At 34.4% G+C, this 72089-nt stretch overlaps 3 protein-coding genes across 6 annotated transcripts in view; 2 read left to right on the top strand and 1 right to left on the bottom strand.

Annotated features, from left to right (window-relative positions):
* LOC111044686 (transmembrane protein 179) overlaps window positions 1–3739 on the bottom strand; it is a 12094-nt gene extending 8355 nt beyond the window's left edge. Inside the window, exons 1-2 of the mRNA XM_022329897.2 lie at window positions 3355–3739; window positions 1936–2112 (exon numbers count right to left, since the gene is read on the bottom strand). Coding sequence (XP_022185589.1) covers window positions 1936–2112; window positions 3355–3464 — 287 coding nt within the window. The 5' untranslated portion in view covers window positions 3465–3739. The remainder of the gene's footprint in view (window positions 1–1935; window positions 2113–3354) is intronic.
* Window positions 3740–3920: 181 nt separating this feature from the next.
* Window positions 3921–10184, top strand: LOC111044685 (transcription factor Adf-1). Its single transcript, XM_022329895.2, has 3 exons — window positions 3921–4228; window positions 6007–6132; window positions 8987–10184. Exons 1-3 carry the CDS (start codon window positions 4096–4098, stop codon window positions 9508–9510), a joined length of 783 nt encoding a protein of 260 aa, XP_022185587.1. The 5' UTR covers window positions 3921–4095; the 3' UTR covers window positions 9511–10184.
* An 18780-nt stretch (window positions 10185–28964) lies between these two features.
* On the top strand, window positions 28965–61361 carry LOC111062023 (broad-complex core protein isoforms 1/2/3/4/5). Of its 4 annotated transcripts, none has more exons than XM_039426635.1 (7): window positions 28965–29060; window positions 46274–46489; window positions 49170–49349; window positions 51150–51261; window positions 53165–53292; window positions 55156–55438; window positions 57836–61361. In XM_039426635.1, the coding sequence occupies exons 2-7, from the start codon at window positions 46292–46294 to the stop codon at window positions 58162–58164; spliced, it is 1230 nt and encodes a 409-aa protein (XP_039282569.1). In that variant the 5' UTR covers window positions 28965–29060; window positions 46274–46291; the 3' UTR covers window positions 58165–61361. The 4 variants fall into 4 exon arrangements, with proteins under 4 accessions (XP_039282569.1, XP_039282570.1, XP_039282573.1 ...); XM_039426639.1 differs by lacking the exon at window positions 28965–29060 and adding an exon at window positions 29268–29622; XM_039426638.1 differs by lacking the exon at window positions 28965–29060 and adding an exon at window positions 37548–37686.
* Window positions 61362–72089: the final 10728 nt, after the last annotated feature.

The following is a 72089-nucleotide window of genomic DNA, read 5'->3' as shown; positions in this document are numbered from 1 at the left end:
GGATTAAAGGCGGATTCCCACATATCAGTGTCAGAGTCAGTGAAAATAGAATCTCCATACGTTCTAATGAGACGATTCACACTCAGTCCAGCAGAGCGGGTATGAATAATCCCATTAGAACGTATGTGAATAATAATCTCACTGTATCGAAGACGTCCAATGATACTGATATGTGTGAGAATTTGCTTTGACGCTTTTTAAGCCGAGTACAAGCTGATCTGTCTCTGAGTTCTATGTCACGTTGAATTAATTGAGAGATCCAAATGGAGCTAGTTGCTATTTGTAACTTGAATGGTTTGTTGAGATGATGAGCAAAATAAGCTAACAACTGGAATTTTTCAACTTTAAAGAGATAAATGATAAACCTGCACTCTAATTCCAGCAGTTCGGCACGCACCTAAAGCTGTTGATCCACTTGACTCTCATCATTATCCTTCTCTCACCATTACCCATCTCATCTTAACTCTCTCATCTTTTCTCTCATCCTAACTCTCACCATTACCCAAGCTTGAGGCTGGAGCTAATGTGGACATCACATTCAACCAAAATAACAACAGAGCTTTTAGAAAAAATAATTTTACACGAACATTCAATTGATTGTCTCACTCAACCCTCATAGCCTGATATTTTACCGATCAAAAACATTGATTTTCAAATGTGCTATTTTTGTCTTTTTTGACTTATTTCAATCACACATATCGTCGAAACAAGCTTTTAATTTTTGAATTTTTATAATTCTTATCATATCCTACAGACGATTAACTATGCAGAGTTGGGAAAAGATAAATCTGCCAGTTTTGTATGAAGGCAGGGATAGCAAGCCAATGTTAACCGGGTGCTGACAATGGTTAGCAAACCATTGTTAACCGGCTGCTAATAATTCCTCAATTTTTGTATGAAGGCAAGGATAGCAAACCAATGTTAACCGGGTGCTAATAATTCCTACAATTTTTGTATGAAGGCAAGGATAGCAAACCAATGTTAACCAGGTGCTGACTTTGAAACAATTTCTTCATCCATGACCAGTTTACTGGATAGATGGCGTCAAAAAAGCAAGATGACAGTTCAAACTATCCTGTTCTTGTGCGCATATTCCTGCACTGTGTAGAATGGATTTCTCTTCAGCTTGATCTCTCCTCGGTTTCCTTGCAGGTTCTTCACACTAAGGCAAGGCGCACACCAGTTAGTCAAGACAAGAAATGACACGTTCAGTCACAATACTTCACATTGTTGCTTATGACGCAACACACACTGATTAGTCATTGAAATTAGACAGGTCTTCATAAGCAACTATGAGAAGTATTGTGACTAAATGTGTCTGATCATGTCTTGTCTTGTTTTGACTAACTGTCGTCAGATCATTGTACAGGCGCAGAACGAAGATAGAGAAGTCTGTTCTCTTGTTGGTTCTGCAGCGTGGAATGTCAATTTCAAATCTCCTCCTTGTAACGTGCGTATGAAGATCAGCTCTCAGCATATGTCTGTCTTCGATGTCCTTGACATCCAGCAGACTGTATAGTATATAAACTGTACTAGTTTAAGATCGTAAGGATGCCCAGCTCGCCAATGATCTTATTAGAGTTTATAACTTGTGTTGCAACTATCTGTGTTATAACTTGTAACTATCTATGTTGTTGTGAAGATGACACTGTGATAAATATCCATATTAAATAATGAAAAAGACGTGTCAACCAGTGTTGAGGAAGGGCCAAGTGTCCGAAAGCGCTCCACAAATGTAAATAGAAGCTAATAGCTTTTATTTATAAAAATCAGACTGCTATGTCGTAATTTAAGTGAAAAAGACTTGATAATCTCAAAACCACCGATTTACTAAAACCAGAGATTGATTAGGGTGTGACTAGTACCTCAAATTTGTATACTAGATCAGTGACTTCAACAATATAGCCTAAAGTAATTTCCACTAAAATGTCTTACCTGTCGATGCCTTTGTAAATGTAGACCGACATTCGGTAGATTTGAATGGCAGAGACGACTAGCAGTACAACGCCGACGAATATGGTGTAGTTGCAGTAAGCTTGTGATGCCCAGCTAACCAGGAATTGCCCGTCTGTTTCCTGCCAAACGCCGGTCGAGAACAGAAGGCAATGACCTCTGCAACACGAAAACAGTGTTAAAATCTTATAAAACTAATAAACTTATCAGTTGAAAACTTATATCAGTCTTCGGTCCATTCATGACGATGGACACGGCTTGGTGCCGAAAAATTACGTTCAATTTCATACATAGACAACTACTATAGTCCTAACTGGTTGAATGGTTGAATTCGAACGTTTTGAATCAGTTTTCAGTCCATCCTTGACAATGATTGAACAAGGGAACAAGGCTTGATGCCCAAACTTTAAATCTAATACCAGACAATCAAGTCAAGGTACAAAGGTAGTTTATAACTGTACAGTTGTCCCTTTCATGAACAAGTATAGCAATTTTGTGGTGAATAACTTTCTAAATGCGGATTCCAACATATCACCATAGAAAAAACAAATTTCCAAGTTTCAAAACAAGTTCCAAATTTCCAAGCAGATTTTTGTTAACTCAAACCAATTACTGTTGACTTCTGTCTATAATTAATGTTTTGACAGGGTGAGAGTGTAAGAGACACACAGTATGAGAAACTTGAAAACGTTACATTATAAGAAACTACTAACGTCACATAGCTTTACAAAAAGAACTAGGCTACTAAAACTAGAGAACTATAAATATAGTCTTTATAGTTCCTTAACTAGAACTATCAGCTAGAGTAAAGAGTTAACAGTGAAATTTGGAACATAAACGCTCTAGCCTATACCTTGGAGTTAAAGATTGTTTCATCATAAATCATTTTTTTATCAATTATTGAACTTTGAGCAGTCAATAACAAATTGTGTAAATAAAAACGTTTTTATACGGTTTATTATAGAATATGCATACTGGAGACAGCTGAACTATTATTGAAATGTTATTTTATCATTATTGAAGCAGACCTGACCTAACCTCAATTTTAAAAGTGAACTAATTTATCACTTCCACGATCAATTTTTTAATGTTTAACGTTGGGTGTCATTGTATGAAAAATTAGGCTAAAGAGTAGCTAATTCTGTTGACATTATACTTTATAATGTAAGACAATAATAAGCATGTACTGGCATTGGTAATGAAGTGTTTTGAAAACGCTCAATGTTTTAAAATCAATAATGCACAACTTCTTAGCTGTAGAATTTTTATGATTTTTGTCAAAATAGAGTGTTTCTCTATGTATTAAAACTAGACATTTTAATAGACCTAGAGTTACCTGTAAAATATACTCCAGCCCAAATATAAGTAATTTTATAGGTACCTAGTACTATAGTTACTAACCTGAACTCATCCTGATGTAGACTCATAGGAATTGTAATACATAACGAAAGAATAAATGCTATAACATAAGCAGCTATTTGACTAATAAGAAGCACATTTGTAAGAGCCATTTTTCAAAAAATCTCCACGATATTTTATCTACGCGTGAAGTTGTTTTCTGATAGTTCAAGATTGATGTCACCATTCAAATTTTTGGAGATTGTTTGAACCAATCTACTTGAGATATATTCCCTAATTTTCTAAAACTCATCACTATTATATTGAATACAAAAACTCCTGAATTGAAATAATTACATAACTTTAAAGATTAAGCTAAATTATATCAAAAACTGCGACCTTCTTGACAGATACAAACAAAGAGCCATGAACAGAGCTAAAATTGCAACGATTCGATGTATCGATATTTTTACTCTCGATGCTTCAACATCGATATTTCCACAACCGATATCCTGACATCTAGCGGGAGATTTGAAAAACAACTAGTTGTAGTTCAAGTTGAAGCTTGTAGATAGCGTGCAAGTTCATTCTGCAAATCAGAATCGGAAAAGCGGGGAACGGATCAAGTCAGGTACAGTCAAACCAAAAGTCTCCGTTCAGTCGAGATCACGCCAAGGTCAGATCAGTATCCTATCTTTTACAACAGACTGTACCCGCTTCAGAGCTCAATACAGTCAAAACCAGTCTACTTTCTGAGCATCGCAAATTTCAGTTTTCACGTTCAATTTTACTTAATTTTTCACAATGTTAGACGACGAACTTTTGATTGAATTAGTGAGAGGCCAGCCGGCTCTATACGATTTCACACATACACACTACAGCGACGCTACGTTCAAAATACAGAAATGGCAAGAGCTGGGACAGATTTTGAAACAAGGTTAGTTTTGAGATTAAATTTTGTTTTTCGGTTTCAATTGTAGCGGTCATCAGATCTAGGTCCAATGAAGTCAAGATTGACCGGTGCTTTGATAGCCAGCGCTCCACTAGAATTATCGGACTGGACTTGAACGGGTCGGGTCTGTACTAGACTGGAGATAATAATTCAGGTCTGGATATCCATATATTTAGCATTTATTTTTATCATACCAAGTCCTCCCTTGCTCTTCATCATCTATCATTTCTTTCTAATCTATTTTACTTCTACTGTGTCTCCTTATTTCTCTCCTTCCTATTTCTCCTCGCCTTGCCTCATCCTTCTTCCCATTAATTTCTCCTTTTAATATTTCTTCTCCTCGCACTTCTCATTTCTCCTGTTCATATACTTCTTCCTTTTTCTTTACATTTCTATTTTCTTTCTATTCAAACTTCTAATTTACCTTCTTCTCCTTCACCTTTTTTCCTCCACCTCCTTCTCCTCACCTCCTTCTCCTACACCTTATTGTCCTCCACCTCCTTCTCCTCCACCTCCTTCTTCACCGCTTCCTTATTCTCCACCACCTTTTCCTCCACCTTTTTCTTCTCCGCCTCCTACTCCTCCACCTCCTCCTTCATCAGCACCTCCTTCTCCTCTACCTCCTTCTCATCCACCTCCATCTCCGCCACCTCCTTCACCGCCTCCTTCACCACCACCTTTTCCTCCACCTTCTTCTCCTCCATCTCCTTCTCCTCCACCTTTTTCTTCTCCGCCTCCTTCTCCTCCACCTCCTCCTTCATCACCACCTCCTTCTCCTCCACCTCCTTCTCCTCCACCTCCATCTCCTCCACCTCCTTCTTCACCGCCTCCTTCACCACCACCTTTTCCTTCATCTTCTTCTCCACCTCCTTCTCCTCCACCATCCTCTCCCAATTTCTCCTACTTATTTTCTTCTTTCATTCATCACTCCAATCTCTCTTGCTCTCTTCCTCTAACATTTCGTGCTGTTAATTATCTATTTATTCGTTCAACTTCTTCTCCTTTTCCTCTTTTTATTCCTCATTCTTCTTACTATTCCTCCTCCTTCCCATCTCCACTCTTCCTATTCCTGCCTTCTCATCCTCCTCCTCCTTCTTCCCATTTCTCTCCTCTTCTCCTTCTTGCCATTTCTCCTCTTTCTATTCCTCCTCATCCTCCTTTCTTCCATTTCTACTTTTCATATTCCTTCTCCTCCTCTTCCTTCTTCCCATTCCTACCCCTATTCCTTCTCCTCCTTCTTCACATTTCTCCTCTTCCTCCTTCCCCCATCACTACTTTTCCGATCCCTTCTCCACCTCCTCCTTCTTCTTCTTCTTCCCAATTCTCCTTCTCTTCCTTCTTCCTATTCCTCCTCCTCCTCCACCTCCATCTCCTAAAATTCGACTGGTCTTAATATTGATACAAGTGGTATACATTTATCCACATGTAACAATATACAAATTTGGGTATATTTGAAATGACCTATGTCAAATCTCTCTCCTCCATTCATGTCATCATATATATTTAGCACACTCACTCTACGGTCAGCACCCTGCTTTCCAATGATAAATTAATTTCAGCTCTCAAATTGAATAAAATGAAAAAAATCATTTGGTGGAGTTAGGACTTTCAAGTCCTCTCTACCACTCAACCTCAAGCTCTGCTGAACAGAAACAGAAAAGGTATCATTGGTTCTTGTGGAGGTGTTCACACATTTCAAGTCTGCCAACGTGTGAACACTCCCATAAGATCCAATAGTATACAAAAATTACACACTGTTTCAGATGCGGACAAAGTGAAAACAAGATGGGAGTCTTTGAGGAACCAATTTCGGCGATTCATAAGACTGAAAAAGAAAAAATCAGCTGGTCGCTACGCCGGTCCCCTAGCTAACTGGAAACACTATGAAGGTATAAAGATATACTAATATAATTTACAAAATCCAGTTTTTAATTATGTTCCAAGATTATGAATTTTAGCGGTTTGTAGACGTTATACGCAGCTCGTACATGCCTCTTCAACGTTCCACTTACATTCCCTGTCTTGTCCAAATGGTTACTTTCCAATACAGCGGCATGTAATTACCGGCGGCAAGTAAAAAAAATCGTTTGTTTTTATTTGAGCCGTTCTATGGCATGTATATTTTGATGAATCGCAACATGCTGAACAATAAAAAAGCATGCAATTCCTAGATCCAATACCATCATATAATGTAGGTCATAAATATATAAATATAAATCTGAGTTTTTAAATTAAATTTGATAAAAGGGTGCTCAGATTTATCTATCATTCAAAAATATCTCTAAAGAAAAAATACATATATAGGCCCTTTATGCCTACCGTTTTATCTCCCAGGCTATTTCTCTCTATTGCCTATGTAAAATCCTCAACAGCAATCAGTACTTCTAGCTTTCCATTTTAATTTTTAATTTTACCCATTTCTTCATCTTTGTTCATATTATTCTCATTGGAACGATTTCATTGCATGTCTTTTTCTTGTGCATCATCATATGAAAATTATTAAAAACAATATAAAAACATGAAGTAGGCTACCTATTTATTTAAAAACATTTCAAACAATTAGTTTCGGCCTTTGGCCGTTTTCAAGTTCAAATGTTTTTAAATTTTAGTATAATATGATTATGTTTTTAGAGTTGTTGGATTGATTGCAAGCATTGTAAGAGTCAAAGAGCATAGTGGAGTGGCGAAGGTAGAGGGTAGCGGAGAAGGTAGCTCAGTATGTAGAGAAGTGATGCATGTCTTTGCTTCACTCTATACCTTCTCCGCTACCATCTACCTTCGCTGCTCCACTATGCTTTGTCCCACTCAATTCCTCTGCTTACTTTTCGGCCTAGGCTATTCATGTGATGTTCCAACTGTAACAAAATTAGTCACTCTACAAATGGAAGCAAAGAAACAAAGTGGAAGTTGCATTTGTTCAAATGCTAATTAATAAATAATTATTATTAAACGAAAATCCCAATTAAATGCTGTAAATCACCCCGAAGACTTCTGCTACTGCAAATATTAACAGGGTAAACAGCTAGATGGAAATTCGATGAGCGCTACTATACAAAAATTATTTGTCAGCCCACTACTATACAAAAATTATTTTTAATAATATTCCCGGGCTGACAAATAATTTTTGTATAGTAGCGCTCATCGAATTTCCTTCTAGCTGTTTACCCTGTTGTCAATATTTGCAGTAGCAGAAGTCTTCGGGGTGATTTACAGCATTTGATTGAGATTTTCGTTTAATAATAATTAAAATTAGTCACCATTGAAATTAGTCAATGGATTTCAAAAAAAGTCTTGTACTTTTTCAATTTAACAGTATCACGTAATACTTGACGTTATAAAGACATTTTAAATATTAAATATCACCTATGCCTATTTATTTATCCACTTTGTAGGATACCTAAAGCATAAAGTAAGTAAATACTTATTCAATCTGTAAGTAATACCTATTAGTAAGTAAGATTATTAATCTTAACCTTATTTAATCTGTGCCTATAGTGTAGTCCACGTTATAATGGTAACATTTGATTAATATTGGTGTTGCTATCCTTGTCTATCATTCAACAAAGCCGTTAGCGCTATCCTTTTCTAGCTCAGCAACGTTGCTAGTTCATTTTTAACAATCTATACTTATAAAATTCTAATCTCACTGACTCACTGATCACGATTTCTGGAAAACTACTGGATGGATTGCAACAAACCTTGGAATATGAACAATTGAGAAAAATATTTTATCTCAATTATAAAATGTTATTATTAAATCGAAGAGAAATATAATTTCTTAACGAATAAAATATACTAATTGATTATCAGGTATTATAAAGATAACACAAGGAGATAGCCTTGGTAGAGTAGGGCGTTTATGTTCCAATTTTTAATGATAACTCAAGCCGATATAGTCCTAGTATTTATTTTTCGTGATGCTATGTGACGCTGGTGGTCTACTCTCATACTGTGCCGTTTTTACACTCTTACCCGGCCAAAACAGTAATAATAGACAGTAGTCGCCAGTAATCGGCTTGAGTTAATAAAACAATCGGCTTGAAATTTGGAACATAAACAATCGACCTATACAATAATATATCTTCTATGCTATCTTTTCTCTATGATACTAGTATTTCTGTGAACAGTAGCCCTCACGCAGTATTCTCATCCACAGTGCCTGATTGAAACTATACCTAGACCTTAATGGAAATACAGCAATAGACTGGCTTCTCCACACATCTGTGTAATCACTTGTCAGCTGATTTATGATGAATAATTCTATAGTCTGATTCTTACTCCAATATTGGCGTATAAAGGAGGCTCCTTTTTCCTTTTATATAATCCTTGAAATGCAAAATTTCCAAAAACCTTGTATACCTATACGTCGACGCGCAATTAAAAAAGAAACATACCTGTCAAATTTCATGAAAATCTATTTCCGCGTTTCGCCGTAAATGCGCAACATATAGACATTTAAAGATTAAGAGAAATGCCAAACCGTCGACTTGAATCTTAGACCTCACTTCGCTCGGTCAATTAATAAAAAAAAACAATTAATGTCAGTTAAAATCAGATATACCGAAAACGGCTAATTTTTATAAAAGTCAAGGCAGAAAATCCACCACCCCGTTGTTCTCCTATCTTTCTCCAAAGCCATTACGTTGACTCCACTATAATACATTATTTTTATATGCAATTCCTGTTTTTATTACTAAAATAACCGTACGTAACTATGTATAAATTTTGTGATTTCTGTAATAGGTATGCAATTTCTGAAGCCGCATATGCGCGAGAAAAAACGTGCATCAGATGAGACAGCAGACGATCATCACGTATATTGGCCCACTGGAGATGATACAGCTGACGACACCACTCAACGATCTCAAGAACTGGAGGTGGAAATATCACCCTCGCCAATTGTGGGCTCCAACTCACACCACCTACGATCCTATTTGACAAAACCCAAATCACCAGAAACTCCCGCCGACGACGGTAATACAGCTAGCATCCTACTCAAATACATTCTGGACAAGGAGCGAACTCGTAAAGAGCGACAGGCACCCGACGATATTGACTTGTTTTTTGACAGCATCAAAGCGACTGTGAAAAAGTTGAGTGATAAAAACAAGATACTGGCCAAACAGCGAGTGTTCACAATTGTTAATGAGTTGGAGGGTATCAATTTGAACGAGATGCAGCATTTGAGTGCCGCTGGGGCGCAGGCGCAGTACTGTCAACAGACATTGCAGTATCCTTCACATTCACATCATTCGTCTACAAGCTAAGGTACGTTGTCACTGGTGCGACTGGAACTGAACAAAAAGTTGTTGGACGATAATCATAGAGCGCCTGTTGTGCATTGTCTTCATTGGCGCTCTTTTCACTGATTCAGAGTTTTTTACTACAATCGTACGGGTCTGCTTCTGGAGCAGCCATAATCACAATCGTTGGACGATTTTTTATTGTGATTCATCACATCTCCTGTGAGCTGTGATTGAAATGTAATTTGAAGACTTCTACTTGTGGTATCATTGATTAAGGCTGTGCAAAGGCTAAAATAAACTTTCTACTGGTGATATTTTTCAAAGTTTTTTGATTTGTATATCATTAAGCTATAAAAATGGGAAATTTTTCTCAGGAAAACATTTTTTTCTATCATTACTTAAGATAAGATAAGATAAGATTCTTTATTCCGCATACAATTTACAACAACAGAACAGCGCACAAAACTAAAAAAAAGATAGCAAATAAGAATAATAAAACAATACTTAAGACAACTTTTTAACCGAATAAGTATGAAATTTGCTGATAATACTAATTGTATTAACTCTCATTATAGGAGACTTTCAAGATATGAGCGCCCAAAGTTTAAATTTTTGGGACAGAACTAACATTTCAAATTCGGTAAAAGATAAATCAATAAGATTTAAATTCCTCAGTATTGTTGATTGAATAAAACAAAAAAAATTCTAAAAATTCAATTTTTGAAAAAGTTATTCAATTATTTACTATAAAAGGCCAAAAATAACTTTTAGTTAAGTTAAAATGCAGTGAAATAAACGAATTATTATTTTTTTTTTTAATAAATTGAATAACTCTCTCAAAAAATTATATTTTCAAAAGATTTTTGTTTTATTAAATCTTCAATACTGAGAAGAATTTATCCTCTAAATCTCATGTATTTATCTCTTACACCGAAATTGAATTATTGTTCTGTCCCAAAAATGTAGACTTTAGGCGCTCTTAACTAAAAGAATAATGATCGGAAAAAAAATGTTTTCCTGAGAAAACTTTTCCATTTTGATAGCTTGATGATATACAAATCGAAAATCTTTGAAAAATATCACCAGTGGAAAGTTTATTTTTAGCCTTTGCACAGCCTTAAACTAGACAAAACTTAAACTAAAGTTTGGAAAGTCTGAAGATCTCAGGAAACATTCTCTCATCCTCTTGCAAATGATTGTTTATTAATATTTTGATCTACCTTTCTTCTTTTCGCTTTGTAAACATACTAAGGTTTGGTTGCACAGAAGCCTTTTAGAATTTTATCATGATAATCCGCAAGAACCAATCGGAGAAGAATTTTTTTAAAGAAGGCTTCTCTAATTGGTTCTCGTGGAATTAATCATGATTAAAATTTAACCGGCTTTTGTGCAACCGGGACTATATGTGTATTAAGTCGTGGTATCTTGACATTTCCAAAATGTCGTTATCTTCTAAATCTTCAATTAACAAATAAGCCATTTCTTTGAAACTTATCATTCAGTTGTTCACTCTTGGCAATACAGTCAAATTTCAACTGAACAATAAATTTTAAAATAATAATCGCATCAGTGACAATGAACACTGCAGCGATTATCGCCGAACGATAATTGTCCACCGATAATCATTCAAGACTATCGTTTCAGCTACACCAGTGTCCAGTGACAACTTACCTTAATAGATCAAGTACCTCGAGTTAAACAAGTGTCTGACGAGGAAGTGGCGTGCCCGTTATTCTTGTACGCCACTTGGCGCGGACGCCACGTCTCTCTGGTGGCGTACAAGAACGGCCAGCACGCCACTTCCCCGCCTTTTGTCGGGATGATGTTGATTTTAACTCGCAAATTGCTCGTCTGGAGTGCGCATTGCAAGCACCTCTCTTCCGCCTTGAACAATAACGTGCTATATGCCTGTGTCTCCTCTCTGCCCCGATGTCCGGTCTGTGTGAATTGGACCTTATAGACGAGACTTTTGCTGCCAAAAATGTGCAATATTTTTGTAAGCTTCTGTTATTATATTTATTTATTTCGTGTATTTTTCAATAGGTACCTGTTGACATGGCCAGTTGTAGAGTGTTTTGGCTTAATAAAATTGAATTTGAAAATATTACTGGATAATAATTATTTCAAATATCCAATAAAAGCTATATAAATACAACTATTATTCCAATAGATATTTGAAATAATATTATTATTATACAGTAGTAAAATTTCCTTTTTTTTCTTGTGTAGTTGAGAAGTTGATATTGTGGTACCTAATTATTGATATTTATTTATTTATTTATTCATATGCAAATACAATTCAGGTAAAAACAACAGACATTTGCCCAAAACTGTTTCAAACCTTAATTTAGAATACACAGTCTAAAGGTTATGCTACTTACGTAACTTAAATGATAATATTATTCGTACACAATTTTGAGTCCAAAAAATTTATCTACTACAATTTTGAATTTATCAGATTGATCAATTTCCAAATACAAATCTAAACAAAACTCTTCCTTCACAATTGCAAAAAATATTGAAATTTTCACTTAAATCCACAAACTCATGTTAACATCAAAACATAAAATGATGCGTTTCTCTGAATATTAAATGAAAGAGACTAAGAAATTGACAAAAAAAACACAGGTTTATTGATACTTAGAGAGACCGGTTTCGGTTATTACACCATTGTCAATCTCTGATGAACCAGAGAGATAAATCTGATAAACCACTGTTTATCAGAGATTGACTATGGTGTAATAATATCCGAAACCGGTCTTTCTTAGTATCAATAAATCTGTGGTTTTTTGACAATTTCTTAGTCTTTTTCATTTAATAGTAATATTCCAGTAAATGTTTAACTGCAATTTCTAATAAAATCTTCCATTTTCGACTGCAGATAATGTTGTTGGTGAGATGTGATATTTATCCGTAATGAAACAATTGAATGATGTCAATAAGTATCACGAATTTAATTAAAAATTACATACGGTACATGTTTCAATACCAATGGTGTCATCTTCAGTGTGAAAATTCAAAACTTCAAATCTTTCATCTCTGATACCTATAAAATAGTTTATGAAAGTTTGATCAACTCCCATGAATAAAGATGATTCAAATCTATTTATAAGTGATGTGACATGAGAGTTCTGTCACAAAAGATAAACGTGTCCTGTTACAGATGGAATTAAATAGAGAATGAATTTATTTATGCTAATAGTTCTCACCGAATTTCCATCTAGCTGTTAACCCTGTTGTCAATGTCTGCAGTAGCAGAGGTCTTCGGGGTGATTTGCAGCATTTATTTAGGATTTTCGTTAAATAATAATTAAACGTGTCCTGCTGGACAATTTTGATTGTACAGTCAAAAATTGAACTGGACCTTTATTGGTAGGTTTCTAGGCTACTGTAGTGAGGTCCACGTTATAATGGCAGTGGAGAAAGATAGGAAAACAGTGTTGTCCATTCTCTATGCCTTGTCAGTGCCTTCTATAGAGGAAAGCTGATACGGGTATCTATATCTGATGTAATAACAACTCTTCATTCCCGTTTAAAATAATCAATTATATTTTATTCATCTGGAAAATATATTTTTAATAAATTATTTAATAAGAAATTTACATAATCAAGATCAAATATTTCGTTAATTAATGATTTTTCTATAGTTAATATTAATGATTTTTAATATAGCTTTAGAAAAAGTCGTTCGTGAGTCAAAAATCAACACTGAAGGGAATATTTTTTATAAATCAACCCAAATTCTCGCGTACGCAGACGACATTGATATCATTGGAAGATCGGTGAATGATATGAAGGAAGCCTAACAAAGTGCTGAGCATAGCTACAAAGTTTAAAATATATCGCTCGCTAATCCTGGCAGTACTCAATGAAACATGGACACTGTCCAAAAAAGACGAGAGCCATCTCAAAGTTTTCGAGAGGAGGGTACTGCGAAGCATCTGTGGTGGAATAGAAGTGGATGAGACCTGGCGGAGGAGGAAGAATGAGGAGCTCTACCAAGTATAACGTGAACCTGATGTGGTTAAAATGATCAAAATTGGTAGACTGGCCACCTTATTCGGGCAGATGAGACATACCCACCAAGGAGACTCATGCTGTACGTGTACAGGATGGAAGGGAGGCGAAGACCAGGAAGGCCGAGACTGCGCTGGATGGACGGTGTTGACAAGGACGGACAAGTGATTGGAGCCAGAGGTTGGAAAGCAAGGGCGGAGGACAGAGACTAATGGAGGCGAATACTGGAGGAGGCCAAGACCTGTAGCGGGTTGTAGCGCCACGGATGATGATAATGATATTTCTACATTTTTAAGAAGCCATCTGCCAACGTTGTGAAGCTATAAAAGGATAACGCTACCGTAGCTACTTTGACGAATGACAGACAAGGCAATAGCAACACCAATTTCAATCAAATTTTGCCATTGCAACTTGGACCACACTATATGTATAATAGCTTAAGACGCGCAGGTGAAGATAGGTCTATTTTATGTCCGTTACAGAAGACGATCAGTCGAAAATATGCGGCAAAGCATAACGTTATTAATGACTGGCCGAATGTATTCTATTACTAATAACTTCCATAATTATTGAATAAGTGTAGGCCTACGGTATTTATTTATTTGTAGAAAATTTGTTTCATTTTGAAATATTCATGTACATTTTTGGAAAAAAATAATATAGTGCGTTCACCAAAATGACGGAACAAAAACTTTGTTTTGGTTGGTAAAATTATCTACTTGAAACTCAGGGTTGATTCACATAATCTGTTGTAGGCCCAGTGTTGATTTCAACATGTTAATAAATAAAAAATAACCTAGTTTGTTTGACGAAAGTAGATATACAAATCCAATCAAACTACAAGCTCTTTCAACTTATAATTTCACCAGCAAAACTACTTTTTATGTTTCCACCAACCTGTCGTTTCGGTAAACGTACTGTGTTTCATTTAAAACGAAACAGACGTATGAAGATTTTCAACTTTATAAAATGTTTATTAATTTATAGGTTTAACCGATTATTAGCCAAAAATGGGTTAAAAATAATGGTGTATCCATAATTGTATAAATAAATATATATTCTATGAATATAGATTGTTCGTTTTATTTTAAAATGAAACCGAAATTCCGATATCAATAAAATTAGGCCTATAGTGTACTCATAGTTATTGATCTTCCAAGATTGATTGTTTAAAAAACTACGATGGGCCGAAGACACTAACTTGTCATGCGCGCAGCGTTCCGACCCGACTTATTTCCGATTATTGTATGGGGCGGAGATGTGGTGGTAGATATATGAACATAGAGAAAAGGTAGCATAATGATAAATATGCTACCTTCCCTCTAAGATATGACATACTACATAGACATATGACTGACAGGCACAGGAGAGACATCAAGTCCGTTGTCTATTTAGCTGTCATACAGTCGTCCGCCTGTATGACAGTAATCGGATCGGAATGCTGCATGGCATGAGAAATGAACGAAAAACAAATGATAAACAGATTGCCCACTTGTTAAAAAATATTTATTGCTTGACATACACGGGTTTTATTGGAAGATTTCAGTTACAGTCTTTACATATTTATTCAACTGTCAAAAATCAAGTTGCATAGCAATATTTATGCATAGCCTACATTCAAACTCACTTTTATCGAAAGTAACAGGAATAAGAATAAGAAGAATGTTTATTTCGCCAAAATTACATAATAGTTACAAAACATGAATGATTTGGCACAGCCAGCAAAGTTAAACTTGTGCGCTAGCTGTGAGTTCATAAAGCACTGTGAGTTTCACAGCATGTGAGTTCATCAGTTGGTAGCACTGGGCTACGGAGTAATGTTCTTGAGAAATTCGCTCCGCTATTTTTATAATTTTACAGTGGTTATTTACTAGCAAATGTGAAATTCATGTAGTTTAGAAGTTTTTAAAAAGTGTGAAGTACCTGTTCTTTTAAGAAATCCATAACTGCAGGACCGCTTGATGACTAGAATAATCGCGGATCACACACGATTTTGAACACTTTGACTCCATCTTTCTTTAACACTGGCATACACGTGCTATTTCTTGTCGTCTCGATTTGACTGAGTGGTTCGTCTTCTCTACGATTCCATCGTAACTGCTATTGACATAGCTTAAGTTGTGATAGAAAGGGTGTTGGTTCTAATCTTATAGATAACGCGATAAACTGTTTTCAATAGTGTTATCTATACTGCTGACTGTAGTGAAGTAGATTCACCAGCTGTTTTTTGTTTACCTACTTATATATACTACATAACTACAGATCTTATTCATGTGTAACCATGACAACAAAGTGCGGCACTTTAAATTAATTTCATCTACTTGAAAGCTATATCTCGCTGTGATTTTCGCAAACTGACGTGGCTACAAGGCCTTTAATATATTGTTTCCTTTCCCTTTACCCTATCAGGAGCTTCCTTTTACCGCCTTGATAGCTCTCTCGGCACTTGTCAATTTTCCTTCCAGTTTTCCTTTCTCTCTGATACTTCACTTGCACGAACTTTATAGATCGGGCATCAAATAAAGTTTTGAATCACAGAATAAGAACTCCGCACAATTACTACTGTAATATATTATAAGTATGTTCCCAACAATAAATAGATCTTCAACACAAAGGGGTAACGATGCTATAGAGGTCAACGGGTTCAAATTCAGAAAACAACGTACAATGCTAGACGGAAGAGTTTCGTGGAGATGTCTAAACAATGGCTGTCCATATACTTTGAAAACAAACGCCCAGATTCATACAGTTTTAGAAACAAGCGGGAAGCACGATCATCCAGCTCCTGATCTGGCCTCCGCAAGTACCGTGATCAATGACTCTTCTGTCAGACAATCAACTCCTCTGTGCACGGATAAGTTGCCATCCACTCCTGTCAGTTGTAAGGGTATTTATTCACCTCAACGAGCAATGTGCGATATGGGTGTCAACACACCAACAGCAAGAACAGTCTCAAACAATGAATCGCCTAGTTTGCGTGCAATAGAGCTTCTACAGCAGCGTGATGATATGATTGCGTATTCACAAGACTTAAAAATGCAAATTGAATCTCTTCAGAAACAAGTTGAAACACAGAGGGAACAGATCAAGTCAGTAACGCTGGAATTTGAGAGAGAGAATGGAGATGTTAAAAGTCAGCTAAGAGCAATGTCAGTGACAATTGAAACCTTGGAGGCTGACAACAATGCTCTGAGGAATGAGAACAGCTTGTTAAGAGATAGCTCTAATAAAAATAAGAGCTTGCGTTATAAATCCATCAATAATGGTAGCAAACAAACCAAGTCGAGTAATGGAATTAAACCAAGTCGAACAAGCATTTCAAATTCAAATGTCGATAGTGATGCTGTAGTTTCGAAAGAGTGTGAACCCAGTCCAGCCACTCCTAGTCTCACGGTTCACCACTACGCTGACAGCCAGGGTAGAGATGTCGGAAGACACTTCAAGAGGAAAAGCAACTTGAATTTCACTTCATTTGTGAAGCCAGGGGCCAGGTTTCTTGATGTCATGCCGGATGGATTGACGGATTTTGGCGGGAATGATGTGTTGGTGATTCAAGGGGGTACCAATGACGTCAGTAGAAATGAAGCCAAGGACGTTCTGATTGCTTTACGAAGGAGTCTGGTGGCTCTCTATGGAACCAACGTCGTCGTGATCTCGATTCCACATCGCTTCGATTTGGCGGACTGGTCTTGCGTCAACAAACTGATTAAAGAGACTAATATTGCTATTAAGAAAATATGTAATCTGTTTCCTAATTGTAAGTTTATTGATATGAGTCATTTGGGGAGGAGATTTCATACAACTCATGGCTTACATCTCAATAAGTTCGGTAAACAAATGATCAGTGATAGTATTATTGAGTGCGTGCAAAGTAATTTCATAAATACAAATTCATATTCTGCTATTCCACTACATAATTCTTTTTTAGTTTAAACTACCTCGCATCGGAGAGGGCCCCATCTAATTCAGATTTTAATCATTTAGTCTTCTCCGATTGTAATTATCCGCATACCTCCCGTCTGACAGGGTCTGAAAGTTTTGAGATAAATAATACTGAAGCTTCTAAAAAACACAATACTTCTATATTGAATTTAGCAATGGATATTAATGTTCCTCTTGACAATTTGACACCTCACTCGCACCCAGCTACTAATGTATCTCAAAAGGCGAATGATAGAATCTCGATTTTACACCAGAATGTGCTACACTTGCCCTCACGCTTAGACTTGTTGAGAATTACCTTGGAGGAGCTAAAGCCTGAGATATTAGCTATCTCTGAGCATAAAATGACAGAGGCTGAAATAACTCGCTTGAATGTACCCCATTATCAGATAAGTTCTCAATTCTGTAGATCGAAAAATGTGGGGGGTGGAGTTATGATTCTGGTTCAAAATGAAATCTATTCAAATTGTAAGCCTGTGATCCTGCCGGCAATACAGTCGATCACTAGCGAGAAAGAGTTTGAGTGTTGCTTATCTCAATTTTCAATGAATAAGTTCTCGTTTGTGTTGGTATGCTTGTATCGAACGCCTCAACACTGTTTTTTAGAACCATTTTTTGAAAAACTTGAAATCTTGCTGGAAATTTTGTGCAATAAATACGAGAATGTTGTATTGGCTGGTGATATTAATATTAATGTCTTAGAGAAAAATAATGTGTATAATAAATTCATCAATGTTCTTAAAATGTACAACATGACTTATAAAGTAGATTTTGCGACCAGAATCACAGCTACATCTGAAACAGCTATTGATAATTTTATAACAAATATTTATAACGACAATTTAAGAGTTTCTGGAATTATCACTCACATATCTGACCATGATGCTCAGCTGTTTGAGATCATTCATATTAAGAATGCTATTCACCAAAAACCAATTCGTAAATTGTGCAGGAAATTTGACAGTGGTAACTTAAATGTATTTTTTATGGATCTGCTAAGATTGGATTGGATGGAGGTTACCAGTCTCCAGTGATGCTAAAATATGATGTTTTTATCACAACTTTTTTGTATCATTTCAATATAAATTTTCCAAAACTTTACATCACTGAGAAACAACCGAATAAAAGAAAATGGTCGAGCGTGGAGGTGGATAGGAAGAGAAATGAATTGTTAGAGATTGAAAAAATGTACAGACATACTAAAAGCGAAAACTTGAAAAATGAGATTAAATTTAGGAAGAGAGATCTTAATCATAGTATAGAGAGGTGTAGGCAGAGATCATTTGACAATAAAGTTTCTATTTCAAAAAATAAAAATAAATTAGCTTGGAACCTTATAAATTCAGAAGTTGGTAGAATCAAAGTAAATAACCATTCAAATATGTGTGTTGAAGACAATGGAAATCTTCTAAAAGATCCTACTAGCATTAGTAATTGTTTTAATGACTTTTTTGTGACAGCAGTAGATAAATTTGTAAGACCGAATATTCCTGATAGGCCTATAAACACATCCAATCATCAAAACTGTGATTCCACTCTTAAATTCAAATTCAACTATATTTCTGAGTCAGACTTGATAAAAATAATAATGTATTTCGAAAATAAACTTTCCTCAGGGCCGGACGACATCCCAATCACGGTTGTTAAAGCAGTCTTACCTGCAATTATCAAACCCTTGAGTCATTTGATAAACTCATCCTTAATATCTGGACACTTTCCAAATACTTTGAAGATAGCCCGGGTATTTCCTATATTTAAAAAGGGTAATGTCAAGGATCCAGCATGTTTTAGGCCAATATCGATTTTATCTGTTTTCTCAAAGATATTTGAGCGGGTAGTGTATATTCAATTGATGGAATACCTGGAAAAAAATAATTTAATAGACAAGGAGCAGCATGGCTTCCGATCGGGGAAATCCACGGTAACAGCCGGAGTGGATTTCATCGATTCTATCATCAGTGCTATAGACAGGGGAGATAAAACTATAGGTACGTTCTTAGATATGAGCCGCGCTTTCGACAGTGTGAGGCATGATATGTTGATAGACTCATTAAACACCCTGGGAGTGAACGGTAAGGAGCGTACTTGGTTCTCCTCCTATTTGAAAGATAGGCAGCAATTCGTAGAGATTGAACATATAGATGAAACTGAAACGCTGCGCTACAAAAACAAATATCGCTCCAACATTAGACATTTGAATTATGGTGTGCCTCAGGGGACAATATTGGGCCCGCTGTTATTTATCTGTTACATCAAGGGGTTGCCTAGAGTTTTCCAAGAGCAAGCTACTTTGTGTCTCTATGCAGATGACGCTAATGTCATCTTCTCAGGTAATACATTGCAAAGTGTAGAAGAGACATCCGCAACTGACCTTTCTCTTATGAATAAATTTCTCAATGACAGGAACCTTCTTCTAAATGGAGGGAAGTCAGTCGTAATTTCATTTTCGACGAATCAGAGAAAAAATGAAATTTGCCCAAATGTCCTTATTAATAATGAAATGTTGGAATTAGTAAACGGTACACGATTCCTGGGTTTAGAAATCGACAGTAATTTATCCTGGAATAGTCATGTTTGTCAGGTAGTCAAAAAAATCTCCCCTGGGCTGTATGCTTTAAGACAAATGTCAAATAAATGCAGTCTTCCAACCATGAAAACGCTTTATCATTCATTGGTACACTCCCATCTGGCCTATGGTTTATGCATCTACGGAGCCACGACCAAAAGCAATCTTGATAGAATTCTCATTCAACAGAAAAAAGCACTCAGAATAATGATGAATCTAAAAAGAATGGACTCTGTAAAACTAGTTTTTTCGCAGCTTGGCATTCTTACAGTTTACGGACAATATTTATTTGATGTAATCATGTATGTTAGGAATTACCCTGTAGAAGAGCTACGGAATGAGACTCATGGGTACAATACTAGATTTGGGAGGATAACGGAAAGACATAGGTTAGAATTTTTTAAGAAAAAGACGCACTACATGGGAAGAAAATACTTCACAATGCTGCCTTTAGAATTACAGGCAATAGAGAACATTAAAAAATTAAGTATAAAACTCAAGGAGTTTTTAATATCATTGTGTCTGTACTCCCTGCAGGAGTTTGCAGATAGCACTTTGCGTTTGTGATTGTTGATTATCGATTTTTGTTTATTATATGTTTATGTTGTTTGTGTTTTGACGCTGTTCCTAATGTACCTGTACATGTTTATGAATAAAGATTTTTTCAATTCAATTCAATTCAATTCAAAGCAAACAGTACGAAGTAACCCATAGCAATACTGAAAAATGGAAAAAAATATATACCTATGTAATAAATATTATAGTAATGCTTCTTATAAATAATACAATGATAAGAATTGAATAATTTCGTGTTAAAACCAATTATACAGGTGATAACCAAAAACAAGTCATACAGCCTACATTTAAATCTTCTGAATGCAAACTAATTCCAATTTCAATCTATACGTCTCTGTATTTTATTGATATAGCCTCTGCCGACTACCTTATTCTGTTCCAAAAAAGCTTATAAAGGATATAGTTCAACTGTGAACAGCTTCATTCTATCAATATGTTATTTCATAGACTAAAGAAAAAAAGTAGAATTCAATATTACTATTGTATTTTTTTATATAACTTCAGAGTGAAAAAACACCCACATTCTTTGGTGTGGCGACGACCGATTCGTTACCACGCCATGTGACGACGGTCGTCGCCTTACCAAAGAATGTGAGTGTTTTTTTCACTTTAAATTTATATAAAAAATACAATAGTAGTCTAATAATATTAGTGAGAATATGATTGTTAATCAACAAAGAATTTAATAGTTATTATGAATCAGGACCTCCTATATACCTCCTTTATAAAGAAGGTCCTGCGAGAGTCTTCTGAATTACTCCAATAAAAAATAATCACATAAATTAAATATTAAAGATTATTATATAAGGTAGGTACAACAAATAGATTCAATTCTACAAGGTACCTACATAATATTATAATATTATGTGAGCTGAACAAAGATAATGGATAATTTTATTATGCAACAAGCCAACAACGTTGATATTTATTTATAGTATAACAACATATGTTTTGAATTTGTTATTACTGTTACTAAGTCTTCAAACAAACTCATTCCAATTCGAAACCTGTATAGTTCAAGTTATTAAAAACCTTTCTTAAGGTATTAAATACTTATGTCGTGTTTACTCTCATTCCTATTACATCATTTTTCCAATAAAGTATTATAATATAGGGCTACATGGAATAATAGAGCTTTCTGTATAATAATTATTTACTTCTATTTACGAAGTAATATTAATAATGAAAACAATACGGTATATGCGTGGGTACCTATCTGTATAGACTATAGCCTACTATACTTTTTGCAATCATTCAACTGTTTTCATATTGTTTTTTTCAAAGTTTAAAATAATTTTGTAAAACTATCAAACTCTTCCTGTTCATCGACTCTATGAGTCGTCAGGGAAATATTTTTTTCTTTCTATCAATAAAACTATTCTATTGTACGCTACTGAGGTATATTATCATTGTTATTTATCATGTATGTTAATTAAGTGACAATAAAATTATTACAATGTAATAAAAATATTTTAATAAGATACATGTGTAACAAAAAATTCTGTATGTAACAGAAACATAAGAAAAAAAACTGAAAACATAACACATTTTTCTAGTGTAACAAAAACTTCTTTTCTGTTCTCACCTTCACCAACTAAAGGTAATAATATGATTGATGAAGAACTATGAATCCAGTACCTATTTTAATAAATAATAAACCTTAATATACTCGGTATAAACAATAGTTTGTGACACATATACAAGAATAGAGATTCCAGTCTATATCAGCTTTATCCCTACTTGGCCATCTCAACCTTGTATTTCAAACATAATTTTACCGAACGGCCATTATTTCTCAAAAATCTTGAATCATTGCTGAGCTTGCTAACAGGAATTTCAGCAATTTCTTTGAACCTACCAAAGCAGTTTTTCAACACTATAATTTCACACGCTTTCTCAAATAACAGTTTGTCACTGCAACGTTTTTCACCCATCACTAAAACTTTTATTTTGAAAATCAGTACTTTATTTGAAATATTTTCTGGGACTGAGTAATCGCACTTGAATGAAAGCGTGTGGTGATTTATCGCAGAAGGCTGAACCCTAAATTCTAAACTGACACCGAAAAACTTCGGTAATTCGAAACACTGCTGCTTTCCAAACCAATAATCAATCTCTATTAGATGCGGATAAAAGAGAGGTTCATTTTGTATGAAGTTACGTTTCTGCAGTTCCGAAGACAAAGTCTGCGGAAAGGGCTTTACAGAGTCAAATTTGACTAAATTGCGAATGATAGCGTACTTTTCGTCAATTGTAAGCAATCTTGACTCTTCGACATTTGAAATAAACTCATCTGCAGTCATAGTCAAGAATCGAATGTATTTTTTCAAACAGTTGAAGTCTGATGCCATATTTTCTACACTTATCTGTTGAAATACCCACTTTTCAAAATAACTGAATAAATCGAGCTCGGACTTTAGTTTGAGAGAAGGAGATGCCAGTATCAGTTCAATTGTATCGAATTCAGCGTTTGGGAAATATTCACTTTCCACCACCTCGTCAGTCTTATTTTCTATCACTTGAAAGCAGATTTCTTCGAATTCTGAAATATTGCGACTTTTGCAGCATTCCAAGAATTCTAGAACTTCCGATGGCTTGATGAGGTTTTGCTCAATGAAATCTCTGCACTCAGCGACAAGTTGGGGGATGAGATATTTTTGGGCGGCTATGTACGTTGATAAAGCGTGTCGCGCAGACTTGAAATCAACTGCTCCTGTATAAATGAAATGTTTCATACCTCTAAATCCGTCCGAGTCCAAATCTTTAATTGTCACTGTTAATTGTCTCCTTGAGATCGCCGTAAAACATGGCTCTGAAAACTTTACTGGCAGCGGCGAACAGCAATTTATGTCCGTTGATAACCTGGCTGCTCTCACTCTCACTAGCACCAACAATGAACTTGCAATCGATTCCAATTTCTTGGTCCGATAGAAAAAGGAACCTCGCGTTGAAATCAGATGGAGACGAATTTGTACTCATCTTGAGATGCAACTTCTACTATATAAATACTCAGGAGTGAAACACTATATTGTAAACTATTTATGTAAGAATGTAAGTTACAACCACACGCTTCAAAATTATTGATGTTAGAACCACAGAGGAAAGAAAAGAAGCACTACCAGAGAGCTGATCGGTCGAGATAGTTCTAGACGAGTATCAGAGATAGCGTCAGTATCGAAACCTTAGTTCTAGACGGGGGCATCAGTGGCGCTAGTGAGGGAAACTTAGTTACTGAGGACAGCGTCTGGAGCGCTAGTGAAGGAAACTTAGTTACTGATGAAAGCCCCTGGAGCGCTATAGTGATGTCCACGTTATAATGGCAATGTTTCATTATCAATAGTATTGTTATCCTTGTCTATCATTCAACAAAGCAGATAGCTTTTTCCCCGCTTTGTTATGTTGCCAGATCGTCTTAAAACAATGCATAATAATTGATAGTAAACAACATATTTCATCTTAATAATTAAGATTATAATAAGGTTTTTATTAAGATTATTGTTGAGATAAAATATTATTTAGATAATATATTAGATTATTGTAATAAGTGTGAATGATAGATAAGAAGTAACTCAATTTGTATATTGAATCAACATCAATATTATGTTACTAGGTAACCAGGGATACTACAATAAGATAATAATAAATCTTAATAATTTAGATCATTGATGCAATATTAACTCTTTTTTGTAGTTTAAAATAACCAATTGTATATTATCAAGCCAGAAATTATATTTCTCAATAATTTTATAATGAATTTCCATAATCATTTTGAAAATAATATAATATACTATCATTAAAATATAACTTAGGGTATATATATATTATTATTAATTTTATTTTATTGAGCAAGAAATCATATTTTTCAGTTATTTCATAATGAATTCCCATAATTACTATTAAAATTCATCATATGATTTTTGAAAATTATAATTTCTTGCTTAATAAAATATAACTTATTATTTTAAATGAGAATAAAGAGTTAATATTGTATCAGCTACTGCCATTGAAATCATTGACAAGACAGAGGATTGGCAACCTTGTTCTCCTATTACTGCCATTATAATGTGAACTTATCCAAACCAAAGTCTATAAATACAGGTCATGACACAATCCTGTGATGCATTGCAAAATCGCCATTTTATGGGGTTCAAGTTCACCAATTTTCAAATTTAACAGCTGTTATCATTTAGACCTCCATAAAAACCCCATAAAATGGCCGCTCCATGAGGAACATGAGTGTCATGACCTGTATTTATAGACCTTGATCCAAACATGGCCATCTATAGTGTAACTTGTGTATGGTCATGATCAAAAGCATTAAAAACTAAAGAATATCAAAGGTGAAGCAAAAATAATAAGATGTAGCACGAAAATAATAATACAAGTTTTATTTGGAATAATACCGTTTTATTCAATTACATACTCAATTTTCAGGTCAAATATTTTTTATTCAAACTGAGTTTTATACTTTTAAAATTTCAAAATTTCATCATGTGTCTGATTATCATGTATAGTGATATTGAAGATATTCATAAACATTAATTTGATAGGCTTTTCAAGTGATTGAATAATTATACAATAGTAGTAAATTGTTGTTTTATTCCTACTAACTGTTCAAATAAATTTATAATAATTATTGTTATCTTATCTTGAATATTATCTTATATAAAAAATAGATTTTAAATTTTAAATGAAAAAAGATATCAATTAATTTTTTTTTCATTAACAATTTTCAATAATCCATGGATCTAGTCATGAAATATAATTCTCCACAAATAAATTGATCATTTCTTACTTTTGCATAGATATCAATTTTTCTGTTATATCGTAATGTAGATTTAGATACACATATCAAAAAGTATCAAATTGTAAATTTTTCTAGAGCTTGGAGCTTTTGGAATGTGATGAATGCAAATTTTTTATGTAGAGTAGGCCTATGGAGCAGCTGATAAAATCTCATCAAGATGAAACTCCACTTTTCCATATTGGTCTGGTCAATACAGACATGAAAAAAGGGATGTGCTTGCAATGTAAATATTTTGTAGTTTTAATTTCTATCATCTTATTAAGAATAATTTTTAAGTTAATAACCAAATTTTATTCAAATCTGAGAATCTTTTGAAATACTTCAATTGGAAATTCAAAATATAATCAAGGATGTGCAGAATTTTCTCTTTTTCTCACTAGTCGACAATACTTTCAATTCCAATATCATTAGAAAGTTACAATTGATTAAAGAAATGACGATTTTATTATTTTCCTACTTTACTGTTAGTTTAGAGCTTTTTATAGCTGGTCTGATGCATCATAGAAACTCCTGATTGATTCTAAACTGTGGATAATAGGGGTGGGTATCAATTTTTCAACATCAGGTTGGGTTTCTCAGGGTGGGTTGATGTTTCAACATCAAACATTGATGTTTTCAACATTGGTATGCTTATTCCGTGGTAGAACTGAGGGATGTTGATAAGATAAGACTGTCAAAATTATCTTCACCAGCGCTTGATAAGAATGGCTAGTCTTGATAATAAACTTTCTCTGTCGCCGGAGTTTTATTCTACACTAACAGGTAACCCTTGCTCCGCAAGGGTCTATACTCTGTCCAATTTCGCATGAGCTCTGAAGGATTAGGCCGACCCTCGCTCCTCCACGCGCAGACACACGCCTGGCCTACCTGCGCCCAACGATCTATATATACTAACTATAGTTAGTAGACTAGTTATATAGTACTATTATAATACTAGTTAGTTATATAGATTGTTGGCAAAGCCTACTCTTTTCGCTATCCAGTTAGTATATATAGATCATTGCCTGCACCATTGATATACAGATATACTATGTATACTACTTAGTATACAGGTAGACAGACCGTCCCTTTACTTACACACACAAAAGGAGACTGTGCTTGTGTGTGTGAGTAGTAGTAGGGTCGGCCTAATCCTTCAGAGCTCATGCGAAATTGGACAGAGTATAATTAGAAACTTTACAAACTGAAAACTTACTGAAATCTTGCATGATTTAAAATATACCCTATAACCATCCTCGGTAAATTGAGAATCAATATGCAAAATTTCAAATTACCTAATCAGTCCAGTAGTTCAGAAGTGATTATGCGTCAAACGTGAATTTCCTATCCCATTCGAGTATAAAAGTCAGCTCTTTCCTTTATTATGTAGTCCTGTATATTATATAGATTATTTCTATTGTCTTTTTTACTTTCCTTGCCCTATTACCATAGGCAAGGAAAGTATTGCTTTCCAAAAAAAATTAAGGTACCCTAATTTCAAGTTTTCTATACGTTTCAAGGTCCCTTGAGTCCAAAAACATGATTTTTGGGTATTGGTCTGTGTGTGTGTGTGTGTGGTGTGGTGTGTGTGTGTGGTGTGGTGTGTGTGTGTGTTGTGTGTGTGTGTGTGTGTGTGTTGTGTGTGTGTGTGTGTGTGGTGTGTGTGTGTGTGTGTGTGTGTGTATGTCTGTGAACACGATAACTCCATTCCTAATCAACCGATTGACTTGAAATTTTAAACTTAAGGTCCTTATACCATGAGGATCCGACAATAAGAAATTCAATAAAATTGAATTCAAAATGGCGGAAAAAAATGGCGGATAATTACTAAAAAACCATGTTTTTCACGGTTTTCTCGAAAACGGCTCTAACGATTTTCTTCAAATTTATATTATGGATAGCTATTTATAAGCCCTATCAACTGAAATGAGTCTCATCTCTGAGAAAATTTCAGGATCTCTGTAATATTCTTGAGAAAATGGCGGATAATGACTAAAAAACCATGTTATCCACGGTTTTCTCGAAAACGTCTCCAACGATTTTCTTCAAATTCATACCATGGGTAGCTATTTATAAGCCCTATCAACTGGCATGAGTCTCATCTCTGGGAAAATTGCAGGAGCTCTGTAATATTCTTGAGAAAAATGGCGGATAATTACTAAAAAACCATGTTTTTCACGGTTTTCTCGAAAACGGCTCTAACGATTTTCTTCAAATTTATATTATGGATAGCTATTTATAAGCCCTATCAACTGAAATGAGTCTCATCTCTGAGAAAATTTCAGGATCTCTGTAATATTCTTGAGAAAATGGCGGATAATGACTAAAAAACCATGTTATCCACGGTTTTCTCGAAAACGTCTCCAACGATTTTCTTCAAATTCATACCATGGGTAGCTATTTATAAGCCCTATCAACTGGCATGAGTCTCATCTCTGGGAAAATTGCAGGAGCTCTGTAATATTCTTGAGAAAAATGGCGGTTAATTACTAAAAAGCCATGTTTTTCACGATTTTCTCAAAAATAACTTGACCGATTTTTTTTAAATTCATACCCTGTATGGTTATTTATTAGCTTTATCAACTGGCATGAGTCTCCACTCTAGGAAACTGATGGGGGGTCTACCCGATCCTTGAGAAATGGACTTAGTAACCTCCTTCTCATGCATGAGGTAGGTAGGTAGCGCAGTTCATAAAAAGAACACGAGATATTTCATCTGTAGAACAGCTGTTTTGACGACTTTAAAAAAATGACGATTAAAAATATCTTCGAATTTCACAATTTACACAAAGGAAAAAGTACCTCTGAAAACAATTATATATACACATATAGAGAAGTCTGATCATAGCTTCAAATATGAGCAAGGAAAGTTGTGTGAGTGCACCACACCAGATTTTTGTTATTAGGGCTACTATTTAATGCCAGTGGCATGGCATTAATGTCCAAAACATGTTGTGATAAAATAATTTGAAAGGGTACCTACTGAGATTTATATTTTTTTTTATATTGTATAGTCCAATGAAAATAAGTTGACTGCTAACAGTTCTGAAAAAAATTAATAGCTATAACTTTGAATTAATAATTGATAACTTTGGGGATGTTATTTTGCATTGTAAATTCCATTATAATTATATAATACCCACCGTACAACTAAAAACAGTCTATTTGTTTATTTTTAATTTATACTTTTAAGGCAAAAAATATGAAAACACAATCAAATTCAACAGCTTATTGAGAATTACCACCTCAAAAAATGATTTTTTTTTTACAATAACGGAAAAATAGAATCTAAAATAATAGGGCACTAATAAAATTTTTGAAGTTGGCGGTTCAAGCGCTTGTCATTGGCTATCGACAGATGACTTGAAAGTCGACTATTTTATCGGAAAGACTTCTAATCGACTAATGGGTCAATCAGTTTATAAAAAAGTTTAGTTTATCAAATCGAAAAACAATGAAATAGTTATCCTATTTCCAGTACTATTTTATGGAAAAACACAATTTTATACTTTATCTTGATGAGTCATCCAATTTGGAGACTTGATGTTGTATGTTCGTTTCCTAGGTTGGCAAACATGTCTACTGACGAATATGTCCACCAAAAATCAGCAGTTTACATTCATTATCGTTATCAACTGGGGTTGCCGTCTTCTGAGGCTCTTCGGTCACTAGTTTCAGGATTGGGTTAGTTAATTTAGTATTTTTATTATTCTTATTTGTTATCTAAATACAAACATTCATATTTATTCAATTTATCCATTTGTTCAACTATCTCAATTTTTTATCTTGCCTATTGTAATAGTAATAGGTGAACCTGGCTTTTTACCAATTCCCCCACTTTTCCAGCAGGTCCAGATCTAAGATAATAATAGAATTTCTGGACCAAATTAACAGGTCTAGGGAGTTCTCAACAGTAACAAGAATCCGGAATGATTTATTAATAACCTCTCACGTGATAATAGCTCTATTCCTTATCGACAGGATACGTTAATATTATTTTTAGGAAAATCTATTGTTTGTTTTAACTTAGTTTTTGTAGGCTATGTGCTGTGTTTCCATAAATTTTAGAGATAACCGTTATCACTAGTCATATTCTGTAATTGAACAAATGCGTATCGATGGATTTGATAGCTTTCTGGAGTGTTGATGTACACTAACTTATAACAAAGTTACTTTTTTATCTTTGAAAACAGTTTTGTTTTTTTTATTCACGACAACTGATAACAAGTTCATCAAGGTTAAAAAGGTTAGTGTTCTTGGATATATGGCTCCAGCAATTTTTAGGTTTCATGTTATTACAATAGACCTGAAATCCGTGTACGAAATATCAAACTCTTTTGCTATGACTAAATTTAGATTGGGAAAAGTTTACTAAATATCCCCAATCCCTTGTTTTATTATTTAAAAATAGATTTTCTGGTAATAAATGTTTTTATCAAACTGAATTAGTTTAATTACCTAGGTATGAATTAGCCTATTATGTCTTGGTTATCTGCTTTTTAAACAATTTCCTAGGGAGGGTAAAAGTTCTGAATTTTACTTCATACTGTCTATAATGCTAGTTAGATAGACATAACCTAAAATGTTTTGACTATTATTATGTTTCAAAGATAAATGAGTACTTGGGTTAGGGAGGTTTTTGCTTTTAAATGGCAATAATTTATGTTGTCATTATATTAAAAAAAATAATTTTAGATAATAAACACACAAAAAACAAAACGTTAAGCAAACCTTGATCAGGATACAGGATAAATTAAAATAAAAGATCAAATGTTGCACATTTTTGATCCATTCTGGAATTGAGGTTAGAATTTCTGTTTATTGGAAAAGAAAATATGTAAAAATATTTGTTAGCCTAAACCTTAGTCCGATCAAACTCAGTTGAATTTTAATTTGGATTGCTCTCAAAAGGAGCATTCAAATAAAGCTTTTTAAATAAAAAAACGTGTCTAAAAGCCATGCCACGCTGATGTTTGATTAATAATACCAGAGACAAGTAAATAGGTTTTACAGTATCTTCTCTGATACTTCCTTGTAACATCTTTATACTGATAGTTCCTTGGTGATAGCAAGCTAGTGACCGTTTTGTTTGCAAGTCAGGTCACACCAAGCTTGTTCCCAAGGCGGTACCCTATTAGTGGGAGAAGACCGGCGTCTTAGAGAGTTTAATAATCTCTCAACATTATATTATGAGACCAGGTTCACCAAGTTCGCTACTACGGCGGGCAATTTTTCGAAAAATTGTTTAGCAAGCGGTACTGATCGTCCGCCACGGTAACAAGATCAGTTTGGCCTGAATCCTATTTTATGATAAGGTAGAGATTTTTAAAACTGCTATCTACGTGGTGCAAACTCAGAGGCACGGTGGATGTTGACATCAGTTTATGCCCGTTAAGCCACTAGTTTCCATCCTGGCAATCTGCAATATCATAATAACACGGCGAGCTGTGCAAGCAAGTTTCACAACTTACCTGATACTTTTCATCATCCCACTAGAACTTTTCGCCTATTGTTTCAATAGTCGATAGTAAAAATTAGTTTGATCAATCTGTAAAACCCCTTATAAATTTCAAGTGACTCAATAGTATCTATCAGCGACTCTTAACATTAAAAGCCCTGAACTGTTAGTGAGTTGGGGTGTGATCACATTGGATGCACGTATGTGCAAGTGCACGCAAGAACATACATGACCAAGCGTGCAGATAAGAAACAAAATCTGAAATGAGCCTTAGAAACACGTTGTGACGTGCCTGTAGCTGCTCACAATGTACGCCACCAACAAGTGCCCGCGTTCAGTGTGTGCTCCCATGGCCTTTTCCAATCATGGTCTAGCGTGCATCCAATGTGATCATACCCTAACTCACTAACAGTTCAGGGCTTTCAATGTTAAAAAAAAAATAATAATAATGTCTCAGGTCGAGGGTACAACACGACCAGAGGAGTTTATTCAAATTATAGACATGATTACAAAAAGCATATAAGGTACAATTATTTACAAAGTATTAATACAATTGGTTGATTACTTGCTGATCTAAGAGAATGTGGCCCCCACTATATATGAATATGTGTCGGGATGCCACTAATTTTGCTATTGTTTAATATTTTATGCCAAAAGTTGAAAATTCTAATAAAGATACATTTTGCGAGTCATTAAAAGTTCATAAAAACCACATTTCTATACACAAATTTAAAAAAGAAAATTTATAACCTAAAATGTAGAAATTTTATGAAAATTAAACATAAATACATTTATAATACTCATGGGAAAAAATCATTATAATGAAGAAAATGAAAATGAAACAGTATGGAAAATTTTTCATAGAACTAATTGTTCTCCATGATTGATTCTATTGGACAGGAGCCACTTTTTTGTTTTCGATTTGAATGAATTGATTGGAACTGTTTCTTTAATAGCTATTGGCAGTTTATTGAAAATGTTTGGTCCTAAATATGTGGCTGACCTCTGAGCAGCTGATGTTGTCATCCTGGGAATTGCCAAGTCCATGTTCCTTCTGCGTGTTCCTTGCGGGTGATTCAAATTCATGAAGAGTTGTGGGTTCTTTCTGGTGAATGTTAGAAGTCTGTGAATGTAAATCTGTCTGATGCTGAGGATGCTGAGCTCCGAGTATAGTAGTACTGAAGGGAAGAGTGAATGTTTGCGTCCTATTATCCTCAAAATTAGCTTCTGAACCTTGAAGATAGGATCGATGTGGCAGAAATTTGTAGCTCCCCAGGCCAAAATGCCATATCTTGCTATGGACTCGACTATTGCATAATAAACATTTTTCATCATGTCTATTGATAGTAGCTGCCTGAGTTGGATGAATTTGTAAATTAATTTTCTGATTTTAGTCGTTTGATGTAAAATGTGTTTATCCCAGCGAAGTAATTCATCTATTATGACTCCTAAATATTTTATATTGTTTGTGCGCTCTATTGAAGGACAATTACAATAATTCATACTATCCAATTTGCAATGATGTAGTTTGATTGTCTGCTTAGAAGGCTTCTTGGAGTCTGTTAGTGAGAAAGCAATAAATTTTGTTTTTGAGGCAAGTCGCTGATAGATTTCGCTTATTGAGTCACTTGAAATTTATGAGGTGTTTTACTGATTGATTTAAAACTAAATTTTACTATTTACTTGTACATTATGAGAGCCTGTTATGGCCGATGAATGTTTACAATTTTGAGGACTATTATTGATTGAGACACATTTACTTATACGTTCCGTGAACCATGATCCAGGATGCAGGTTTGAGAAAGTGAATGACTCCACCTACCTGGTAGTTAACAGTGATGAGATGAAAGAATTACAAAAACGGCTCAATGCAGGAAACAAAACATTCTTTTCTATTCTGCAGATAGTCAAGTCAAGAAGCGTCCATAGGAACATAAAGATCAGAATATATAAAACTATAATACGCACAGTGGTCACGTATGGAAGTGAAGTGTGGATATTATCATCCAAGGCTGCAGCGAATCTAGACCACTGGAAAAGGAAAATGCTGCGTAGAATATAATTATGGACCTGTGTGTGATGAGGGTGTCTGGCGAATAAGAAACAACAATGAATTATCTGCACTCTATAAAGAGCCGCCCCTGTCTGTATATGTCAGAATGAACCGCTAAAAATGGGCGGGGCATGTGGAGCGGATGCCAGACACTCGGTCTCCCAGAAAAATATTTATGGGACAACCAGGAGGCAAAAGACCGGTGTGAAAGCCAAGACTGAGATGGGTGGATGGCATCTCAAAGGATGCAGCAGAATTTCTTCTTATCAGGAATTGGAGAATGAAGGCAAGAGATCGTAATGGATGGAGGCGCAGTATTGAGGAGGCCGGGGCTCGATTTGGGATGTAGCGCCATCGAAGAAGAACATGAACCATGATGAAAGTATTTTTCCGAAGTCGGTCCTAGGTAGGTGATGTTCCTTCACTTCATCAATTTTATTCATATTTGAAATCTGAAAATGTACAATTGACATTGAAGATATTTTTTTCTAATATTGTAAACTTAAGTTCATTTTTTAGAAACCCCCATTCTTATTCAACGGGATTCATGTAAGTTCTAACACCAAACTGTTAATTTACCACTTCAGTTGGTAATACTAAATTTTAGTAATTTAGAAATGTAAAATTCTTAAATTACCTACATTTCTGAATTAACTAAATGCATGATATTGGCTTGAGATATGTGATTCAAACTAGATATTGCATTTTAGACTCTATTCTAGATATTACATTCCTCACCATACGATCCATTTATTCATTCTAGTGAAAAACTTTTCTTTCACATTTCTTGCTCATAGAACTACTGTTGACGTTAAATTTTATGTGATGTTGAATGAATGTTAATGTTAATTGCTGACTAACTTACTAGTTTCATCTCATTCTTCCCTTCACAAGTTTCTTCAAGTTTTAAGTTTCTCCGTGTTCAAATTTTTTGGACGTTTCACCAAATGATTCATCATTCATCAATATCATTCCACGTACACTACAGAAATCAGTAAAAGTCTGTCACTCATCGATGAGTATTTATTTATTCATGCAGTGACTTTGCAATGAACCTTGAAGAAAGGTACAGTAGGCTTCTGCCCAAATCTACTACATTTCTCATTTAGTGGCTTATCCTTATAGGCACAACATATTTCTGATTTCGGCCCAAATCTTCCAAGTTTCAAATTTATTAGCATTTTTTTATAAGCACTAGCCTACATGCTTCTACTCAAATCGTAAACTTGTATTTTTGTGCATATTTTTATAAGTACAACATATTTCTGCCCAAATCTACTAAGTTTCAAATTTAGTAACATATTTTTATAAGCACAACATGCTTCTACACAAATTGGAAACTTGTAATTTAGTGACATCTATAATCTAAAATTCGATAAAAGAAAGAATTGGCTTATACACGTACGGGATAGGAAATTCACGTCTGAACTACTGAACTGATTAACTTGAAATTTTGCTTATTGGTTCTTAATTTTCTTAATTTACCGAGGATTGTTCAAGGCCTATTTTAAATTCTTCAAGATTCTACTTTTCCAATCAATTTACATATTCTTTTATATTGTAAATTGTAAGTAGATGATATATTTTCATGGGAACTATTGATGCTGCTGTATAAGGGAGTTTTATTACTGGATGTGAACACTTTAAAAGTTTTATTGCTAGATATCTTGATCGTGGAAGCTGTTCTTTCTATCACAACTCCAAACTCAACGAGTATGTTCAAGAGAGAGACAGTTAGTGTGAGAGAGAATGTAAAGCACTGTGCTTTAGAGATTCTACTTTTCCAATCAATTTACATATTCTTTCATATTGTAAATTGTGAGTAGATATATTTTCATGGGAACTATTGATGCTGCTGTATAAGGGAGTTTTATTACTGGATGTGAACACTATTGCTAGATATCTTGATCGTGGAAGCTGTTCTTTCTATCACAACTCCAAACTCAACGAGTACATGTTCAAGAGAGAGACAGTTAGTGTGAGAGAGAATGTAAAGCACTGTGCAAACATAATTACTGGTCTTTATCAGTGGAAACAAAAGGTAGAACGAGTGCTCTGTAGTGCGACCTTCATGGATAGATATGATGCTGCTGCTATTCCATATTCAATTTCATTCCAGCTCACGTTATAGTCTCTGCTGTTTCACTCACACTTCATGCCGTTCAGAATAGTCTCCATCTCTGTCTAGTCGTTGAATTTCATCATCAATTCACACAGCTGCTTCACCAAAAAAAATGTGGAGACAAAGTAGTGTGGCTGATAGATTTTGCATCATTGTATCACAGACTACAATCTGTATTCTGTCATTGTATGCACATTCTGTCGAACGATTTGGTTGGAGAATGTAGAATGTAGTTTCCAAATTTACAAAATGGATTACATATTAGTGCAAGGTCTGGAAATAGAACTTCCTTAATTTGAACCGATAAAAAATTGTTTAGGCCCTTACAAACATGATAGGATTCTAAATTCTAGTCTTTCTCTACACCATAGTGAAAATATAGCACAAGAAGATATCCTATGTTATTGGGCGCTTATGCTCAAATTTTCAATGTTAACTCAAACTGATAGTCATAATACTTCTTTTTCGTGAAGCTATGTGACGCTGGTAGTCTCTCATACTGAATACTTATTTTTCGTGAAGCTATGTGACGCTGGTAGTCTCTCATACTTATTACTTATTTTTCGTGAAGCTATGTGACGCTGGTAGTCTCTCATACTGAATACTTATTTTTCGTGAAGCTATGTGACGCTGGTAGTCTCTCATACTGTGCCGTTCTTACACTCTTACACGGCCAAAACAGTGATATTGAACAGAAGTCGAGTTAACAAAAATCGGCTTGAAATTTGGAACATAAACGACTCATACCATAAGATATCTTCTTATGCTATATTTTCTCTATGCTCCAAACCGTGGCTTTTAATTGTTTTGTGTTTTGCTTCATATTTCTCAAACGCCACAAATTCTATAACCCTAAATGAACTGAAAATTATTGTAATTCTCTCATTTTATACGTTGGTCCAGGCAATTTGAACCTCCTTGATTTTAAAGGTAGTTTAGTGATCCTAGACATTCAATATTATTGTACAAAAGTCTATTTACAACAACAGGCGAGACAACTAGAATGACACCGTCATAGACACTGTGATCTGATGTTATAAATAAGTACTATATTGTAAAATTATATTGACCATCTAGGGTCCGCTTCATAAAAGAAGAAAGATACAAAAATATGCTTGCCATTGAAACTATGCTATTGCATTTTACATTATTATTACGTTTCTGAAACATTATTTATTGAATGAATATCGGGGACCGAGCTGCGCTCTGGAGTACAAAAGCATAAAAAATGTATTACGAAAGAAGAAATTATAATAACATTCATACAGAAATGTTCTATCTAATCACAGTAAATTGAAATTAATTCCCAGAGGAATGCAAAAATTTCCCTCACAAAGGCCCCGTTGCACAAAAGCCGGTTAAATTATAATCCTGATTAACTTCACGTGAGCCAAATCAGAGAAGACCATTTCAAAAAGATGGATCTACTGGAATTAATCAGGATTGAAAATAACCCGGCTTTTTTGCAACCGGCACTAAGTACCTGATTGAATGATTATAAAAGTTCAACAGCTGAGTCATAATTTTGACATTGTCCCACACACATGAACTCGCTCACTCATTTCCATCACCAACAGACGACGAAATAATTATTATCAGCTGTTTTTCCAAGGATGAATAATTATCTTTTTAATGTCCTTCAGCGAGTTTTCCCAGGGATGAGACCTAGTGCAATCGAATCTTCATTATTATAAACCTACTATGTTCTGAATTTCGTGAGAATCGTTAGAGCCGTTTTCGAGATCCGGTGAAATACAAACATATAAACAGATGTTAATCTTTTAATAGTATAGGATGTCTCCCATTGTCACTCAATGCCAGTCACTCTCGAAAGATCTTGGAATGCAAGCCATCTCCTGGGTCTAAGCCACCTTGAGTTTTTTTTTCAATTTTTGCTTTTGGGTTGATGATGAGAAATAGGTTATAAAAGATTGAAAAATGCCCCAAAGAAAAAAGTATAAGGTGATAAGTCCAGTGATCTTGATTTCTCCCAAGAGAAATTACACATAGAATTATGGAGAACTTTGGGGAAAGACTTTGTCTGTAAACAATGAGGGGACTTCATTTAAGAAATACATTTTCACATACGTAATTATGTAAAATAACAACATAAATAAGTATTGTTTATTAGTGGAGGTATGTTTTTTGTATATATTATATCATCTATGTTGTGACTAGATACAAATAAGATGGGTGGTGAAGGTACCAGACTGTATTCCATGTTGATAAATAAAAACTTGTTCAAATTCGGACAATACATCTTTTCAGTCGTAGTATATCAAAGCTTCCAGCTATTTTATCGCTCAATGAACCACGCGAAAATAATGCAATGAACTTTTGAACTTATATAATTATTTTTATGCTTGTAAACTGATTGATTAGAAGTATTTCCAGATTCTCATATCGGTTGTGAAGTTTTGTTTAAAGATAAAATGGCGAAGCAGTTTTTTCCTTGAAATTCCAAACTCCATCACTTTATCTGCGACAATATGCTGAATGTATTGCTGTGGGTTATCGAAGTTTAATTATTTTGTCAAAAAGAATGCCTCTTATTTTTAATTCGATTGGAAGCTTTGTGTCTTGTCATTCTTTTTATTATTGAAGTGTGTATTAATGATGATGGTTATCATATCTTGAAGGTCTTTGGATTGTGCTGTTGTGATTTCTGTCTATTTCGGTAAGGAATTATTTTTATTGATATTTGGAATATTTCTCCAACATTAACGCTGCAATAGTTGGTTCAAGGTTGTGCGAATGAATTATTAACATACTTCTCTTGATTATATTCTACATATTTTTGTTGATTATATAAAGTTCAGTTTTCTATACATTTTCTAATTCTGCTTACTTTATAGCATTTCTTTTCATCTTATATCTACAACAGTGTTATGAAAATTATCTTTCTATTTTACATTTGAGGATGTTAAAATTACTGTAAAAATGGGCTAAAATTATATTGTTTGTCTCCAGACTTTACCTTTTGAGATGACATACGGTAATTTTTGTAGGGATTGAAAAATTAATGATTTCATTAATATTTTTGAAAAAGGTTATATTTTGTAACTGTTCCAATAAATTAATTCCATACGATCAGTTTATTATTTTTATTTCTCAGCAAATTTTCAGCAGTCTCTTCAAGACATATTTATAGGGAATTTTGATTCCAGGTAAAATAGAAAGACTAGAAATTTCAAATCTGTCAATTTTATTTCTTCATTTAACTTATGTTCCTGTTTTCTGAATGGAGGTTTTTCTTTTAAAGTCAAAATTTACTATTAGAACTTTTGTTTGCTTGTAATGATTTCCTTTTTATACCTTAAGTTTTTAGTCTTGAATTTGCTCAACGATTTTTTTTCCTTGGAATCTTTGTGGTTCGAAGTGTGCTTAGAATTTCCAAATAGCACGTTATTCAGCAACTATCTTGAAAAGTCTTATTGGTTTTCTATATTTTGGAAAGTTCATAGTTTCAGATGTGTAAATACTTTATTGATTCATACAATGAGTACATCATTAAAATGATAGGGAGAGAAAAAATAAGGTAACTTTGTGCTATATTCCTCTCAATTGATCAAACATTAGGGCTTCAGTGGTTGTCATATAATGGATTATAGGTAATAATAATGCAAGAATGAGTTGGAAACTATGGAATACAATATAATAAGAGATTATATATTTTTAAAAACTGGACTACTTGTAACGGATCTTTATGCTCCTTCTATTTAATTCGCCTGTATCCTATTATATAAAGCGAGCGATTTATGTATATGGTTATCTGGGTATCTGGTTATGTATGTCCAACGGATATCGAAAACGTGTCTAACAATTTTCACGAAATTTGGAACATAGTAGCTTTATGATATAAAAATTCTATTGCACTAGGTCTCATCCCTGGGAAAACTCGCCGAAGGACGTGAAAAGAATAATAATTATTCTTCCTTGAAAAAACAGATGATAATTTCGTCGTCTGTCGATAACAGAAGATGTGAATGCCTGTGTGGAAGAGAGACAGAATTATGTTCAGCTGTACAACTATTTGCAATCAATCAGCTTATTCACGAGAAATATTAATCTAGAAATTTTAATCCATTTGATCAAAATAATCTGATTTGTTGACATGGCATGATAATTATATCATTCTAAATAAGATTGTATCATAATTTTTAAAGTTAATCATTATTTTACAGTTTTAAGTTATTAGTGAGTGTTATTTTGTTATTCAATTTGGTTTGTAAGCAATCTAAATTAAAACTTTTCTGTTTTCAAATGTTTGGACTAAAAATTCAACCTGAATTCAAGTGTATGGAACATAACCCACGTTTTGGAAAATGTATTGTGTATAAATCATTTGGGGAAGAAACAGTTTTGGGCTGTGCCTGTTAGTCCTTCCCCAATCATATTATTAAAGAATTGTGTTCTGTTCATCAATAAATAAATAACGAGCGAAGCTCGGTGCCCCGATATTTTTATAGAATTGATCAAATTCCATAAAACTAGAATACTATTAAAAATAATATACCAACTAATCTCGTGAAACGAAGCCAGATTTTCAAAGTATAAGCTGTTGTTGGAAAGCCCAGTATGACAACGACAATAATGATTATCCAGTAAACTCATTGATGGGCGAGCAATAAAGCAGTAAGCCATTTTTGCACGTGTAAAATACTCTCTCAATAAGTTGCAACTTTTGCCTAATGAACAGGTCGTGGTAATAATAATTGCCGTAGTGAACATGGCAGTGAAGAGGCGCATAATCATAAAAACGTCAACTTAATGGCCCTGTGTTTTGGAACAAGTTTATGACTTTCGAAGAGGAAGAAGATGGGGAGAAAGAATAGAATGAGTAGGAGAAGAGGAGGAGGAGGAGGAGGAGGAGGAAATGTAAGAAGTTCAGAAAGAAGAAGTAATTAGGAAATGAGAATAGGAAAAGGAGAAGATGAAGAAGAAGAAGAAGAGGAAAGATGCAAACTCGGTGAATGAATACAGAGGTACTTTTATTTGGAGAACAATAATTTTGAAATAAGTTTATTTCTTATGAAGAGGAGATCGTAATAGAAGATAAAGCGACTCATATTTTTTGTAGGTAATAAAGTAAAAGGAAATTAGTGTCATTTATTTATTCATTTATACATTGATAGATACAATATAATTCTCAACTATGAATGATTGGGAAGGGATAACAGGCTTAAAGCCCAAAACTGTTCCTTTCCCAAATTTGGATAAAAATTGTCCAAAATAGGCTATGATTATCACTTCATAAGTCAAGTTATATTAGGAGGAGTAAAGATAGTAGAAGAAGACAGAGACTTTATCAGTTTTCAAATTATATTTGACTATGTTGAATTGTTTTGAAGTCTCAAGTTTTTATATGAATACTCGCTTCGCTCGCCATATCCGTCTAGCCAGGGGGCTCCGCCCCCTGGACGACTGGATCGTCCAAGAATGAGATCAGTAGGCTCGCTTTGCTCGCCTGCATTTTTCATTTGTAGGACGATCCAGTCGGGGCTCCAGACTAAACATCTGGCTAAACAGATATGGCGAGCGAAGAGAGCCTGACGGCTAGTAATATTTCAGGAATAGCTCTGATTGAAGTAGCAGTGCCCAATCAATTTTTCAGCGATAAATGCATTTCAATCTTCAACTTGGTGCCAACCTAACGAAGTCAACTCAACTTAATGCCAATCTGACAAAATTATTAATTTAGTTACCAGTTAACAACTGTTTCGAAGAGGTACTCTCTCTAGATTATAGTTCTTTATTAACATATGGTATGGACATTTTTCAATTATAATTAAGAGAATAAGAAGAATATACATGCTAAAAGACGAAATTTAAACCCTTAAAAACCACCCTTAGATTCAAAATATTGCCAAAAGATTTCTTAGTGCCCCTCTAAAGGGCCAACTAAACATACCTACCAAATTTAAACGTTTTTGGTCCGGTAGATTTTTAGTTCTGCGAGTGAGTGAGTGAGTGAGTGCCATTTCGCTTATATATATATATTATAATTTTTAGATTTTCAATGTACATGACAAATGACTATTGCCAATGCTTACTGGTTATATAGCCTGTGACAAATAATAAAATGAATTGAATTGAGACGAAAAACAAGAAAGAAGAAGAAAAATAATATTGTTTTAATGGAGAATAAGCACATGAAGAAATAATGGAAGTTGGGAGAGGTGATAGCAAATAAAATTTGCTTATTTCATTCATCACAAATCGTATAATTATGATTGGGAGAAAACAACAGAGTAGCCCAAAACTGTACTTCTCCCAAATTTTTATAAATTCTAGCATGTCTCAACTATGTTATTTGTGGTTTATTATGTCTATGTCAACTTCAAGAATCTCAAAAAAAATCAAATCCATTTCCTTTCTGCTATAATACAAGATAAAATAGAATAAAATCTTACGAACTAACATTGTCTAACTACCACATCTATGTCTAACCTCCCGCTGAAATTCAATGAAAATTCAGTTTAAAGTTGATGACGAGAGTAGAGGAAAATAGTGAGAGGCTAAAGCGAACTGTGAGTTTACAGGTCTTCTTTTATTACTTTATATTGTGAAACCCGTCAACTACTGCGGTGCGCACATACTATTCCAGTAAATACGGCAATAATCCATTCTGAAGCCGGTCTGTACATACTGTCACCTATTAAGCTGCTCAAGTATTTTGCTCCATGCATTATACAGGTCACCAAATTAAAGCTCACACCAATAGATTTCTTTTTATTCTACTTTTTAAATATGATAACATGATATTATTCGTTTTTGTAATAATTGTTTGTTGTAATGTTATTTGTTATTGTAATTAGTGTTCTTCTGTGTTGCTCTAGCCTACATTTAAATATTGAACGAACGTAACGAGTTCTTCCTTAAAGTTTTGACTAGAGGCTCTAGTCCATTTCCCTTCTCCTTCTCAATCAGTATGTCACACTTCATACAATTTCCATCTCTTTCAACATTCTTTATCACATTACTTTTCATCTTTGTCTCCTCTTCGTCATAATTTTCCCCAATTCCTACTCACTCTCTGACTATATCCCTGTCTTTCTCTCTATAACTCTCTTTTTCTCACTCTTTCTACCCCCCTCTCTCACTCAATCTTTATCTCACTCACTCTTTCTCTCACTCGAGTGGTTGTTCGTTTGTGGGTTTATTTGTATGTTTGACCATAACTTTCGATTGCTTCCATCAAACAACTTCAAATTTTGAGCATAATTATATTCTTTGAACCATTATACAGATCGAGTTAGTTGGCCAACGAAATTGAGTCATTTTTGAGGATATAACAGGATAACATTAAAAGTACTTGAAAAATAAATTCATTACAAATAAGCTGTCAGTTGGGTTATTAATTACATGCAATGATGTATTCAATTCAATTTATTTCCACATTCATTTACAAGTTTGTACAAAATACTTATGTTACAATATTATTATTATTATTGCTATTATTATTTCATCCGGGGAGTCCGATGGTAACAAGCATTGAAAAGGCACACTAGTGTTTAATGTTAAGTCGGGCCTAGGCCACAAACTCAAGTTCTGTCGTAAATCTGACAAAATCTTTAAATAAATAAGGATGATTATTATTTCATCCACTGACCACCTATAAAAGGGGTATAAGGATTTGCCAATTTTTCATTAATCAAAAAAGTATGTGTTTTTTAAAAAGCAAATTGTTTCCAGAATATATAGGCTTATGAGTGGGAGAATTCCAAGTTTTTTGAAGTAGGACCGACAACTAGTTCTAATTGACTCCCCTATCATCACCCTCAATGCCCACTTCTGTAATCTAAACACTCCATCAATCTCCACTACACAACTAGAATTATTACCCCAAAAATGATTCCACAGTTCAGAATAGAATGGAACAGAGCGAAATACATACTTTTAAGAGCCATCGAATTGAGAGAAGCCTTTAGGTTTCTGAAAAAAATTGCTGAATTAAGTTTGGTTTTTAGGCATTCCAGAATAGAATAATGTAAAGATTAATTATATTATATTTTTACATTTTATCAATATTGAAAAGTGGAATCCGCCAAGACTATTCGTCTGTGAATTGGTGAGAATAACACAAAGCAGCCTGAATTATTCCTCTTGACTTTCAACTGATCTCGATAGAACAACTTACAGAATATCAGTGACATTTTGAGCGAGTTCTCCAGCTCAGGGGGCTCACTAGTATTTATGTATAAAAATGAAAGAATAGCAGAAATATATCTACACACAAATAATGTGAAATAAGTTATATCCCTCCAACAAGTATAGCTGCTAACCTGAGATGAATCCTCAATAAAACTTCAATGAAATAAATGAGCAGCGAAGTTTTTATGTGATCATAAATCATAATGGCGAAATGTTTCATAGAAATAGCCTACTGCTTACACGAGGAATACCTTATCATATGTTTAAATATTACTCTATTTTTTGTGAATAATAAATCAAAACATTATTTCCTGTTACAATGCCTACCTAAACTCTGACTATTGCCTACCTAAGCTCAAGGGTTGCTGTTGTACTGGTTGTCGCAAGCTGAAAGTGAAAACTGACCTACGTATTCCGTACTATAGGCTTGTTATTCTGCTCGCACCCACCGATCAAAGCCAGTTAGAGAGCGCTCAATTAAAATATTTTTTTTTCCGTATGTTATGTTTTTGAAAGACTTAAGCTAACGGAGAAGTAATTTCTGTCATCATATTTAGTTGTTATTTTTACATTATTTTTGCGCAATATGTCATTGATTGAGTTTTTTGAAACAAAAAAGAGGAATATAGGTATAAAAGTTAATGGTTTTAGTTATAGAAAAGACCGTGCATTATTGAATGGAAATTTATCATGGCGTTGTCTCACGGTTGGCTGTTCTGCGACTGTAAAGACTGACAATAAAATATTCAAAATGAATTTTGAGTCCTTCCATTTTCCAGAGATGGAATGACTCAAGAATTTACAAATGTGGCTGTTTCAGATCATTTCAATGAAATTGTCAAATATCTCATTTCTCATCTTCTAACAATTACTATTATTAATATTAAATTTGCTAGCAAATGATGAATTTAACCTCATTCAATTTTGAAAAATTACAACATTTTCCATCTTTACAAACTTAATTAGATATAACATAGATTTATTGTACCTTTTTTTTGAAATTAATAAACTAATATATTAAAAATACAAATTATAACAATCAGTTCCATGAAGATGCTGTGGATCACTGAAACTATTTGTTATAATTTGTATTTTCAATCTATTATTCTATCAATTTCAAAAAAGGGTAGGCCTGCTATAATATTCTATCTCATAAATAAATATAAGTAGCCCTAAATTCATACATTTTAACTATTAGAATTAGAATTGTCTTTTTATATTTGACAGAATTAAGTTTGGTTGTAAAATTGAATTTGAGAAGTTTGTTCCAATATAGATTATTCAAATAAAGTGTGATGAAATATCAATATGAAAATACTATTAAAATAAATAGTGAATTTCAGTGAGAGTTGTGCACTTTTCGATTTTTATAGGAATAATTGTGTATGAAATATCATTTCATCTGTACCAAATCAAGTTGAAGCTTGAAATTTGACTGAAACCAATTTGTTCTACTAATCAACCAACACAAATTTGTTGTCAAATTTCATTATCATTTTCCATTAATTACATATTTCCAATATGTAAAATACTATTACAAGTAAACACTGTTAGGGCGACAGTGTCATGAGATCAAGCGGAGAGTAGATAGGCAAGCTACAACTTGATATCTCCAAAAAATTCTTCACGCCTGTCGTCACCAATCACATAACATTTTTTATCAATCAATATTTTTATTGACAATTGCACGAGTTTATGGTTTGAATTTCTTGCATTTTTCTTACAGAAACGCTTGGTTTTCCCCGTTAAAGGTCCAAGTTCAATAATTATGTTTATTAATTTTTTATGGACGAATACTTTTGAATACACAAATAGTTCTTGGAAGATTAAATAAAAATGCATTATCTTGTATTTTCTACTGGAAACGTTCTGTCCTCATAGAACACAAGCTTTCGATAGTGGTTTTATTTCATCATAGAAAAACTCTACAACATCTTTGAATACAGTGTTCAGTGGAAATATAGAAAAAATTCAACTTATAGCTTGAAAAATGTTTCATGTTTTGATTTTTGTATTTTGACGTTACTCTATTTGATACAATATCAACTTGTACAAAAATGTGTAAATGAATAATTTGATTGAGACAGTCCCATGAATAAAAGTAGCTGTTCGGAAGTTCAATAGAACAGAAATATTTATAAAATAGAATTATAGTACCCTTTAAAATTAGTAAAGGAATTAATCATTTCAAAGGGTAATAATTAATAAAATTAATAGAAAGTAGCATTGAATTCATACATTTTAAATAATAGAAATAATCATTTTTTTTAATGGAGACAACAGGCTATGGAGATACTAACTTTTTGATAGGAATAATTTTGCTAATGAATTAATTTATTTATAGTTTTTTGTGAAATTATATTGCTCCTGATGTATTATAGTAAGACTTTAACCGGTGTGGGGAACTTGCCTGTATATCCTATTATTCGTATATCTACTTTTATTGGGCTACTAAAAGCATATTGAAAATATACAATAAAATATATCCAATCATGAACTTAATCATGAAAGGGTACTAGACATCTTTCATTATGTTTGAACCTATTATTCACTAATTTTAAAGGAGCAATGTGAACTTGCTATATAGTTCACGTTATATAATAGCAGTATTTAATTAGCGATTGTATTGCTATCCTTGTCTATCATTCAACAAAGCTGATAGCGCTATCTATTTCTCGCTTTGCTCTGTTGCCAGATTGTTTTTTAACAATGTAGAAAAATAATTGATCAACAAAATATTTTATTTTGATTATGAAAAATAATTCATTATGAAAAAAAATTGTTTTGCTTCATAAAACATAATTTATTATTTTAAAAGAGAGTGAACAGTTAATATTAGCCTACATCAATAAACCGTATCAGTTACCCTCCATAGAAGGCATTGACAAGACAGAGGATCGGCAACGTTGTTCTCCTATCTTTCTCCAATGCCATTATAACGTGGGCCTCACTATAGAGTAAAACATTGAAAATAATATGTATCAGAATATATTCATGTATTTCCTATCATGTACATGTACAAGCCAATTCTTTCCTTTGTTATATTATAGATTAATGATATAATGACTGTTTTATAAGTCTTATTTATTTTATGATCATGTGATTGGCAGGTAACTAGTGGGCCTGCAATGGGTAGCGGCGGGGCAGGGGAACAGCAGTTCTGTCTACGTTGGCACAACTACCAGAGCAGTTTGCTGGCGACGTTGCCACTTCTCCTGGACGGCGATGACCTCACTGACGTCACACTGTGCGCCGGCGGAAAGAGTCTCAAGGCGCATCGGGTTGTGTTGTCGGCCTGCAGTCAGTACTTCAAGGATCTCTTCAAGGTCAGTCAGTTTGCTATTTAATACAAAATGAATAAATAATTGTCTTTATTGATCAAAAATATACAACAATAAATCTTTTTAAATATTACATCTCTGGCATTCACCCCTATAAAATGATTAAGGGCCGGTTTCCGAGCTCGGGATTTAGCTAAGTCCTAGACTTTAAACAGCTGAAGTCAGAAAATTAGCTTTCCGAAACGGAGCGTAGTCGCAGTTTTTATAACAGTAGCCGCAGTTTTTATTTTATCATATCATTGGAAACATTTTTCCTTGACGAAATTGAACATTTCTAAATAATTCAAAATAGCTGAAACTTTACACGATTTTCTCTTTATTTCATTTTGTGTTTAATTTTCTAGTTTTTTTGAAATTTAATTCAAACGTGACTATGACAATGACTGCGACTACGCCCCGTTTCGGAAAGCCAATTTTCTGACTCCAGCTGTTTAAAGTCTAGGACTTAGCTAAATCCCGAGCTCGGAAACCGGCCCTAAATGTGTTGTCATTTTAGAAATGAAAAAATATTCATGCACTACGTCCTTGAATTTGTGATAGGTTGGCTCATTAACAAGACCCATAGACTCATAATATAGAACTGATAGTTATAATTTGTCATCATAATTCTTATATGCTCATTAGCAAGATCCGGAGCTCGGAAACCGGCCCTAGATCCGTCCGGTGGAGACGAGGGGGATAGAAAAAACTTTTTTCTTTTCAAGTTGCAAAATGTTGGCATGTTAAATTATATCTATACAAGTTTGAAAAGAAGATACGTTTTTTAGATTTCTTCATAAATTAAACTCCTGTATCAATGAATATCTGCACTGCCAAGCAGCCCTATAGTAACGGCTAACATCTTCCCAGTCACTGCCATACAGGTACCTCTTCAGCTCCTCTCTTGACAGCAAGCCTCTCCACAGGTATGCGCACCGTATCTCGTGTAGTATGGAACATCTGGTGACGAAATGAGTCACATCCTCTTCTTCCTTCCAGTTGCACAGGGATCACAGCTTCACTGGCTGATTGAACGTGTATCTGTTCAACTGGATCAGCTCTGTTCGCGCCTTGAAGAGCCACTTGATTAGCGCGAAGTCTTCCTGCTCATTGATGTCATCCTTGCAATGAAGGGAGCTGTGCTCACTTCTTAGCATTTCCATCTTGCTATCCATTATAAACCTCTCCTTTAGCGCACCCGTACACCAGTTAGTCAAGACAAGACAAGACATGATCAGACACGTTTAGTGACAATACTTCACATTGTTGCTTATGACGCTACTCACACTGATTAGTCATTGCAATTAGACAAGTCTTCTTAAGCAACTATGTAAAGTATTGTGACTAAACGTGTCTGATCATGTCTTGTCTTGTCTTGACTAACTGGTGTGTGCCTAGCCTTATTCTCATCAATATGCTGCTCATAGTGATATTCTGCGAGGCTATTTCCAAAGCATTGTTGCCGTACTGCCTTTCAAGCAAATTCCAGTCATAGTCAACGAAAATCCCTCTCCGTGTGACCGCCTCTAACAAGTAGGATATCTATCAATGGGCAGTTTCAATAGTGGTAGATATCCAGTCTTCAAGAGTAGGGTATAGTCTGGTGCCCACACAGGGAAGCTAAGTACTTTTTTAATGAAGAGTCGTACCTTTTCTACATCTTCATATATTCTAGCACCCCACAATTAAGCACCATAACAGAGTATGGATCTAGTTACCGCATCAGTCTTGCTATGATTTTAGTTTGAGGTGCAATTCTATATTATGGGAGCACCCCTTCTATATGGGCCCAACCCTTCTATAGTGAGGTCCACGTTGTAATGGCAGTATTTGATTAACATTGGTGTTGCTATCCTTGTCTATCATTCGACAAAGCAGATGGTGATATCGTTTTCAAGCTCTACAACGGTGCCAGGTCGTTTTCTAACAATAGAGATATTATTAATTTGAAAAAATATTTGATCTCAATCATGAAAATGTATTATTTGAGAAATATAGTATTAGCCTACCTTGAGGAATAAAATAGAATTGATCATTTTATGATATTACGGTATCAGCTATCCTCTATTATAGAATACGTGGCAATACGTATTATATTATGTGGAATATAGTGGCAACGTAGAGAATCGGCAACTCTGCTCCCCTATCTTTCTCGACTGCCATTATAACGTGAACCTCACTATAAATGTTTACCGGACCACAGTGCGGTCTAGAAGCAACTATCTAAATCTACTATTAAAATGTTTACAAAATTTCAAACTGTAAACTTCTAAGAAGTATTGTAATTTCTATCTTCTGATTTCAATTGCGAGCAGAAATTGGTGTCTATTTTTGATTCATTTTTAATTATTGTTCCTTGTTCCCCATTAAATGGAATTAAATATTCACTATTAATGTTTAATTATTGTTCCTTATTCCCCAATGCTATTTCTGTTTTCCATTGTTATTAATGTGGCAATTTATTTTAATTTTCAACCAAGATTAGCAAACTAATGGTGATGGAGGAGGTGTCATTAAAAACTTGAAGTTTGTCTTTATCAGTTTCAAATAATCAGGACGAGTCTCTTAGATTTTTCAAAATAAATCTCTCAGATTGATCAGGGAAAAATTTACGCAAAATATTTTTGGCATTCCTGCTTCCACTATAATGATTGTTTTCAATAACTAATTGATTGCTGGGTTACAGGAGATGCAACCACTACAGCACCCGGTAATAGTGGTGCCAGGGGCCGAGTTCAATGACCTCTGTGCGCTGGTGACCTTCATGTACAGCGGGGAGGTCAACATCTACCAGCATCAGCTGAGCAGTCTGCTCACAATGGCCGACACCCTCCACATCAGGGGCCTCGCCGAGTTTACTGCCAATGTGAGTCCCACTTATCAGTGAACTTGTCCGGTACAGTAAAAATGGTAATGATACACTGTCAGTGAAAATAACATTCAAAGTTGACTGATAAAACTTGAAAGACTGAAATGAAGATTTTCAGACTAGAGTATAAAAATATTTTTTAATTTTATGTTGCCTATTTAATTATCTCAGATTGTATAATTATAGCTTTGAAACAGGCTTGTGCCCAAAACTGTCTTATACAGTGTCCAACAAAAGGTGTGACAACTGAAAACCATATATTCTACATTAAATTTGCAACAAAAAATATCTAGTAAGGTTTGTCTCTTTTCTGTATAGGGCTACTTGTAATATAAATAGAAAAAAATAAAAATATCAGTACCCTTTTTTGAATTATTTTATCAAATGTTTCAACATTGATACCATTTTCAAGTGATATCATTTTATAATATCACAAGTAATATCATTTTATAATATCACTTGAAAATGGCATCAATGTTGAAACATGTTGTGATAAAATAATTCAAAAAAGGGTACTGAGATTTTTTTTTCTAGTAAGGTTTTCTTATATCGATCGACCTTAGTTTTCAAGATATATCGATTTTTCGATATTTTTTAAATCGTCAATAACTAGAAAACTATTAGTCAGAATCTGGTTCTAAGGATACGGTTGGAAAGAGTAAGAAATTTTCCAAAAGATTCGTATAATTTGTTTCTTTGTTTGACGTTTTTAAACTTTTTATGAGTGCTCAAAGTTAAAAAACGTACATTCGTCGAGTTCAATGCCGTCGTGTGAACGCTCATGATAATTTCAAAAATGTCAAACAGAGGAACAAATTTCATGAATATTATTGGAAATTTTCTCCTCTTCCCAACTACAATATATACTTTGAATTAGGTTTCTACTGTTTTTCAAAAATATCGAGAAATCTATATTATATCGAGAACTATGGTAGATTTAAGAAAATGTTACTGGACATTTTTTGTTGCAGATTTCATTTAGATCGATGGTCTTCGACTGTTTGTGGGACACCGTTTATACTAATGCAAACTAGATGAAACTAATAAAAAAGACATTGTGAAAAATATGAAATACTCACTGACTGTAGCTTACTTTCGAATCACGTGTTATTTATTGTCAAAAATATTATTCCTGTAATTTCTAATAATTCTTACTGAATTATTCCTGTGATTTATTTTGTATTATTATTTTTGCTTATTAACCTCACCCCCCCCCCATTTCTACTATTCTTAGCACCTTAGTCGTGTCCAACCTCTAACCAGCACAAAATGCTATATATTGCCATTTTATAGTTGCCAGTTCAAATCTACCCCAATGATAGCGCATACCTTTGGTAGCAACAAAATTTTCAGTACGAATGCAGAAACCTGTATCAACTTTTGACCGGATCTTTGTTGATAAAATGCCAACCTATTTTCATTTATAAACTTACTCGTTTATTAGTAATATTTGTTATAAAAATGAGAGGATACAAAACAGGCTTAAAAATACTGCCTGCCTTAAAAGATGCAGTTAACTGCCCATAAATGCTTCAATCTCAAATTAAAAACCACCAACAGTCCAGTGATCTGGTATGCATCATGAGACTAAATTACTTTTACTCCCCTGGTATTTGAATTTAATTCATTACAGTTCCATCAGGGCCCTATTGCATGAGAAAATACAAACTAATCATATAAGTAGTAAGCTGATTATCACAGTAGGAAATTACAAAGCTATTAGCTTGTATTTTCTCATGCAACAGGGCCCTGATTGATTTATTCCATTACTTTATTTTTCAATTTCCTTTTTGACAGCCGAGCTTCCTGAACAGCAGCGTCGGAGATCAGCGCAAATCGTCAGCTGCTGAGCCAGCAAACAATCAGCCGCGCAGTAAGCGAGCCAAAATGATGACGTCAGCAACAGAAGATCTCCTCCTCTTCCCGGCTGCCACCACCAAGCCACCCTCCTCCTCCTCCTCCTCACTGCTCCTCCATCACTCTAGCCATCATCACAAACCAAAGACACATAAGCCGGCTGTCAAGCCTGATCCTGAGGTCAGTTACTATTATACGTGGTAGGTCCAGAAAGTAAGTTCCGTTTGGTAATAAAATTTAATTGTGTACAGATACAGAAAAGTTATTTATTGCACAAAATTCTACAACTCTTAAACTACTTTTCCACATAACTACCGAAATTTTGCAGACATTTGTCATAGCGTGGCACCAGCTTTTGTATGCCTTCTTCATAGAAATTTGCCGCCTGTGTCTTCAACCAGTTGGAAACAGTTTCTTTCAGCTTGTCGAAATTTCAGTTTTCCGGCAACAATTTCATGCATTAGTGATCGTGAAATTTGGGGAAATTCCATAGCGAGAGCACTTTCTTTCACTAATTGTAAACCTTCGGTTTTCATGGATCTTGTCATCAATCGCGTGAACCAGTTCTGTAACCAAAGATGGACGCCCACTTCGTTCTTCATCAAGCACATCACTACGTCCGTCATTGAACTGACAGGCCCATCTTCTCACCATTGAATCACTCATCGCACTTTGTCCATAAACATCGCAAATTTGCCGATAAATTTCACTTGGGTTCACTTTCCTTGCATTCAGAAAACGAATCACAGACCTGATTTCACAAGCGGCGGGAGTTTCAATCAACACCGACATTGTAAACAAGCACAACAAAACGTACGTGGCTGACGGTGACAGTGATCTCCAAATGGCGCACGTTCCTTCTCCTTGATACAGAGCGTCTACCGCGAATGTGCGGAACTGTGATCGCAGCGCTGTAGCGGATATAAATTGAAACGGAACTTACTTTCTGGACGTGCTATTGTAGAATACTACGTCCAAATTACCTATACTCTTGTAATTTACTCAGTGACAAAACATAACCTATATTCTGGGAGTATTTGTTACAAAATTTGGGAATGGCACAGTTTGGGGCTGAGCCTGTTTACCCTTTCCCAACCATTCATAAGATTGGTATATTTTCAATGTAATGTAAATAAATTCTCTGAATGAGACAAGTTCAGACTTGGGAAAATATCCGAGTGCCCGAGTATTCAGTGTTGCCAAATTGTGCAACATTTTTGGTGCGCACATAAAACTGTTTGTAAAGCTTTTTATTGGCCCAACTTCTTTTTGGGAATGAACCGTAGAAAATTCAACGCCCATCCTTAAATCTTGATATTTAATTAGAAATATACAGTATAAAATTAATCCTATTGATTCTTATAGTGTTTAGGAATCCACTCGAACTGTATGTAGATTTATGGTGTTCTATAGAAGGACCGAATATTCATTCAAGTTCAAATTTTTTATTTATGTAGTGGAATGACAAACATTTGATTCTATGTTTTCTATATGTGCTTAGTATGGCCATGGAGAAAATATAGCACGAGAAGATATCAAGTTAAAATGTTTAATAAAAGTAGTGGAATGACAAAGATATTTATTATTTGATTCTATGTTTATGTATGGCCATAGAAAAAATATAGCATAAGAAGATATCCTTGGTAGAGGTTTTTATGTTCCGAATTTCAATCCGATTTTTTTTTTTCAACTCAAGCTGATTTTCTGTCGACTACTGTCTAAGATTACTGGTTTTGCCGGGTGAGAGTGTAAGAACGGAACAGTATGAGAGACTACCAGCGTCACATAGCTTCAGGAAAAAACTATTAGGACTATCGGCTTGATTTGACAGTGAAATTTGGAACATAAACGCTTTATGACATGGGATATGTTAACTTTTCTTTATGGTATGGCTTTCTTCTTCTTATTCCAGCCGCGCAGTAAGCGAGCCAAAATGATGACGTCAGCAACAGAAGATCTCCTCCTCTTCCCGGCTGCCACCACCAAGCCACCCTCCTCCTCCTCCTCCTCACTGCTCCTCCATCACTCTAGCCATCATCACAAACCAAAGACACATAAGCCGGCTGTCAAGCCTGATCCTGAGGTTAGTTACTATTATACGTGGTAGGTCCAGAAAGTAAGTTCCGTTTGGTAATAAAATTTAATTGTGTACAGATACAGAAAAGTTATTTATTGCACAAAATTCTACAACTCTTAAACTACTTTTCCACATAACTACCGAAATTTTGCAGACATTTGTCATAGCGTGGCACCAGCTTTTGTATGCCTTCTTCATAGAAATTTGCCGCCTGTGTCTTCAACCAGTTGGAAACAGTTTCTTTCAGCTTGTCGAAATTTCAGTTTTCCGGCAACAATTTCATGCATTAGTGATCGTGAAATTTGGGGAAATTCCATAGCGAGAGCACTTTCTTTCACTAATTGTAAACCTTCGGTTTTCATGGATCTTGTCATCAATCGCGTGAACCAGTTCTGTAACCAAAGATGGACGCCCACTTCGTTCTTCATCAAGCACATCACTACGTCCGTCATTGAACTGACAGGCCCATCTTCTCACCATTGAATCACTCATCGCACTTTGTCCATAAACATCGCAAATTTGCCGATAAATTTCACTTGGGTTCACTTTCCTTGCATTCAGAAAACGAATCACAGACCTGATTTCACAAGCGGCGGGAGTTTCAATCAACACCGACATTGTAAACAAGCACAACAAAACGTACGTGGCTGACGGTGACAGTGATCTCCAAATGGCGCACGTTCCTTCTCCTTGATACAGAGCGTCTACCGCGAATGTGCGGAACTGTGATCGCAGCGCTGTAGCGGATATAAATTGAAACGGAACTTACTTTCTGGACGTGCTATTGTAGAATACTACGTCCAAATTACCTATACTCTTGTAATTTACTCAGTGACAAAACATAACCTATATTCTGGGAGTATTTGTTACAAAATTTGGGAATGGCACAGTTTGGGGCTGAGCCTGTTTACCCTTTCCCAACCATTCATAAGATTGGTATATTTTCAATGTAATGTAAATAAATTCTCTGAATGAGACAAGTTCAGACTTGGGAAAATATCCGAGTGCCCGAGTATTCAGTGTTGCCAAATTGTGCAACATTTTTGGTGCGCACATAAAACTGTTTGTCAAGTTTTTTTTTGCCCAACTTCATTTTGGGAATGAACCGTAGAAAATTCAAAGCCCATCCTTTAATCTTAATTTTTAATTAGAAATATACAGTATAAAATTAATCCTATTGATTCTTATAGTGTTTAGGAATCCACTCGAACTGTATGTAGATTTATGGTGTTCTATAGAAGGACCGAATATTGAAGTCAAGTTCAAATTTTTTATTTATGTAGTGGAATGACAAACATTTGATTCTATGTTTTCTATATGTGCTTAGTATGGCCATGGAGAAAATATAGCACGAGAAGATATCAAGTTAAAATGTTTAATAAAAGTAGTGGAATGACAAAGATATTTATTATTTGATTCTATGCTTTTTATGAGCTTAGTATGGCCATAGAAAAAATATAACATAAGAAGATATCCTTGGAGATTTTTATGTTTCGAATTTCAAGCCGATTTTTTTTTTTGAGCACAAGGTGATTACTGTCGACTACTGTCTAAGATTACTGGTTTTGCCGGGTGAGAGTGTAAGAACGGAACAGTATGAGAGACTACCAGCGTCACATAGCTTCAGGAAAAAACTATTAGGACTATCGACTTGATTTGACAGTGAAATTTGGAACATAAACGCTTTATGACATGGGATATCTCCTTATGTTAACTTTTCTCTATGGTATGGCTTTCTTCTTCTTATTCTTTCTCTCTGCCCCGCTTGTGCCTCACAGGTTTCTGTATGTTTTTATACAAATTCTAGACAAAATTACCAAACTTTCGAAGTTTTCCATATTTTTTAAAACTGTTTCTAATGTTTTGTAGATCATCGCCTCATACTGGGACACGTTCGGTCAGCATATGGCCGAAGATTTGAGCCAAAGAGTGAACAGTAGTGGTGGCGGTAGCGGATTGGTGGGAGTTGACGAAGGTCTCCTGCTGTCGTCTGCTGATCTGCTGATGAGTCAGCAGGAAAAGCAGCATCAGCAGGTCAAACAGGAGCAACAGGAACAGGATGGGGCTTCCCCCACCACACCCCCCGGCCCTCCCAGTACTACACCACCCGATAACAACAACACATACACACAGCCCACTGATCTCACCCAAGGTAGTAACTTAACTATAAAGATAATATTATAATTTATTTTATAATTAATTAAACGTAATTTTTATAATGAATGAATTTAATTTGATATGATTGGTTGCTCCTCTGCATGAAAGAATTATTCAAAATAGACGCAACTGGTGCAGTCATTTGGATAGAATGCCACCTGGGAGAATGCCCCTTGAAATCCAAAACTATAGACCTACTGGAAAGAGAGATGTAGGGAGGCCAAGAAAGAGATGGTACCGGAACAGGTTAATTAATAAACCTAATCCCTGAAGTGAAGATGAAGATGATGAATTTGATATGATCATTTATTTGGATACTATGAATTCATCAAAATAAAAAGTTATGTTGTGGCCTAGTGCAAGAACTACCTATGTCCAAATACCAAGTTCGTCACAAATCAGCTTTTAAGTTCAGCTTGTATTTTCGAACTACGGCATTTCGATACAGAAATGCGAGTGCTAGTAGTGCAGAAGTCGACATTGGTAGTTCTGGCACGGAGTATGAATGGCAATCTAAAAACCTACGTCTTCATTGGTAGTTTTAGCACTGAAAGTGGAATAACTAAATCATGACAATGGTAGTAAAAATTTTATAACTTTTTATTGATCTGAGATAGGACATTGGAACTTCTGGAACTGAAAATAATCGATATTAGTGATGTATTAAACTCATTTTGAAAAAATTGACATTGGTAGGTTTTGCACCAGGTCACAGGTATTTCATATTATTTGTGTATTATGTTTTTTGGAAAATAAATTTGAATTTGAGTTTCTCTGGAGTAGTGAGAGATACTGTGAGATTCAATTATCGGTCAGTGGATTTCAAAAAGTGAAAATTCACGTTATAAAGTCAGCTCCTAATTAGCATTGGTTTTCTATCCTTGTCTGTCATTAGACAAAGAAGATAGCTCTAGCCTTTTACTACACCGCACCGTTACCGAATTGTGGGCTGTGAAGAAATATAAAGAGGTATCAGAATATTTAATTTCGATCGTGAAATCATTGAACGTTGTATCAAATTATGAGATTAATAAATAAATGTTTATTTCCCCCCCCCCCAAAAAAAAAAACTAAAACTACTACAACAATTGAGGAATTTGGTGGAAAAGGGCACTAAGAACTTCAGGCCCTTTTCCCGTCATAGTGCTTAATGGATTCGCCGCCATTTTCTCTATATGTCCATATTTCTCTTATGATTTTTCTGGAAGATGCGACGACAATTTTAAGAAGGCAGTGTCAAGCGTTTGAACGTTAACAGATTCATCTTTGACAGTGTTTTTCTCTAAACATGGTTTTTGCACTTGGGCCCTTCTTTCATCAAACTCCTCAATTACAGAAAATATTAGATAGTTTAAAATTACATACAATAGTTAGTTTCAGAAATTTCTTATAGTGTCTCTTCTACGTGTTTCGTGTTTTCTGTGTGGAAATTGACCTACTCCACTATGGTGTACCATGTTCGAGAGTAGTTTTAAAAACCTAGAGATATATTGGAGAATTTAATATATTATAATTGATCATTATTGACAAGAATTTAACAATGAATATTATACAGGGATAATCAGAGCTATCTACTATAGAAAACGGGGGAAAAGAGAAAATTGGCAACTATGCTCTCCCATATTTTTCACTGACTTTCTAACTTGAATTTCACCATAACAATTATTGTGAGATTCACGTTTTAGTCAGTGGATTTCATAGGAGAGCGTACTTGTCACGTTTTTTATCTCACATCATTCTGCAGCAGACTGTAGTACTTCACAACAGCCATCTATCATTATTTTTATTATTTAAAGAATATTTTATTACATCTATTATAGTAAACAGATGTGATTCAAGGCTTTGCAGTAGGGTTTTGAAAACTTTTCACTGGTGACTAACCAATTTTTTGATATCAGATACTATAAAGTTATCAAATAAAAAAGTTTCTCATGATATTTAATCATTATTATTACTTTTTGAGATATGAGTGATGGAAGTTTGAATCATTGAAACAGTTTATTTCAAATTTTGTAGCAGATAACTTCTGGGTATTGTTAATGAAATAATATAGTTTGTTCTGAGTATATAAATTTTTGGGAAAGAAATTGTCATAAAAATACTGAAAATAACTCGAGTTGAGCTACTAATTGAAAAATAGTTTGTTTTTAAAAAATTATGATATTTATCAAATAAATATTTCATTTGCTTGTGCAAGGATAGAAGTACTGAACGATTCTAATTTTCGAACAGTTTTGTTACTCGTCGCCAGCACACAAACTAATAAGGTTTTGCTGGTAACGTCAATTAATTTTAAGAAATTTATTCGTTATGTATTTTTTCCACTTTTAAGTGATTTTTTTAGTGTATTATGAGTCAAAATAAATTTGATTTGATTTTGATTTGTGCACAGGTAACAGTATGGAACCAAAGCTACGCGGCTCTCAAAACTCTGGACCAGGAGCAGGTGGCGGCTCCAAGCTGTACGCCACCTGCTTTGTGTGCGGCAAACAGCTGAGCAACCAGTACAATCTGCGCGTGCACATGGAAACGCATCAGAACGCGCACTACGCATGCACCGTGTGCAGCCACGTGTCCAGGTCGCGTGATGCGCTCAGGAAACACGTGTCCTATCGCCATCCGCAGACTGCGGGAGGGGGAGGTGATGCGGCGAACACCAATACAAGCGCAGGTAACAGGAGTAGGCAAGCGGCGACGGCTGCGTTGCAACAGCAGCCTTGACCTTTCAAGGTGACCTCTTCATTTCCAGTTGCATGCTCCTGGTATCTCAAGGTGAAGGATAGTGTTCAGATCACCTCTTCCTTTATGATTCTGTGCTCCTGATACCTAAAGTATTTATTAGGTACCTCCAGTTTCATGGTTCTGCTCCTGGTACCTTAAGGTAGAGGAGACCACCTCTTCCTTTATGATTCTGAGCTCCTGATAACTAAAATACTTATTGGGTACCTCCAGTTTCATGCTCCTGGTACCTGAAGGTGAAGGATATTGTTCAGACCACTTCTTCCTTTATGATTCTATGCTCCTGATACCGAAGTACTTTGTGTCAAAGTATCTTTTTCAGTTTCATGGTCCTGGTACTTAGAGTACTATTGGTACCAAAGGGGATACAGGAAGTTTTGATATCATCTCTTCCTCTCTGATTCTATGCTTCTTATACCTAAAACTGCTTTGTGTTAAAAGTATCAGGTACCTCATATTTTCCAGTTTCATGGTCCTGGCGCCTAAAGTACTATTGTGCCAAAGTAGATGCAGGCAATGTTGATACTGGCAATGTTGAAACCACCTCTTCCTTTCTGATTCTATGCTCCTGATACCTAAAACTGCTTTGTGTTGAAAGTATCAGGTACCTCATATTTTCCAGTTTCATGGTCCTGGTACCTAAAGTACTATTGTACCAAAGTTCTGATACCTAAAGTACTATTATGCCAAAGGGGATTCAGGCAGTATTAATACCATCTCTTCCTTTCTTATTCTCTGCTCCTGATACATAAGTAATTTGTGTTAAAGGAATTATAGGTACAGGTGGTCCTGATCTTTTTCAGTCCTGTTACTTAGGCCTGCTATTGGCCTATTATCCAATAGACCTACTATTGTGCCAAATGTTATAAAAGGAAGTGTTGATACCACCTCTTCCTCACTAATTCTGAGCTCCTTTTAACCAAAGTATAACTTTGTTTAATAGAAGTATAGTTAGTGTTTGTACCAACTCCTCTTCAGTTTTAGGTCATGATATCTGAGGCACTTTTGTCTCAAATGTATTGATCAAAGAGTATTGATACCTATAACTTTCCAGGATGCATAGAGTACTTTTGTGCCAAAGAGAAAACGGTTAGTTTTGATACCTCTTCCCTACCAGTTTCTTGCTCCTGGTACCTAAAGGATATTTGTGCCAAACGTAACCTCCTCATTGCCAGCTGCATGCTCCAAATACTTGAAGTACTTTTGTACTTCAAAGGGTATACCAATAGTCTTGATAATTCTTCCTTTCAATTTCATGCTCTTGATTCTTCCTTGCACATATTTTGTTCAGCTTTTCCTGCACTATCGAATGTGTAATATTTGATGAACCAGGCCCCTGTTTTACACAGTAATCACAAAAATATTAAGTAACCTCCTACTCTTTTTAAACTCGTAACTCCTGGTAACTTGGCCAGTTTATGAATCAAGCTCCTGGTATGTAAAAGACTAGGACAAAACAGGTAGCAGGAGCAAAGAATGTTGTTTGTGATTACCTCCTCCCTTTCGATTCCTAGAACTTGGTGACATCATACTTCCTTTCAACTCCTGGTACTCGTGCACCTTTGTACGGTGCTTTCCCATTAGCCAAATTGTGTTATTGTTATTATCGAATCTAGTTGGTTAATTGTTGACGAATTTTAGTGGTACAAATACGTTGTTGGGCGGTCTGTGTTGGGGTAGATGATAGTGATGTGATAATGAATATCAAGTTGATTTGAGAGAAAATTATGTGATTATAATGATATCATTTCAATATTGAAAGTTCATTAAAATCGAAATGTTAAATACGGTATATTCATAAAATGAATTGAGACGATAAACGTTTGAGAGAAGACTGTGATCAAACTTCAAGCTAGTTATCTGGGATAATAGTTGGAAAATGATAACACAAACTCTTGAAAGAAAAAAGTGTATTCTATCCTAACACAGATTATAGAAACATAATTAGACAAGTGAGAGTATTTTGTTTTGAGGTTAGTTGTTGATTTTTCGTTTTATTCTATTATATTTATTGTACATAAACAAGAGTTATTATTTATTGTTGATCGGTCGGTTAGTGGAACTGTACCCCACTAAATATTTAGAGAAATTTCTATATTTTAGGAAATGTTGAGTACCTATGTACAATGATTGTTGTACCATCGTAGGGAAGAAGTTTAGTTGAATAGTTTTCATTTGTGACGGATTTGAGAAAGTTGAAATTTATAACAATTACTGTTACCACATTACATTTAAATATTACACATATCCCAGAACGTATTAATACATTTTGATACCTAAGATGTAATATAGCTACATAGATACAAAGATCGTTTATTCAAAAAACTTGAAGTTGCCATATAGTAATAATAGATGCAATGTTTGAAAATTGGCATTAAATCTTATAAATTATGAACTTTTCTTGATTGATTTGTAGGCTGTATGATAAGAACTTTACTTATACTACTTTACCTATACCCTACTTTATCTAAAATGTTACCATAATATACAGTAATTGTACTCCTGACATTTTTGAATATCATTGGAATAATATAGATTAAATTAAATTCAAAGCATCAATTTACAGGGAATAGCTCTTATTTTACATCACTATTCGAATGAGGACTAAGTTCTACTTTTCAATGAATTTTAGCTCTGCTTCACTGAACCACAAACCGTAGGTTATAGATTTTTATGGGGGTATTCACACATTGGTAACTCGTGCTAGTCTGCCTTTGTGTGAATTCTCCCATAAGAACTAATGCTTTTATCACGGTTTTTGTTTCTTACAAGTAGAATAGATGAAATTCATTGGAAATATGGATTCAGTGATAGTGTATGTCTGAAATGAAATGCTGTCCATTATCCTTACTGTGGAAAAACTTGGGAAAATGCTTCTTATAAAAATCGATTTGAGTAGTATTTTTTAAGTGAAGATTTGATGAATAAATGAGAAGTTTTGAATTATGATTATATCCTCTAATAATGGAGAAACATATTTTAAAACTTGGGAAAATGCTTGTTATAAAAATCGATTTGAGTAGTAATTCTGAAGGAAAGATTTGATGAATGAGGAGTTTTTAATTATGATTATATCCTCTAATAATGGAGAAACATTTACATGAAGTTGACGTGCAAACTAGGTTGATTTGATAATTTATTCTTCTTAATTCTATTCTAAGAGTTTTGATACTGAATTTTAGGAAGTGTCATGAAATCTCATGATTTGAAAAATGGTTCTGTATTGATACAATTTTTTCTTCATTTATTATGCGATATAATGATGATCTGTGCCATTTACCTGAAAATTTCCATTAGAAGAAATTAAAAACGAATTAGGGATACTTATCTTGAGCTTTATTTTAATATATTTAACTATATTTTCTTTAATATTATTGGATATTTAGACGGCTCTAGATGCAACGGTAAGTCCGAAGGTCTTAGGAAAACCTCAACGTTTGTATGGAAAATCATCACAAGTTTCTCCAGATTGAGTTTTTCTTGAGGCGGGCTTAGACTTGACCGTTGCGTGTGGATTCGGCTTGAAACTTATATTTTAGTGCTGTCAAAATACTATAATATTCATTGTGCCTTACAAAAATGATAGAACCGACGTCTTTCACGTTTGAAAAGTCTTAATAAATCTTGACTTGAGATGAATTTTTCAAAAATATTTCATAAAAATAATTTATTTTCAAATTGTAGTTCGTAACTGAAAAAAATGAATTTTTCAAAATGTTATAGTTTTTTTCTTAGAAACTAAAAAACAAATATTAACCACACATTAATTCCCTCGTCTTTGCATCAGTTAAAACGTATTCACTATCAATAATTATGATTGTTAAATCTCGTTAAATAATGAATTATTTATGGATTGTTGAATTCTAGCTCACTTCATTAGAGAAATATAATAATATGTTATTTAAAAGACACTTGTAAACCATACTGCACCATTATTTATAGATGATTATAAACTATTTATTATTTATAGACTAATATATAGAGATATTATCTATGGAGTTGTTATAACGAATTTTGTGGTTCAAAATGGTTAATGGGAAAGTTCCTATATATAGAACGATAGTAGAATGATATTCAAGTAGGTAATAATATTGTTACCTAAACATAATATTAAATAATTATATAAAATGATATGATATCACATTAGAGTTGAACTAGTCTTATTAACCGGTTAGTTACCTTACAATTCCATATTAAATCATGATGTGCCTTCAAAATATTTTTGGTTAATTAGAAATGGATTAGTAAGTTCTGTGGCATTCGTTATAGATAACTTATTGTTAGTTATATTCTGTTCGTTACGAAAATTAGTTAAAAGTATAATATCAATTTTAAAAGTCAAAGCTCATTATTGTCAATTCACATCACAGTATAGTAGACACTTCAAATTATATACTTCAAAAATTCATAAAGTATAAGTATAGAACGGTTTATTAAATAATTATATCCAGTTATCTTTGTTTTTGTGGTTTCCGTATTCAAATCTTTTGGCCTGGGTTCGATTCCTGATCAAGTCTGCCATTTTTGTGTTTTTTAAATCATCCTATTGTACAATAAGCTTCACGCCTTTGTATGTTTCTCACAAAATTGGTGATTATGTTCTAGTATTTTCAAATCCGAGCAAATCTCCAAATCAAGGAATTTAGGTCGGTATGCACCATTTCAGTTTTAACGGAGATTAAACTGAGATTGATCATCTGTTGTTTTAAATCGGGAATGTAACACATTAAAATGAAGGTGACCTTAGCCTAACCTTTACCTACAAGTAAACCCAGTTTAGCGTTGAAAGTAGATGGTGCCTATGGGCCTAAGTTCTTGAAATGATGTGAAACCTTTTGATCTCATAGAAACCATATTTTGACTCGACAATAATTAAAATGTTTGTTTGGTGTGATTTGATTTTGAAAAAAATGTGGAGGAATTTTTATTTTTCTATAACTCATCAAATATGAAAATAAAGTTTAAATTGGATGGAAGTGTTCCTAGAGAGATTGAAAAATTTACTACAAAGAAATGTCCATAAAATAAAGTGATTTATTCTGAGATCTTGTACTCTAGAAAATATTTTGACACGAGTCTTAGACCCTGTGCTATTCAAATTCATACTGATATTATTATGATTTTATGCATGTATTCATAATATTATCATAGAGAAACAATAGCGTAAGCTATTCTAATAGCGTAAGTTATTCTGCAATAACATTCTAATATCATGAAAAAATTCAAAAATCAATCACATTGATATTTTAATATCCTCAACAAAAATAATTATTTTATACACTTCAGATTATCCATTCACTATTGTTGTAAATATGATTTATTATTAATTCATAAAATGTAGTATCTTTTGGATTATTATTTAATCATCTTTGAAAATTGTAGATTTAAATCGTTAAAGCCATTTATTTACTATGCTGTAGAGCCAAATTTTCAAGTTACACCAGTCATAGAATAAAATGTAATTAAATGCATAGCAATAAAATGTTTTGTTAGTCATTTAGAGAATATTCACACCAAATTATATTAATTTAAACACAGTATATTAGATAATGTATTCAATTTAAAAGTATAAAGTTATAAGGGTTAGAGGTGAAGCATTACATTCTGTTACCAAAGTATATATTATATTGTACTTAATGTAGTTTTTCTGCACTTCAAATATATTTTTGAATAAATAATATTTATTCATACGGTTATTATGTAGTTGGAATCCGTAATAATTTGTTTTATTTTATAATAGTTTGATAATACTCTCAAGCAATACCAAATTCTCTGAAGCTTCACCTAAGCGTACCTAATATGCATCACACTATAGCTCTGTTTAATGATTATTTTTGAGAATCCAATTGGTGGATTGTTTACATGAGTATTTCAAGTCTATCAATGTGTGAAGACTCACATATGAACCAACGGGTTCTGTTCAGATGTACCGTACATAAATTCATTGGAAAGCGTGGATTTTCTCAAATTGCAGTGCTTTAACAAGTTGATAAGTTCTCACCATTATTGTATAACGTGATGCTGTTATAAATAGAAATATATCCACTTGAAATTGTAAAAAAGAAAGTATACTGAATATTACAATTCATAGAGTCTTAGGTAGAAAAATCTATTTTAATCATTATAAGTTTGGAAATTGTATATTCTCAAGTACTATAGTTATGTGGCAATAATGTTGTAGTTGAAGCTTTAAAACTAGTCTGGAAAAGAGCACTTAGTATTAGACTATTTATTGTCTTCAAAACTTAGAAATAATTGTTATTCCAACACTACTGTATAATAAAACGTCTTCCTAAAAATGTTATACAATGTAAACTATACTACTGTATTTGAAATATACCGATTGTATACTTCAAGTAAACAACTATGTAGATTCAGTAACTTGTAAAGTTTTCAAATAAAATAAAGTATAATCTTAATTTAATTTAAAATATTTTTGAAAATTGAAAATAGTTTGATTATTTTTGATTGATAAAATTTGTTTACATTTTCAATATGGCGTTTTTTGACGATGTGCCTTATCAACTTGCGAAAAATATACACAATAAGATAACTGTGAATGTATGATCTTCTAAAGGTGCGTACAGATATACGCGCCGCGAACATGAGCAATTCACTTTTAATCAGCTGACTATATCTGTATTTTTACAGAAACGGTAAGATACAGATATAAAAATCTTGGCATCAGCTGATTAAAAGTGAATTGCTCATGTTCGCGGCGCGTAAATCTGTACGCACCTTAAGATATCTTATATTTCTAAATATACAACTTAGTGATCTCTCATTTTCCCTTTGTATTAGTTGGTAGAAATGTATGGTACTTTTACATTGATAGATTACAAAGTATTTTGAGTCTATTGTAATGATGATTCTTACCGTATTGAGAATATTATGAAATAACAGAAGAAATTATACTGATGTACAATATCATCATATCTCTATGTAATACATTTATATATTAACCTTGGGACGGAAGTATATGACTAAAATTTCAACATTATCTTATAAGTTATATTGGCTACTAAAGGTTCAAATTGCCTTATAAAAATTATACAGATTAAATGAAATATTTTTAGAATCTATACTGATTTACTAATGCAAGTGTTATATACTGTACAGTACCTTTAATGTTTGTTCAGTATTGGAATAAATTGCTCATAAATAAAATTGAACCAAATATTCTAAAATAAGATAAGTGAAGTTAATTGAAACCAAATTTAAAAATATTGTGATACAGTATAACAATTCATTTTAAACTTTACTCAAATTTAGCATGGAATTTTGAGTGTCTGGAAATGTTTTTTTCATAATTTAAGTATACATAGTATTCACAAATATTCTGAATAATAGGCGGGAATCTGTGAAGATTGAAACTAGAAATTGTTGTTGAAAATATTAGAAACGCCAGTATTTTATGAAAAAAATATCTGAAGGCAACAAGATAATCTGTTTTATGCTATTAATTATTAGAATAACTCTTGAAAGGCATTATCAATTTTTCAGTTAAATATTTCTGCACTATTAACATTGGTTGTATTGTATTGTTAAGTGATAGTGTTTCGAGAACTTTATTATAATTTCCCCATTAATTCATCATAATAATTTGATCGGTTTCTTGAGAAATATCGTCTTAATTTGAAGGAAATGTACTAATTCTGTTTCTAATTCCCTACATTCCATTATAGCAATTGTAAATAACACGAATATGACTCATAACTGAGTATAAACTAGTTATTTTGTTTGAAATAATAGATTTTAGTTAGAAGTGAATTCTATTCTAGAATCAAAGCCTCCATTGTTTTAAACAAACATATTGTTGTTGAATCCTTGATTATTTAACATGGAAATAAATAATTATGAACTATTTGTGTTCAGTATGTCTAGTAACTGAAGAAGTTCAATCTGTTGATGAAAAGAAATAACTCGAATATTCTCAAATCTATTATTTATTATCTAAGTTTTAAACAGTTGGAAATTTATTTTTTGAAAACTTTTAAATATTCAAAATTGCTTTCATGCTAAATTCTATTGTTTTGGTGCTTTCTCTGAACCTGATTATTTTTTGTACCTTGGGATTGTTTTTAGTGATTGATGATTTTTTCAAGATTTTCACCCTCAGTGAGATTCGAATCATGAATAATATTTTTCTCAAAATGGTGGAAGAATATGTTGTGTTTTCCAGTGGTATACCTTGTTTTTCTGCGATTTTCTGTTTAGTTCTACCTTTTACTTTTTGATGACTGGCACTAATACAGGGACAATTTGCTGCCGAGTCGTTGTTATTGTTGATTATTGTAATTATCTATTGACTGTTGATTAAAATAAAGTTTATAAACACAAAAATAGTTGTTCAAGTTATTCTCAAGTTCACGAGTTTGAATAATGCCACCTTGTTTAATGCTCTATTAAGTACAAATGGTACTTGGCTCATGGTTGCTCCAACTGGTATAATTCAAATTGATATAGCTTGCTGCAACTTAGTATTAATGATGAGCTGTCGTCTATTTATTGAAATTTAGTCGTCACACCAATAGAAAGTCCTTGGATAGCCCACAAATCAGGGACGATTACGTGGTGTGTCGGCCACATCTAGTTTGGCATAATGCTGTGATTTCCACTCGAAAAAATTAATGCTGAACTCTCGACTGTACAAAACTACAATACTGTTAGCCTTTCTTGCAACTATTTCAAAGTGACTCAACAGGCAACAATAAATCCGAAGTCCTGACATCTAAAGGATGAACCTACAGAGTGAGTTCTCCGTACAAAATTTTCCTTGAGGTCGGCCGTGGGAACTATCATAGCGTTGCGTATGAAGCGCAATACTCTGTATCAATTTCTTCATCATGATTAATTCTCTGAAATTACTAAACGCAGAAGAGCGGTGAAGGTAGCTTCAAGAGTGAGAGTGTGGAACACTCTCATACAAATGAATGTGTATGGATGAAAACTTAGTAGAGCTTAAAAATTAAAATCCTATCCTTTCAACATTTATTTTTACACTAATGTTTTGAACTTTCACACTGGAGGTTTGAAGTGTCACACCGTAAAAATAAAAAAAACAAGTGTTGAAAGAGTACTTTGATTTTAATTATGTACATAGAAGTACTCGTAAACAAGAAAGAGAACAAACTGAAGTGGTATGCTTTGAACGATTTAAATATAGCCTATACATTATTTTCAACACTCTCTTGAATACTTGCGAAGTCATTGCCAAGAATGGGATTTCCAGATAGGCAGTGTCAAAAAAACTTCTGTCACTTAAATTTAGAAAAAGTGAGGCCACTCATGTTGTGGAGGTGCTAGATACGCAAAAAGAGGCTTCTCCCTCAACGAGTATAGAAGTGGCCTTTCAACGAGTTTGTTCTTCACAATATTGTTTACAACCTAGAGTCCGGGTTGCCTTGTATTTCCTCGGGAAGACTGTTAAAGAATTTTATAGTCTGTGTTGGGAAACTGTTGTAAGTTCCTGCAGCGTATGGTCGGGTCCTTGCCACCCTGGAATCCTACCTAACAGACAGAAGGCAGATCCTTTCGCTGGAGGGAGTTAACTCAGGTCCTCTACAGGTTAATCATGGGGTGCCACAAGGATCAGTGATTGACCCCTCCTTTTTCTGATTATGATCAATGACCTTGGTTTGCTGGGAGGCATCCTACTGTTTGCTGACGACACCACAATCTTTGCCAGAGGGAGAACATCAGTGTTGGCGCAGAGGGAGGCTGCAGATATTTTTGGACTAGCCAAACAGTGGTTCACCAATAATAAGCTGAGTCTAAATGAAGACAAGACACAAGAGACTACCTGTAGCCTCAGTACAAACCAGCTCATCAATCACACTGAGGTCAAGCTACTAGGATTTAAGCTGGATTCAAGACTCACTGGGGTAGCCACACCAACAAGCTTTGTCTGAAGCTATCCAGGGTAATATTTCTACTCAGACGTCTAAAGCCTCTTATTTCAAGGAAGCATCTTGTTGAAGCCTACTCTGCCTTGTTCCACAGCCATATTATTTATGGACTGCAGATGTGGGGACATGCGCCCAGATGTAATGATGTGCTTCTTCAACAGAAAAAGGCATTAAGAATTTTGGACTCAGCAGGATACCTTGATCACTGTCGGCCGATCTTCATCAGACTGGGTATCTATACGGTGTTCAACCAGTATATTCTGCTCTCCTTGCTACACATAAAAAGTAATTATCAATCAATGACAAGAAGAGCCGATAAGCATTCGTATAATACCAGAGGGAAAGCTAAAATTGATGTACCCTTCTGCAGATTGAACAAGAAAAGAGACTGTTTCCCTGTACTGGCACAGAAGATTTTCAACGCGCTGCCAGACATGGTGAGGGATCTGGATGACAGAAGTTTTGGTGTAAGGATTAGAGCCTGGCTGCATGGGATGCCATTCTACTCTGTGGCTGAATACTTTGAGGCCGACAAGTCTTTAATTTGATTCAAGTGATTTAGAATCCGACCGACCATCTCGATCCATTTTTAAGCTTTAAAAACGTTAATGTTTGACAAGTTTTGTAAATTTTTTTACAATCAACGACGACCAAATTAGGTCTGAATATAAAAAGACGCCTTCCATCCAGGAAGCTGGTCAATGACGAAGGACAGAAGTATGAAGTAAGCCAGTCTGTTGTGTAATATCTCCAATGTGGCAGCAAGTCTGTTATTGTAAGCACATATATCACCTCTTCTTTATAGCTATTCCTGGGTTTTCTTTGTTTTCATCAGTGAGCACAGTACATACTGGCTGTACACAGTGAGGATTCCAAGTCTCCTGAAGAGAGGCCAAAGCTCTCAAGCTTGAACTACCTTTACCTTCTTGATTTTTCAGTTTTGTGTGTATATATTTCTTAAATTCATGACGCAAACTATCCAGCTCTGCTGGCATTGGTGAAGAAGGAGGTAGGTAATTCCGGTAATACCACTCTACCGTACTATGATTTGACCTAAAAAAATATTTAATCAAGACTGGTTAGATAATGAAAAACCTTTTTAGAAAACAAACAATAAATATTTATTTGAACATACAACAATCATTGATGCATTTTTATCAGTAAGGTAATCATCAAGAGCCCTCGGCTCTTTTACTGTCAATAATTTTACAAAAGTTCCTAAGCATTAAGACATTGTCCATGGCTACACAATGCTCCTGAGACCACTGCAGAAGAGTTCCAACTGCTTTCAAGGCTTCATCACAGGTAACACTCAAATCATCATTTGGTTCCTCTTTGATTCGAAGTTCTGGATTATCGGCAATTTCAACTCGACAATGTTCGTCAGGGAGTAGAACGAAATTGTGGAATTCGTCGCCATCGACAGTTCTCAAGCAATTGACAAATTCGTTGGAATCTTTCGGGGGTATGAGTCGAATGCCAAACCTCTTCTTAAACCTATCCAACCAGCCATCGCTGGCACGGAAACCTTGTTTTTGTGTAATATTATGAAACATTTGTTTCGCTTTTGTTTTTAGTATCTCGCCTGAAATTTGTTGGTTGTTCTCGATTTGTTGCTGGTACCATGTGTACAACGCCCATTCCAGGTCAGGATAGTGTCCGGTCCTTAGGGTTTTACGCTGGCTACCAGGTGTCAAAGAAATTGATTTCATGTGCAGTTTTAAACGATTCTTACTCTTCAATATATCGTGGATTGTAGCACGTCCTATGCCGTAGAGTTTGCTTAGTGAGATGGCTGTTTCTCCTCGTTCGTATCTTTCAACTATGTCGTATTTATCAGTTAGAAGAAGAGTGGTGTGTTTGCGTTTTTTTCTCTGCTCAAATGTCATATTGAGACAGTCGTATCACATTAACTTGAACATAGACGATAGTGGCATTTAAATTTCACTACTTGAGTTATTATCTATTACAGCTCCAACTCAATAAGCATATTACTTAAAAAATTCATTCAGCTCAGTATCCACAACATAAACGATGAACTAACCTCCAAATCAATGCTTGAACTGTTCTTAGATTTCAGTTTTTCATGCAGATTTTTTGACTTGGATTTAAAATGACAGTATAAAGATCTATCCACCTTTAAAGTCCCTCTTGAAATTTTTCACTTATTAATAAGAAATAAATTTTTATTAATAAGAATTAAAATTGATAAAAAGCAATATTATTATTTTAAAAATGACATTTGCCTTAAAGTCGTCTGCTATTAATTGACCAAATAGAAAACAGCTGATAAAGACAAAGCAGCTGAAAAAGTATTCTCGATATCATGTGGATATCGATACACAACACGGACAACAGTGTTTAGTATCGAAGTTTTGGCTTCGATTTTGTGTTTCGTCGACTCTCGAAGTTTTTAGACGCTTCATCTGAAAATTGGAAGCCATCCATAATCATAACCTGTGCATTCTCTTCTCAGTTTGTTTATGAATTTTTGAATATTTGCAAACTTCTATTCATATTATTCACAAATTTTGAACAATGAATATGTGCTCATAGATATTCTTGAATGTCAACGAATTGTCTTATCTAAATTGGACTAGTAGGTAGTGATTTGCAATTTCGTCAAAGGTTCGTTGTATTGATCCATGTTTCCAGAGTTTGCCCCAGTTTTCCAGGAATTACAGATCGCATCTCCCGCAACTTGGGTAATATTTTGAAAAAATATTCAAACCATGGCTGGGGTACTACAAAATTTTTGGAGAATCACATCTTGATAATGTACCTTCTAAACTTTGAATTTTACTTCTAGGCTCTGAATTTATTCATTGTTTTGTCATTAGTGTTGAGGGTAATTCATTCTTGTAAAATATAGCTACAAAATTAGAAAATATGCTAGTTTAGATATATTTGAAAAAGTTCTGAGCAATTTTTAAAGTTAAAAATGTCAAATTTTGATGATATCCGCGTCCAAGACGCACTAGACATGTTTTCCTACCGTCGCAGAAACGATTTGGCTGTAGAAGAATTTAATGAACTGTCGTTAGAGAACGAATCCAAATTCCTACGCGTATGTGACCGTGATGAACTTGACATTATTGAAAAAGTCACCAAGCATGTGATTAGAGATATGGACAAATACGGGGTGTGTGTTATAGACGAGTTTTTAGGCAAAGTCAGAGGTGCGGCGGTTTTGGCAGAGGTGATAGGCATGTATCAGAAAGGTAACTTTGAAGACGGAAGACTGGTCAGTGGCAGTGACAAAGCTGATTCCAAGTTGAAGACCATACGCGGTGATCAGATATCCTGGATTGATGGCAGTGAGAATAATTGCAAAAATATTGGCATGCTGATTAATATGGTGGATTCTATCATCATGAGAGCCAATAGCCTTGCTGATAACGGAGTCATGGGCAATTACAACATTGTTGGACGAACCAAAGTGAGTACAACTTTCTATTTCATTTAGTAGTCCATTTTAATGAAGGCGTTGTCTCCATGGACGCACTGATATCTTTCACTCATTCAATTACCTATAATATCACTAGGTATATCTGCTAATTTTCGTTTTCACTCATACCGAATGTCGGCCGGCACTCAGTATTGTCTTCTGGTTAGGTGAGAATCAGCTGTTGGTGGAGAATTGTCCTCTGGCTTATTCTCACTCATCAACAGCTGGTTCTCAACCAATTGGAGGGAAATTCTAAATGTCTACCGACAATCGGTAAGTGTGAAAACGGCAATTCAAGATAGATGAGTGACCTATTGAGGAGCTGACTCAGCTGAATATCATTTCGGAGTTGCAATTTTATCTCGGGTGGTTAGTAACCCAATAAAATGATAGATCACTCGTATTTTATCGTCAATAGTCCTATTAACCACGCTCAAGCCTGTTGATTTTAGCGCCTCATTCTCCAAAAATGAATTAATCTTGTTCATTACTCTGTTGAAGTTGAAAGTCTGACTTAGAGGGTCAAGCCACATAAAAGGGTTTTCTCAGGC

The sequence above is a fragment of the Nilaparvata lugens genome, chromosome 4 (assembly GCF_014356525.2).
Source record: "Nilaparvata lugens isolate BPH chromosome 4, ASM1435652v1, whole genome shotgun sequence".
NCBI classification, from domain to species: Eukaryota; Metazoa; Arthropoda; class Insecta; order Hemiptera; family Delphacidae; genus Nilaparvata; species Nilaparvata lugens.
The sequence above is the reverse complement of the archived record's forward strand: the minus strand, read 5'-3'. Positions and strand labels throughout refer to the sequence as shown.

What these genes read in the sequence shown, in the direction of transcription:
- LOC111044685 (XM_022329895.2), top strand. Translation starts at nt 4,096, where the DNA reads ATGTTAGACGACGAACTTTTGATTGAATTAGTGAGAGGCCAGCCGGCT. An exon ending in GGGACAGATTTTGAAACAAG is followed by an intron (nt 4,229 to 6,006) that starts GTTAGTTTTGAG and finishes ACACTGTTTCAG; the next exon opens with ATGCGGACAAAGTGAAAACA. An exon ending in TAACTGGAAACACTATGAAG is followed by an intron (nt 6,133 to 8,986) that starts GTATAAAGATAT and finishes TTTCTGTAATAG; the next exon opens with GTATGCAATTTCTGAAGCCG.
- LOC111062023 (XM_039426635.1), top strand. Translation starts at nt 46,292, where the DNA reads ATGGGTAGCGGCGGGGCAGGGGAACAGCAGTTCTGTCTACGTTGGCAC. An exon ending in TCGCCGAGTTTACTGCCAAT is followed by an intron (nt 49,350 to 51,149) that starts GTGAGTCCCACT and finishes CCTTTTTGACAG; the next exon opens with CCGAGCTTCCTGAACAGCAG. An exon ending in GCCCACTGATCTCACCCAAG is followed by an intron (nt 55,439 to 57,835) that starts GTAGTAACTTAA and finishes ATTTGTGCACAG; the next exon opens with GTAACAGTATGGAACCAAAG.